This window comes from Sus scrofa, chromosome 7 (genome assembly GCF_054392235.1).
Source record: "Sus scrofa isolate SSC_HxYL_T2T_F1_AM1 chromosome 7, Sscrofa_HxYL_maternal_Yorkshire_Landrace_v2.0, whole genome shotgun sequence".
Classification (NCBI taxonomy): Eukaryota; Metazoa; Chordata; class Mammalia; order Artiodactyla; family Suidae; genus Sus; species Sus scrofa.
Genome location: NC_139389.1, coordinates 136,024,042 through 136,092,442, shown reverse-complemented (window position 1 = coordinate 136,092,442; position 68,401 = coordinate 136,024,042). Strand labels below are relative to the sequence as shown.

Here is a 68,401-nt window from a genome sequence, read left to right as displayed (position 1 = left end):
GGGAGGAAGAGAGCTTCCAGCAGCTCCTCCTCCTTCTGGGTCCCCAAGTCATCTCAGCCACCCCCAGGGGCCCTGAGTCCCTTAGGCTTCAGATCCCCTCAAGGGCGGGACCCCCCAGCGGCTCCGGGAGGGGAGCAGAGAATGAGCCCCGCGAGGTGGCTGCCCCAGGCCCGCAGTGACCCCCGCAGGAGCTCAGCTTCTAGACCAACCCCCCCCAGGGCAGCTCCCTGGGGGGCTGACGGTCCACTCAGGGCCACTTTATTGCGGGTGTAGATGCGGGAACGTGGAGCAGGCACCAGAGGCCTCCGGCTCGGGGCAGCGCCGTGGGCAGGACTCTGTAAGGCCGCTGCCAGCCAGCGCCTGCACCTGCTGGGCTCCTGGCAGCTTCCCCGGGGCTGTGAGGCTGCCCCCCCTCCCAGCCCAGATGAGGCAGGAGAAAGGGCCGCCCGCCACAGCCCTGTCCCCCGGCGCTTCACTCCCCGGACCCTGGCCTCCTGGGCAAGGCACCGCGCTGGGCCTCTCTTCCTGGCCTCTGGGACTTTCCGCCACGAGTGCGAGGGGTGGGGGCTCCGTGAGAAGCACATCTCACCCCAGCCGGTCCCCAGGGCTTGGGTGCCCCGTCCAGGCCCTGTCCCCACCCCGCCTGAGCTGCTTTTCGAAAAGCAGGCGGGACAGGGGTGAGGCTGCAGGGGGTCAGCCCTGGGGCCACGTGGGCCGTGCAGGTGCTGGTCCAGAGGGACACGGCGATGCTCAGGGGCCAGACCACTCTGTCCGGGCGGGGACGGGCTGGGGGCTTGGGGCGGCCCCTCCCAGCATATCGCCGACAGCTTCTCGGGCTGCCCAGCTCTGTCACACGCCCAGGGGAGCTTGTTCCGCCTGCCTCTGTGCGCGGCTGTCCCCCTCCTGCCGAGTACCCTCTGCCGTTGTCCCCCATCCCAGGCCCCAGGTGGGTCCTTGGGCCTCAGGCTAAGGCCAGCTCCTCCCACCCCGGACAGAGCCCAGTGGCCCCCTGGCCCCAAGGCAGCTCCGATTTCCAGGCTGGGCCTTTCTCAGGAGCCCCTAGCCAGGTCCCTGCCTGAGCAGGAAGCAAGAGACTCTGCCCCACTGAGCACAGAACAAGCTGGGGCTGGGCTGGGGGCGCCTGGGTAAGCCCTGCAGGTGAGGCCTCTGCTCCCAGGTTGGGGCTCGTCCTTCCAGGGGGACCCAAGGCTGTGGGCTGGATGGGGGGGCCTCCCCAGGTCAGGGGCGGGTGACAGCCCCCTGGGAGGGACAGCAGGGATGCGGTCCTGGCAGCTCAGGCGGCCCTCCTGCACCGTGTCAGGTCTGGAGGGGGCGCAGGAGAAAGGCCGTGTCCTGAGACCCTGCTCCGAGCTGGCACAGGGGACACTCAGCGAGGAGCCCTGGATGCCCGTTCTGCAGAGGGGGAGACGGAGGCCCAGCAGCTGAGGTGGTTCCAGGAGCAGCCGGGCTATGACGGCGACGGCCGGGGCGGTGAGGGCTGTGGGCCAGAGCCGCGACATCTCAGGGAGGCCGGGCCTCGAGCCCTTGGGCAGGGCGTGCCCTGAACTGAGGGGCCCACAGGGCTGACAGCCACATGGGGTGACTGGGGCCTTGGCCATGCCCTCCAGACCGTGACCTGGGCCCACCCGCCTCTTTCTGGGCTTTGTGGCTGAGGCCTCACCTGTCAGCCTAGGGTGGGAGGAGCCTGGGGGCGGAGGGCACTCAGGACGTGGCAGCCACCTGGAGGCTGCGGTGAGTGATGCTGGCTGTTGGGCCTGGGGGCCCCCCTCAACCCCACATGGAGACTCTGTTACCCACGTGCCGTAGAGACGGCAGCCAGAGGCCAGCCATGACCACAGCTGGGTCACCCGGCTCCTAGGTCAGGGCTCGCCCCAGGTGACCAGCCGGTGTGGGTCCTCCCCCGCCACTCTGGGAAGTCTGGCCCCTCCCTGAAGGACCCTCCCCTGGAACGTGCCGGCAGCTCTTCTGCAGAGGGATGGGTCCAGCCTGCTCCCTGCCCCCAGGACTCAGCTAGTTCCTGCTCTGCCAGGGCTTCTGGGGCCTCTGTGGGGGTGGGGGTCCGCCCAGCTCTGGGGAGCCCCAACACTGGCCAGAGCTCCAGGGCACGGTGATGTCGCAAGTGCCCCCTGCCCCAGAGTGGGGGCGAGCGAGGGGAGGGGGCGGGCCAGGCTTCCAGACAAGCCCCTCAACCAGGCGATGGGGAGAGCAGCACAGCGCGGGGCTGAACCTGGACCACAGCTCAGGGCCCCCAGCCCACTCCAGCCGCCGGTAGGTCCACAGAGCTCCCAGCTCCCAGGTCTCAGCCCTGGGCGCGCGCGGGCCCAGGTAGCTGCAGGGACCCCCAATGTCCAACACTCGTCCGTTTGGGGCGCGGCGCGCCCTCTGGTGGCGAGAGGGGGGATCGCCTGCCCTGTCTTCCGCTCACAGGCGGTCCCTGGTCTGGGCAGAGGTCTCCACACAGAGGCTAGTGCATCCGTGGGAGTGACACCAGCACGGTGGCAGATGGCTCTGCAAGTCCTCTGACCACGACGGTCATTTTTGACGATGTATATCTATGTGATTTTTGGAATTGCTGTGACAAAACTCCCTATAGGAAAAAAGTTGCTTAATGCTAACATCTTTAAATCCCCAAAGTAGGAGTAAATTTGATGGTGAACACTGTATCTTTTTATTAAAAATTTTTTTATTATTATTTTTGTGTGTGTGTGTCTTTCTGTCTTTTCTAGGGCCACACCCACCGCACATGGAAGTTCCCAGGCTAGGGGTCCAGTCGAGGCTGTAGCCGCCAGCTTACACCACAGCCACAGCAATGCCAGATCCTTAACCCACTGAGCAAGGCAACCTCATGGCTCCTAGGTGGATTCATTAACCACTGAGCCACAAAGGGAACTCCCAATATCTTTTTAACAGTAAGTAACAATCACCCATGGAAAACAAGAATTAAATGGGAAAAAGCCCCATCCCTTTCATCACGAGATGCATTTCCAATAAAAATGAACTTTTTCTGTTAAATTTTATTTTATTTTTATGTATTTTTATTTTTTATTTTTTTGTCTTTTTGTCTTTTTATCTTTTCTAGGGCTGCACCTGTGGCATATCAAGGTTCCCAGACTAGGGATCTAATCAGAGCTGTAGCTCCTGGCCTACACCACAGCCACTCAGATCCGAGCCGTGTCTGCAACCTATACCACAGCTCACGGCAATGCCGGATCCTTAACCCACTGAGCGAGGCCAGGGATCGAACCTGCAACCTCATGGTTCCTAGTCGGATTCATTAACCACTGCGCCACGACGAGAACTCCTCTGTTAAATTTTCATCAAAATATGTAATGCAATATTTACATCTAAACCTAGTAAAGATAACTAAACCTAGAAGAAGAATGTAAAGATAATTAAGAACCTTATGGGAGTTCCCGTTGTGGTGCAGTGGTTAATGAATCTGACTTGGAACCATGAGGTTGCAGGTTCGATCCCTGGCCTCACTCAGTGAGTTAAGGATCCGGCGTTGCCGTGAGCTGCTGTGTAGGTTGCAGACGTGGCTCAGATCCCGTGTTGCTGTGGCTCTGGCGTAGACCGGTGGCTACAGTTCCGATTAGACTCCTAGCCTGGGAACCTAGGTGAAATAGCAAAAAGACCAAAAAAAAAAAAAAAAAAAAAAAAAAAAAAGAACCTTATGAAGTATAGAAAGAGATATTTAAGTTCACACATTTTATTTTAGTTTGTTGTTATCATTTCTTATGGCTACACCCACAGCATATGGATGTTTCTGGGCCAGGGATCAAATCCAAGCTGCAGCTTTGACCAATGCTGGATCCTTTAACATCTGCTCCAGGCTGGGGACTGAACGCATGCCTCTGCAGCAACCTGAGTCACAGCAGGTGGATTCCTGACCCACTGCACCACAATGGGAACTGCTACATACATGTTTTAATTGCAGAGAATTATAACAGGTGATCAGTGAAGGTCTTTCAGCACAAGATGTGTTAACAGTAGGACAAAATTCACGGGGCGAAGTAGAGTGAAAATGCAGGTAAAGGAGAAAAAATTTATGCCAGTGAAAGAATTGTGCTTTTTTTTTTTTTTTTAAATCAGTGGTGGTAGGTTTTAAAGCACCATGATATTTAGATATATTTATAAGGTATATTTAAAGGATTGATCCAACACTTATTTTAAAAATGCCAATATTGGGAGTTCCCATTGTGGCTCAGAGGGTTAAGAACCTGACATAGGGAGTTCCCTTTGTGACTCAGTGGAAACAAATCTGACTAGTATCCACGAGGATTCAGGTTTGATCCCTGGCCTCACTCCGTGGGGTAGGGATCTGGCAGTGCTATGAGCTGTGGTATCGTTTGCAGATGAGGCTTGGATCCTGCATTGCTGTGGCTGTGGTGTAGGCTGGCAGCTGAGGGTCCGATTCAACTCCTAGCCTGGGAAATTCCATATGCCATGAGTGCAGCCCAAAAAAGCAAAAAAAAAAAAAAAAAAAAAAAGAGCCTGACACAGTGTCTTTGAGGATATAGATTTGATCCCCGGCCTCATTTAGTGGGTTAAGGATCTGGCATTGCTCAAGCTGCAGCATAATTCCGAAATGCAGCTTGGATCTGGCACTGCTGTGGCTGTGGCATAGGCCTCAGCTGCAGTTCTGATTCGGCCCCTAGCCCAGGGAACTTCCATATGCAGCAGGTGTGGCTGTAAAAATTTAAAAAAGTCAATTCTGGAAGTCCCCTTGTGTCTCAGCAGGTTAAGGACCCAGCATTACCAGGCCTGGGACCTTTCACATACCACAGGTGCAGCCCCCCAAAAAGTCAGTATTAAACACTTACACATGTAACATCATGGATGAATCTCAAAAATATGCTGTGCACAGTAAGTCTTGCACATGAGAGTTTCTCAAAGGAAGACACAGTATCACTCTTTCTTGTCTTCTATCAGTTACTTAAGGCTATCCTTTGTCCTTAGGGAGCTGCTTTGGCTGCACTCACTTTTTTTACTTGTAGTACCCTCATTATCAAATTTATCAAGAGTCCATACCTGGATGTTTCCTTTCATCTTTAACTCAGAAAACTGTGTGCCTCTCACCTTACACTAGTGAGGTGTACTGAGTGCCCTGTGTGAGCTGCATATACTAAATGCTTCATCGTGTTTAGTCTTGAGAAGACAAGAAATGTGTGGGTGGCAGCATGGCCCTCCTTCTGCAGGTGAGGAAGCAGAATTATTCAGCCTGTAAGTAGCAGAACAGGCTGGGTGGACTCCGCTCTGCCAAGCTGACGAGAGGTCAGAAATTGGAAACATCATCTGATGTTAGTTCTGTTTCACGGCACATGTTCAGGGGATGCTGCCTGCATGTACCTGATCTCAGCATTCTATTGGGATGTTCTGGGAGTTCTCACACCTGCTCTTTTTTGTTTGTTTACTTGGCATTTGAAAGGAATGCACCCTCTTTCTTTGTGGAATGTAATTTATGGTGGCGGGTGGCTCCATTCGTATTTTCTTCTCTCTTCCCCATTTTTTGATCTGGCAACGGCTGCTCAAGGTGTGTTGGTCATTTAGCCAAATCCTCCCTGGGTTTCTAGCAGCTTTTCTCCATATGCTTTTCTCCAAAGGTTAATAGTTGTGACGTGGTCTCAGTGGATGTGTCAGTCTGGCCCAGCTGGGGGGCTCCACTGTGGTCGCTGCCAAGCTCAGCATCTAATTTCTAAATTGAATTTCCTACAAGACTATGTGGGATTTTGCCCCTTGGGGATTTTAGAAAACAAAACAACCACCCCGGATTCTTATACCAGTAAAAAGAGATTTGAACACCGAGCAGCAATAAAACAGAGTGGTGTCTGAGCTGGATTTGTGCGTGTGTGTGTGTTTCTCCTTCTCCTAGACCTGCTGTCCCAGGCTGGCCCTGCCTGGGAGCTGCTTGGCGCATCTCATAAATAACTGGCCGGGACTTCTTGGCCTCTGCTCCCAAACCCCATGGACGCTGGGATTTTGATGCGATGACGCCAGTGCTGGCTGCTGCCGAGTTCAGGCCGAGTGTGGCCCATGGGACGGTGGGGGTGGCTGTCGGGGGAGGGGTCCCTGGAGGGCCTGCTGTGGACTGGGCCTGGCGCCCTCACCGATGGGGCAGGGTCTGCCCCTGTCCCCCTGACATCACGCAGTGGGGAGCAGTCAGCCACGGCTGTGATGGGCAGCTTTGTCCTGGTCACTCGGGGAGCTCAGAGGCACAGGCTCCAGTCACCGGGAACCCAGAACCTGTGAGCTGAGCCCGTGTGATGTCCAGGGCCGAGAGTGGGCTGGCCACCTGTGATGGTTCATTGTATGTCACCTTTGGGGCCGCAGGGCACCCGGCTACTTGGTCTCCGGTATTTGGAGTGTGTCTGGGAGGGCGTTTCTGGACGTGATTTACATCGGAACCTGTGAATCGCATAAAGGGGTGGGCCTCGCCCAGTCAGTCGAAGGTCCCTGTGGAATCGAAGGCTGAGGGAGAGGGAGCTTCTCCAGCCTGAGGGTCTCCCGGCTGGGACATCGGTCTCTGGCCTTCAGACTCAGACTCAGACGGAGTCATCGGCTCGCTGGCTCTCCAGCCTCTAGAATTGCCTGAGCTGCTCCTTCCAGTGAGGTTACCTGGATCTAGAGACGCAGACACACCCCCCTGCTGGTGGTCGGCTCTGCTTCTTGGGGCATCCTGACTCATAAGCCACTTCTATTCTGGACTCCTGGACCCTCAGCGCATCTCCATGTGCTGAGACGCTCGGACCCTGCCCTCTTCAGGGCACTGGGAGGGGGGGCGGTTCGAGGCTGGTGGCTGTTGGCGCTGGGCAGGTGATGGTGCGTGTGCACGTGCGTGTGCAGAGCACGAGGACGTCGGGGGGCGGCCCTCTTCTTGGACACCAACCCACCCTCCAGGGCTTGCCAATGGTCTAAATAGAATGTCTTTATTGCATTTAATACTTTTACTTAGTCTGATATTAATATTGTCACAAGTTCTGTGTTAAAACAACAACAACTCACAGGAGTTCCCTTATGGCTCAGCGGGTTAAGGATCCAGCATTGTCACTGCTGTGGCATGAGTTTGGTCCCTGGCCTGAGATCTTCCACATGCCATGGGCAAGGCCAAAAACAACAAAAAATCCCCCACCCCAAACTCATGTGGCATCTCTTTGTCCATCTTTATATATTCAACATCGGTTTAGCCTCTGCAAACAGCACAGCTGGGTTTGAAACAACGGGTTTAGAGGCTCCATCCTGCGGGGAGAGTTTGCACCTGTCCATCAACGGCCTCAGCCCTATGGTCGCCGTCGTCTCGCGGAGGTGGGTAGGGAGCGCCCGCTGGGGCTGCGATCCCCACAACCCCTTTGAGGTGAAGCGGTTACCCTCAGGCTCAGAGGAAAGCGGTGACTTCCCAAGGTCACAGAGCAGGCGCATGAGAAGCTTCACATTCCACTTGCATTTTATTAGTAGCCTGACTGTCTTGTCTTGTCTTGTCTTGTCTTGTCTTGTCTTGTCTTTTAGCTTTGCAAGGCCGCAATCGCGCCATATGGAGGTTACCAGGCTAGGGGTCAAACCGGAGCTGCACCCGGTGGCCGACACCACAGTCACAGCCACACCAGATCCGAGCCGCATCTGCCACCTACACCACAGCTCCCGGCAACGCCGGATCCTTAACCCACTGAGCGAGGCCAGGGATGGAACCCGCAACCTCATGGTTCCTCGTCGGATTCGTTACCCCCGAGCCGTAACGGGAACTCTGAGCCTTACATTTTAAAAATAAAAACGCCGAAGCGTGTTTTCCACCCGCATTGCTTTTTAAGCACGTCTGTTTTCTCGCTGTGCGCAGGGCACGGCTGGGCATGTTCCCCAGTCCTTTCTCTGTTCGTCCTCCTCTGGTTGACATCTTCCGGAATTTTCGTCTCTAGCTGTTATTAATGCCTGTACCTCAGACGTCTGCTCCTTGAGGACTCCTTTCTTCACAATCACTTTACACTTTGCGGCCATGCTGCTGATTGTCGTTAAGAATGAGTCTATGCCTTACGGTTTCTTTGCTCATCACTATGCCTTGATTTTAATGTCTCCTCTTCTGTTTTTTGGGGGGGGGGCATGCCTGCAGTGTGTAGAAGTCCCAGGCAAGGGGTCAAACCCCCACCACAGCAGTGACCCGAGCCCTACCAGTGACAACGAGGGATCCTTTATCCACTAGGCCACCAGGGAACTCCCTTCTCCTCTTGAACTGGCTTTTCACTTTGCGGGAGTAGGTACAGGAGCGCGTCTGCTTTTCCTTCGGGCGAGCGTCTGAGGACGGCGGTCGTCTCGGCACATCTGTCGACAGGAGCTTCTCCCGCCACGGGTGGAGCGTGCGTGGCCTGGGCGTCGCGGTTTAGGAAACCAAAGCGTTGCTTTTGGTTTTTCTCCTTCCTTGGCATGAGCCACACGGGGGCTCCTCTCCTTCCTTGTCTACTGGGCTTTAGGGCGCAAACCAGCCAGCCGTATATACCGCCTGCCGCCTACCGCTCAGCAGTGATCTGCTTATTCACACCGGCAGCCCAGGAGTGCAGAATTTCACCTGCGGGAACTGGATGTGTGGCTTGGGAGAAAAAAATGATTCTTGCTTGGTGCTCAGTGGACCATTACGACGAGGCATTCCATTGCCAAGTGAGACCTCAAGTCTTTGTTCAGACCAGGAAATTTTCTTTTTCTTTTCCTTTTATTTTTTTTTTTAGGGCTGCACTTGGGGTGTATGGAGGTTCCCAAGCTAGGGGTCTGATTGGAGCTGCAGGTGCCGGCCTACCCAACAGCCACAGCAACATCAGATCCGAGCCGTGTCTGTGATCCACACCACAGCTCAGGGCAATGCTGGATCCTTAACCCACTGAGCAAGGCTCGGGATCAAACCCGAAACCTCATGGTTCCTTGTTGGATTCGTTTCTGCTGCACCACGACGGGAACTCGCAGGACAATTTTCTTTACTTAAAAACCCTCCCCCCCTTTTTTTGGGCTTTTTTAGGGCCACACCTGCGTCATGTGAAAGTTTCCAGGCTGGGGTCAAATCAGAGCTGTAGCTGTGAGTCTGTGCCACAACCACAGCAACGCCGGATCCTTAACTCCCTGAGCGAGGCCAGGGGTTGAACCTGCGTCCTCATGGGTACTAGTCGGGCTTGTTACTGCTGAGCCACAACAGGAACTCTTACTTTTAGAAATTTTTAAGTGTTTTATTTCAAACAGTATTTTATTTTTAAAATAGAAACTGTACGTATGCAAGGTATAGAGGGTGACGGATTGATACACACACACACACACACACACACAGGGCGGTGGTTCCTGCGGTCAAGCTAACGATGCCATCGCCTCACAGTTACCGTATTTTTCGGTGATGAGAGCACCTGACATGTCCTCTCTGAGCACAAAAGCCGGATTCACCACAGGAGTGTTAAGTAGAGTCTCTGTGCTGAATGCACATTTCTTTTCTTTCTTTCTTTCTTTTTTTTTTTTTGCTTTTTTAGGGTCGCACCCTTGGCACATGGAGGTTCCCAGGCTAGGGGTTGAATCATAGCTACGGCTGCCAACCTACACCACAGCCACAGCCACATGGGATCCGAGCTGTGACTGCAACCTACACCACAGCTCACGGCAATGCTGGATCCTTAATCCACTGAACGAGGCCAGGGATCAAACCCACACCCTCATGGAGGCTAGTCAGATTCATTTCTGCTGAGCCACGGCGGGAACTCCTAAACGCACATCTCTAAACTCATCCCACGAGGAAAATTTTCTGTAAAGATGTTTCCCTGTCTCTTCTCATCCTTCCCCGTACGTCTGCTTAGGGCATCTATTATACAGTTTCTGCAGCTTCTCTTGCTTCATCTTATCCTTTCCTCGAAAGGTTTGTTCAGCTGCTAGTAAGAAGACCCAAGTGTAAGGGGTTTAAACCATATGAACGCAGAGGCCAGATTGCCTGGTGGACATTTACAAACTTATTTATCAAGAAGCTAATGGATGGTGGAGCTCCCATCATGGTGCAGTGGAAACGAATCTGACTAGGAACCATGAGGTTGCAGGTTCGATTCCTGGCTTCACTCAGTGGGTTAAGGATCCCGCATTGCCGTGAGCTGTGGTGTAGGTTGCAGACGTGGCTCCGATCTGGCGTTGCTGTGGCTGTGGTGTAGGCCGGCAGCTGTAGCTCCCATTAGACCTCTAGCTTGGGAACCTGAACATGCCGCGGGTGCGGCCTTAAAAAGACTAAAGGCAAAAAAAAAAAAAAAAAAAAAAAAAGAAGTTAAAGGATGGGGGTCCTAGGGTGGGTTCCGTGGCTTGACGAAGTCCGCCAGGTCTGAGGGTTCATGTCCCTCTTCTGCTCTGCCACCCTCAGCATGAAGACTTATTGCCTCTGAATGACAAGTTGGCTGCCAGAGCTCCAGCCATCAGGTTCACAAACACTGTGTGGAAGCAGGGATTGCCGGGGTGGGCGAGTTTCCTCACGAGGGTTTCTTCTTTTACAAGAGAGAATGTTCTTGCCCAGAAGCCCCTCAGTGGGTCCCCAACTGCAGGTCATGTGACAACACTCACTTCCAAGGCGCCCGAGAGAAGGAAACGCTGATGTTTTCGGGCGAGGGGGACAGACTAGCGACTGCAGCGGACAGCAGACGCCCCTGCTCGTTTCTGTCTCCTGTCTTGATGGACTCTAGAGACTGCATTTCCGGGATCCTCACTCGCGTCTCGGTCGTGTCTGAGCGGCCCGTGTAGCCATGGAACTTCATCTCTAACCCCAGAAATGGTCTGCTGCTCTTCCCTGCCAGAGGGGCAGGAGGTCCGCGGAGGCCAGGCCAGGCAGGGCAGCATAGGCCTTGGTATCCCCGGAAAGCAGGATGGTTTTAAGCGCCGTGGCACCAGGGTCGAAACCGACATTTCAGGTCCCTCTGGCTGCCTGCGCAGCCGAACAGGGCATCCAGGGTGGACCAGACAGGTGGCAGCCGGAGCCAGGCTGGGGGAGGGGGGGGCGGTGAGTGCAGAGCTGGGCATGTGCCCATCCCCGGGGCGGGGGAGAGGAGGGTTGTGTGCCGGCAACCAAAGCTCAAAAACAGCTCTGGGGTCACTAGCTTTCCATCTATGGGATGCCAGCCCCCCCTAAGTCGCCCTCACCAAGGATGGGTCCCTGTGGCCCTGCAGTCCTCCAGGGCAGGGGCTGCTCCTCTACCAAGGGGCGGTGGGGGCTCCCTCAGGGGGCTGGGGGCGGAGGTTCTGGGCTCCTCCCCCACACCCTACAGGCGGACACCCGGCCCAGGGGCGCGGAGAGAAGCCCGGGAGGGGCGGCCGCTCGGGTCACGCGGTCAGTGCTGGCTGCGGGAGTGCGCAGCCCTGGCTGCTGGTGGGGGCGCCCTCATGGGTGTGCACTTGGCCCCCACACCCGGCCGGGCCGCGAGCTCCTCCTCGGATCACGTCCTCGCTGGAGGTCGTGCCGGCACAGGCCACGCGAGGGCGCCCGAGCTCCACCCACGGCCCCAGAGGGGAGGGGGCGGTGGGCGCGGCTCCCGGACCCCCACCCCCCCCACCCCCCCCCCCCCCCCCCGGCTTCCAGTGGGAAAATCCGGTCCTCTCCGGTGGCGCCCAGATCGGCTGGGACTGGGAGCCGCCCACTCACACCAGGCGGGGCGGGGGTCGCCGGGCCGGTGGGTGGAGTGGGGGGTCATTGGCTTGGGCTTGCTCTTAGGCTTGGTACCCCCCAGCCAGCAGATGAGGGCGGGGAGGTGGGGGGAGGCCGGGCGCTGCTCCCGCCGCACAGGCCCCAAGGGCTTCCTGGGGGAGGCGGCCTTTATGGCAACACCCCGCGGGACTGAAGAAGGGGCTGGGGTGTGGGCCACGAGGGTGGGGCCCTGCTTGAAAGATACGGGCTCGAGGCCAGCCTTGTGGTCAGAGCTCACCCCACCCGCGGAGAGGTGTCCACGGCTCCTCCCTCCCAGGAGTTGGGGGGCAGGTCCCACCCCCTTCCTGGGCTAGGGCTGAGGTCGGCGGTGAATAAAGGATGCTGCACAAACAGAGGTCTTAACACAGGGCTTCGGGTGGGGAGAACCCATTCCTTGTTAATATTTATTAAACCCGCAGCCCCGCCATTCAAGGTCTTCATAAATATTAATTCCCAATTAAACATTTATACGAAGGAGGCGTCTCTCCTCCCCCTCAAAGAACCTGTTTGAAGCAGGGGCTGCTGGTGGCTGTGGGAGGTGGGGTCTCCAGGGAGGGCAGTGGGGTGTGTGTGTGGGGTGCCGGCAGGGGGGGCCCCTTGCCTTGTGCCTGGGCCCCAGCAGCACCCGGCCAGTACCCCCCCCAGGTCGAAGCGGAAGAGGGGTCCCTGCTGACGGGTCATTGTCCCTGCAGGTCCCCTTGATCAGGGCTGGTGTCCAGCGGCCTAGCGACGTCGGAGTGGTTTAGCCTGGAGCCCTCAGCCAGGCCCACCTCAGGGAGCTTTAGTTGCTGGAGGGGTCGGGGAGGGTCTGGCAGAGGGGTCGGGGGGGGGTGCCCCTCAGGGTCTGGCAGAGGGGTCGGGGGGGGTGCCCCTCAGGCCCCGCTGGCGATGTCCGGGGGTGGCTCACTGCAGCCTCCGGGGCGCAGTGCCAGGGTCTCCTCCTCCGTGGGCTTTGGGTGTTGATGAGGAGGCTGGTAACGGGGGCTCCGTGGTGTCCACCTGTCCACACCACACCCTCCCCCGGCCCCTGCTGAGAATCACCGGATTAGTGGGGACCCTTGCAAAAGGCCAGGGCGGCGGGAGTGTGAGTTTACTGACCACCTGCAAGGCTCTGTGCTCGGGGCCCTTGGAGTTGGGGGCGTGGAGTGGGGTCCCACAACCCTCCAGAAACCTCAGGCCGAGGGGCCTACTGCCTGCCCTCTGCAAAGCGGATGCAGGCGACCCCCGCAGGGCACCGAGGCCGCCACCCCGTGTCTGTGGACCCTGGGGGCAGGAGGTGCCCGAGAGCGTTGCCCTGACGCCTGGCGCACCGTGGGGTCCCTGTGAGCCGCCTGGTGGAGCTGGTTCCCCAGCGGGGCTCTCACGCTCGCCGTCACCTTCAGGCCGCCATCCCTTGGGTGCCGGCTTTTTATAAAGCCCCTGTCTTGTTCCCAGCACCCTGTCCCTCCCCCCCGGGTCAGGGGTCACTGGTGCCGTTTGGAGCTCCTGTGTCCCCAGGCCTGTTAGGGTGCCCTCGCTCCTTCGTTGGCAGAGCTGGCCCGTCACTTATCATGGTCACCACGGCTTGGGGGGCCGGGGGGGGGCTTTCCCATTGCTCTTTCCCAGCTCGTGTCCCCATCGCTGGCCTTTACTCCTCCAGGAAGATTCAGGCGGGGGCTGACGAGGTGCCAAGAAAAGCCTGAGGGGAACTTCGATTTACTCTAGATACTCACTTGGGGACCACGGCCGGGGTGACATCCTGACTGGGGCACCTTCTCCTCTCCGTCCTCACCCCCGTCCTCCAGTGGATCCTAAGACGCTCAGCTGCAGGTCTGCGCTTTGGCTTAATTCTTGGCTTGGCTGCCGCCGTGAGCGGTGCCTCGTTTCCTGCGTGTGGTTCCCGGGCCGAGTCTTGCCCCGATGTCTGCAGGTTTATCGTGTGATTCCGGTCAGTTGCAGGGGCTCGCGTGTTGGCTCAGCTGCACTTGCTATGAAGACGGTGACCGTGGCCCCGAGTCACGAGGGTCTAACCTCTGCCTTTCTGGTCCTCACGCCTCTGACCTCACTTTTTGGGTCTCGCACGTGTCCTGGGACCTCCAAGGTTATGTGAAGCAGAGGGGGTGACAAGGGACCTGCTCGGCTCACTTCTGATCTTGAGGTTGTGTCTTCAATTCCTCTTTTAAGTCTGATGTCTCCCGAGGGTTTTCAAGACGGGTTTCATCAAGTTAAGCAGGTGCTCTTGTCCCGGACGACTTCGGGGAGTTTCAGAAATGACCGGTGGGCACTGAGCTTTGTGCAGGCGGCTTCTGTATCTCTTGAGATCGTTCGTGAGCGTTCTTGCCCTTTGGTCCCTTCAGGGGGCTTGCAAGTCCTGCTGACGGGCTCAGGTGAGGGCGGGCGGTCCAGACTCTGCTGGACTCAGTTATCTTGAAGCAGGTCCTGCGGGGTGGCCTTGATCGCGGGGCTGTGTTGATGGGAAGGAGCCCGGTGCTTCACGGCCTCGGCCTCGAGGGAGGAGGCGCGCTGCCTGGGAGCCCGCGACGCAGGGCTCACCGCTGGGAGCCGTGTTATACTCACCCAGGAGCCCTTTCATGTGCCCCGCTGATCACCGGATGTTCTGCCAGCTCACATCCACGCGTACAGGAGCGGAAGAGATGCTTCAGTGGGCTGGATGTGCCTCGGCTCTCGTTTCCCGCAGAGTGGTCCCCGAGCTGCCCACTAGCCTTTCCTTCAGCTGCTGACGGCGATGGGGGGTTCGGAGCTGGACTTGGGAGATCTTCCCAGCACACCTCAGCGGAGGCCGGATGCACGCTCCTTCCTCAGATGGCCCCTCTGTGCTTTGTCCTTGGGCCGCCAGGCCACGCCAGCCACCGTGGCCACACCACACAGCTGCCCCTGCTCCTGGAGGGATGGGGAGCCACCTGCTGGGCGCCACAGCTGTCCTGTGTCCTGGCCCCGCGCTCGGGTCTGCCCTGAGCCCTGCAGGTGACACAGGCCATACGGGTGTAGGGCAGCCCCAAAGACACCGCCCCTGCTGCTGCCCGTGCGGGCACCTCCGACCAGCGAGCCTCCCTCCCGATTCCCATGGCCCGTCAGTCTCCATAATTTTTTTTTTTTTTTTTTTTTTTGTCTTTCTGTCTTTTTCTAGGGCCACACCCGTGGCAAGCGGAGGTTCCCAGGCTAGGGGTCGAATCAGAGGTGTAGCCACCGGCCTCCACCAGAGCCACAGCAAGGCCAGATCCCAGCTGAGTCTGCGACCTACACCACAGCTCATGGCAACACCAGATCCTTAACCCACTGAGCGAGGCCAGGGGTCAAACCGAAAGCTCATGGTTCCTGATTGGATTTGTTAATCACTGAGCCACGACGGGAACTCCAAGGCTCCATAATTCTCTAGATGGACTCCCAGCGCCCAGCAAGGCCTGGTACCCGCTGTGGCGGTTTTACTATAAAGGACGCAGACCAGAGTCAGCCACGCAAGGAGACGCGTGGTCCCCAGCTTCCAGGCCGGCTCCTGTGGGCTCCGGATGCCCCCTCCCTGTGTCCCCACCGGGACGCTCCAGAGCCGTGTCCATTTTCCTGGGTGTCTCGGTGGCAGGACTGACTGGATCTTGGCCGCGGGACTGAACTCAGTCTGCAGCCCCTCTCCCCCACCCCAAGGTGGTCAGCCTGCAGCCTACTCCTTAGCATTATAAGCTCAGGTGTGGTCCCCAGGGTCTTGGGACAGCAGAGGCCCTGCCACAGGGGTTCCCGGGCTGAGCTCTTTATGATCCGCGCAGCCCAGCCTCAGGGGGTGCCTGTGACCCCGCAGCTCCGAGGGAGGGAGTGCAGGAGGGGCTGGATTCAGCTGACTGCCCTCTGTTCCACCGCCTGGGCTCTGTTCAAAGCTAAGTGTGTGGGAGTTCCCATTGTGGCTCAGCGGTTAACAAACCCAGTTAGCATCCATGAGGATGTGGGTTCGATCCCTGGCCTCGCTCAGTGGGTTAAGGATCTGGCATTGCCAAGACCGATGGTGCAGGTCGAGGCGCGGCTTGGATCTGGCGTTGCTGTGGCTGTGGTGTAGGCCAGCGGCTGCAGCTCCAATTGGACCCCTAGCCTGGGAACCTCCATATGCCGTGGGTGCGGCCCTAAAAAGACAAAAAACCCAAAAAGGTAAATGAGCGAATCACTGTGGACAAGCTTGTTTCGGCTTCTCCGGGTGACGGGGCAGCCGGGGTTCCAGGGGCGGGTCCCCGGGCGGCGAGGACGAGGTGGGGGAGGGTGGCCGGCCCAGTTGGAAGCCCAACAGGACCACAGGGTGGGCAGCCCCGCAGGGCTCGCCCCAGGCTGTGCGTTCCACCCCCGGGTGGCCAGGCCATCCCACAGGCCTGTGGGTCACACATGACCCAGGAGCACCCCCGCCCTGTGCAAGGCGGGGAATTGGGGGGGGGGTTGGGATGCAGGTCAGCCCAGCCAGGCCGCTGGGCTGGGCCTCCGAAGCTGGTCACCCAGTGGAGGTGGCATCGGGTGGGGTGAGCGGTCCGAGGACCTTGACCAGAGCCTGCCACGGCCCTGGTCTTTTTGGGAGAGGGTATTTCTAAGGGGGAGGATGCCCTGTCTGCCCACCTGGCTGGCTCTCAGTTGGGGTGATTCCTTAGCCTGGTGTTCAGGGCATGTCATGGGCTGCATGTTTGTGCCACCAAGTTCAGAGCTGAGGCTCCAGCCCCCAGTGTGGGGGTGTTTGGAGGGGGTGGCCTTTGGGAGGTGACTAGGGTCAGGCGAGGTCATAGGTCACGACGGGGTGGGCCCCCTTTCAGAGGAGGAGACCGGCCCCTGCCCACCCTGGCCCTGCGCGTCTGCCTGGAGAGTGTGAGGCACAAGGGTCCGTGTTTAAGCCCCATCCGTGGGTCCTGTTGTGGCCCCTGAGCTGAGATAAGACCCTTCTTCTGTGCCCCGTGCCCCTCCGTCTCCCTCCCCCTCCCCGCTCCCCCACCCCACGCTCTGGACGGGCCTCCAGGACCAGCCGCCTCTGGCACGCCTCTGGCACGTGTGGGACATGAACTCCCCACCTCAGCTAAGGCTTCTGCCCTTCCTCTGGGGCCCGTCTCCCCCAGGCCACCCCTGCCCCCACCCCCCCCTTAGGCCCCCGTGCAGAGCAGGCTCTGGGCTCTGGGGCCGGAGCCCTCCTGCCAAACGCGAGGGCACACTTGCTAGCAGGACAGTAGCCTCTCTGCCCAGGGTGGGCGGGTAGCGACTGCGGCAGGGCCTGGTTCCGCTGCCCCTCCTGGGAGCCCTCTGTGCCCATGCCCGGCCCCCAGACCCCCTCCTGCAGGACGGCAGGAAGGGCCCGAGGGAGGTGCCTGTGTGCAGAGCAGCCCAGCCACCCTTGGCTGGGGCCCCTGGGTGTCCCGGTGCTGTGCTGCGGGCCCGGCTCATGGTGGGCTGCAGGGTGAGTGACGGGGAGCGGGCTCTCAGCGTCCTCGCCTCGCCACGCAGGCCCTCTGCCCCCACCCCCAGCTCTGGGGGCTGCCGCCAGTGGACCCCCTCCGTGTCGCTATCTGAGGAAAAGGGAGGGGCATTTGGAGGTCAAGGTCAGCGTCGTAATGGGGCCGCTAAGGTCGTTGCTCAGGCACACCCTGAAGAGGGCCGTCCCACGAGGAGGCGGAACCCTCCGGACCACTGGACTGGTCAGTTCCCCAGGCTCTGGGCCCAGCAGGGCTGCTGTCCATGCCCAGGGTGAGGGGGACAGGCCAGTCCTGGGTGTCCCACCTGCTCTCCTGGCGGAGCAGACCCCCAGCCCCACCCCCGCACTCAAGGGCCATGCTGAGAATCAGGCTAGGCTGGCTCGGGGAATTATTCCGTGATTTAAATGAGATAGCAAAGGCTTTTCATTGATTTGCATATAAAAGTTATGAAGCCCAATTTATCCCCATCGGAGCAGGTTAATGGGCCGTAAAAGCTGAGGCCTGGGATCCTCCGATCTTCCGAGAGCGTTGGGCCGTGAGGGCCGGGCTGGGAGTAAAGGTCAGTGGGAAAGACAGATGGACGCGGCCGGCGACGCGGAGATGCGGGCGCTGGGGATGCGCGCTTCCCCAGCCGTCGCCCTCCCTCCGCCGTGGGCGTCTTAAGTGGCGGCCCTGTGTATATGCTAGTAATTGAGTCGTAAATTGCAGACAGCGGCTCACAGACGAGCCCATGTGAACCGTTACATTCAAAGCACGGTGCAGAGTGCTGGCTGCCGGTGGTCTGTGGAAGGGGGAGGACGCCCCGGGGGAGGGGGCAGCTCGGCGCCCGCCCAGCCTGCCCCTTGGGACCTGGAACTGCTGCCTCTGCCCGTCGGTGCCTGGGAGTGGGGGCGAGGCGCCCAGGAGCATCCGATCCGGCACCTGCAACCCCCAGCCCCGCGCTGCTCCCGCGGCCCCTCCCCAGCTGATCTGGGGCAAGAACCCGGGTCCCCTGCCGGCTGTGCGGGGCTCCCGGCTGCGAGCTGCCCCTGGGCGGGCATTGGGCAGGATGTGCCCTGTCCTGCTCCCCTGCCAGTGTGCGCCGGGCAGAGGGCAGCTGAGGGCTGCCTCCAGGCTGGTCTGGCGACACGCAGAGACTGGCTGCGGGGGCTGAGTTGTATCCCGGGTTCCTGTGCGAGGCTCACCCCCTGGTGTGGCCATGTTAGGAGAGAGTCAGCGATTAGGTTAAGTGAGGTCAGGGTGCTGCTGCCTCGCTCCCCTGGCACAGGGCCTGGCTCAGGGCCAGCAAGGACCAGACCGGCCCCAGTGGGGCCTGAGAGGAACCGCGGTCCCACCCGCCTGCGGGTGGACACGGCCTGGGCCGCCTTGGCTGGTGTCAGAGCTGGCCCAGTGCATCCATCCCTGCCTGCTGGCTCGGTGTGGAGACCTCAGGCCAGGGGCGGCCTGGGGCTGGGGGTCTTGGCCTGGCAGGTGGCCCGCGGGGTCTGCAGCCACCCTGCTGCCCGTGGAACGGGCGCGACCACCCTCAGCAGTGCTTTTCCACCTGGTGGCACTTGGGTGCCCCACCCCCACCCCGCGCCTCTCGCCAGGCCGCTGGGAAGGAAAGCGGATGGGGCTGAATCTGCTGCTTTTCTTTTTCTCTGTTTAGGGCCACACCCATGGCATACAGACGTTCCCAGGAGAGGGGGCCAATCGAAGCTGCAGCTGCCGGCCTACATCGTAGCCGCCACCGCGGGATCCTTAACCCACTGAGTGAGGCCAGGGATTGAACTCACATCCTCATGGAGACAACGTCAGGTTCTTAACCTGGAGAGCCACAAGGGAACTCCTGATAGGCTGAATTTGCCAAGAACCAGGTGGAGAACTTCAGTGCCGGGTGAGAGATAGCAGGTGCACAGAGGTGACACCAAGGCTGGGCTCCGGGGAAGCTGGCGTCCGCCACCCAAGCAGGAGGCCACGTGCAGCCATAAAAGATGCCAGACGTCCAGCGGCTCCCTGGACCAGAGCCTCGGCTCACCTTCCAACCGGGGTGTGCGGCTTTTTTCTTTTTAAACCACTTTTATAGGAGTTGCTCCTAAATTCTGGATTCTAACTGATCATTAACCATGCACATGGCAACAACTTTCTCCAAATCTGGGTCTGCTTTTCGCTCTGTGGAGTGTTTCTGGCGTTCGCCGTTTTGCATTCAAGCTGGACAAGCTTATCAGTGTGTTTCTTTATTGTCTGTTTATTTCATGTGCCCATTTAAGGAATCATTCGCTTTACCAGTATGGTAAGCACACTCTGTTTTCTTCTGAAAGGTTTTTTATTTTTGTCTCCTGTGTCTTTTCTTTTTTAGGGCCATGCCTGCGGCTTGGGGAGGTTCCCAGACTGGAGGTCTGATCAGAGCTGCAGCTGCCGGCCTACACCACAGCCACAGCAACGCAGGATCCGAGCTGCGTCTGCGACCAACACCACAGCTCACAGCCACGCCGGATCCTTAACCCACTGAGCGAGGCCAGGGATCCAACCCACGTCCTCATGGATACTAGTCGGGTTCGTTAACCTCTGAGCCATGACAGGAACTCCCTGAAAGCTTTACAGTTTGGCACATTTTGATCTGATTTTAATCCCCCTAGAATTCATCGGTGGAGTCGTGTAAGGCAGGCACTGAACTGAATCCTTCTGTGTGGAGAGCCCAGGTTCCCAGAGCCATTTGCTAAGCAAACCAGCCTTTAGGCCCACACGGTACCACATGGTAGCCGAAAGCTGCATGTGTTATGGAAATTTAAACTAATCGACATTAAATAAAATTTAACATTCAATTTCTCTGACCAGTTGGTGTATTTCAAACGCTCGGTAGTCACATAAGCTGATAATTATAATGCGCATGAGGGTGGGAAAGCCGTGAAAACCCAATCCCGCAGTGAATTGCGAGAACGCATGCGGGCAGCTGCCCTCACCAGAGGTCATCCTTATTAAGCGCCCACGGAAGATGGACAAACATTGGCCACTTTTCAAATAAACCGACACATGGGTCCTGCAGGCCGCATCCTCTGCTCCATCGACACCTTAGAAATCAATAGCAGAAGGGTGTTCACGAAACCCACAGGGTCGGGGTTTTTTTTGTCTTTTGAGAGCGGCACCCGTGGCTTATGGAGGTTCCCAGGCGAGGGGTCCAGTCAGAGCTGCAGCTGCTGGCCTCCACTACAGCCTCAGCCACGCCAGATCTGAGCCGAGTCTGTGACCTACACCCCAGCTCACAGCAATGCTGGATCCTTAACCCACTGAGCGAGGCCGGGGATTGAACCCGAATCCTCATGGGTGCCAGTCAGATTTGTTTCCGCTGAGCCACAATGAGAACTCCACACCGCGTAATTTCAAAATGAAAAACACCTCTGAATAATCCAGCTTCAAAGAGGAGATCACAGAGGGAGCGAGAACTTATGTAGATCTGAATAGTCACCACACGTCGAAACTTGTGGGTGCAGCCAGGGAGAGGCCCTCTGTTTTGTGCATCTTTGTGTAAATCCAGTGTTTGGTTTGTTGTTTCTCTTCACTGATCCTTTGCTCTCTGTTCCATTGATTTCTGCTCCTGCCTTTGTGGTTCCCTTTCTTCTACTTTGTTCAGTTTATTGTTCTTCTAGTTCTTGAGTTGGATTTTTAACTCATGAGTTTGAATTATTTATTCTGTTACAATACTCATAATTTTAGGCTACAAATTTTCCCTTCAGTATTGCTTTGGCTGCTCCTCATTATGTCATGCTGCTTCATTGCACTTTTCACTTCTTTCCTATTCTTATTAGTTTTTGTGATGTTTAGTTCTCGAGTTATACTAAAATCTCCTGCTCTGTTTATTCTCTATTGTACTACTGTAAATTTTTTATTTTTATATATTTTAATCTATGTTCATCATTCTATAGTAATTCTTTTAATTGTCATTGGTACTTTTTCCCTTAAAATCTATTTTGTTTGATATTCATGAAGCTTTATAAACTTTAAGGAAATAAAGCAGTATTTGCTAAATTTATTTATTCTTCCTTTTTGCAGTGAAAACTTTCTGTGGTCTTGTACTTTATGAGTCTTTCTCATGACAGTCTCTAGCTGGATTCAATTTGCTCACATCTCCACTTCAACTTGCAAATTCAATTCATTTAATCTATTGTCATTTTTTTTTTTTTTTTGGCCACCTTGTGCCATATGGAGTTCCCAGGGTCAGGAATCAGATCTGAGCCACAGTTGTGACCTTAGCCACAGCTGTGACAATGCCAGATCCTTAACCCACTGTGCTTCACTTCGGATCAAACCTACATCCCAGTGCTCCATCCTATTGCACCACAATAGTGGGAACTCCTATTGTCATATTTGGATTTATTTCTGTAATTTGATTTTGTCATTTTATTTATTTGTGATTTTTCTTTGTTCTTTCCTTCTTTTCCTACTTTCTATTGGGTTAAATTTTCTTTAGTTTTTTTTTTCTTTATTTTTTTAAGTTTTCTTTACTATTTTTTCTTCACTGACATGGTATAGACTTTTTAGATTCTATTTAGGTTCTGTTTCTATTCTTTTAATGCTTACTCTAAAGAGTTTAAAAATATGTACACACGGCTTACCAAAGTCTAAATTCAATCCAAATCTCTACACCTCTAGAATATTTAAAGGACTTTAGGGTGTTTCAATGTCTGTTATACTATTCTGTTTTATGTGTTATTGTGAACTACTTTAGTTTCATCTTATTTTTATATCACAAAATTGGTCATTGTTATTATTTACTAATTATTAATCTTGTTTGGATTCATTGTGTCTTCCCCCCCCACCATTGTTTCTTTCTTTTTTTTTTTTTTTTTTTTTGGCTTTTTGCTATTTCTTGGGCCGCTTCTGCGGCATATGGAGGTTCCCAGGCTAGGGCTCCAATCGGAGCTATAGCCACTGGCCTACACCAGAGCCACAGCAACACAGGATCCGAGCTGTGTCTGTGACCTACACCACAGCTCACAGCAATGCCGGATCCTTAACTCACTGAGCAAGGCCAGGGATCGAACCCACAACCTCATGGTTCTTAGTCAGATTAGTTAACCACTGAGCCATGATGGGAACTCCCCACCATTGTTTCTTGAAGCTCATTCCTCTAGTTTAAGTTTTTTCCCTCTCTCTGAAGAATATCCTTTAGTAGTTCTTTCAGTGAGGGTGTGTGCATGTTAAACTTTTGGTTTTTGTTGGTTGAAATGTTTATCTATATGTTTCCAACTCTGACTGATAATTTAGCTGGGTATAAAATTCTAAGTTGACAATTACCTTCTTTCAGAGTTGGCAAGACATTTCCTGTCTTGTACTCCTATTACTGTTGTTGAGAAAATCGTGTGCTCAGTTTAACTGTAGTTTTGTTGTAGGTTATCTGCTGCTAAACTGAATTGTGTCCTCTCTCCCTCAATTCATATGCTGAAGCTTCAACCCCCAGTACCTCAGAAGGTAAGCCTTTGGACATATGATCTTTAAAAAGGTGATTAAGTTAAAATGAACCCATTTGGGTGGGGCCCTGACCCAACGTGGCCATGTCCTGATAAGACATGGAAGAGATATCAGGGATGTGGGTGGACACATGTGGAGACACAGCAAGAAGGCAGCCACCTTCTTGATCTGGGACTTCCAGCCTCCAGAACTGTGAGAAAATACACCAGTACATCTGCTTTTCTCTCTCTCTCTCTGCTGTTAATATATTTTCTTTGTCATGATGTTCTGCAGTTATACTATGATATAATTATGTGTGCAATGGATTTTTTAGATTCTGTCTAGAACTTTTGAGTCATGGATCTGAGAATCCATCTCTTTCATCAATTCTGGAAGCTAATGCTCAGCCACTCTCTGTGCAGAAAGGAGTTCATAGAGGGGGCTGTGACAGTTCTCCATAGAAAGTACTGCTGGAAAGGACAACTCTTGTCTGACCTCTGGGAACAGGGAACTTTCCGGGGAGTTCCCACTACTTCTAGGACTGGTAAGAAGGCGAAAATATTTGTGCAAACAATGTGGTTTATGCTGAACCATGGATGGATAGAGGCTACCTACACGAGTAGTTCTGAATAAAACCCTGGCACTGGGGCCCTAATGAGCTTTCCAGGTCTCATATGGGCCGTCACAATTAGCTATGGGAAGATTAGGTGTGGCCTGTGTGACTCCACTGGGAGTGGACTCTTGGAAGCCTGTGCCTGGTTCCCCCAGACGTCACTGCGTGTGCCTGGATCCTGTGCTGGACTAAATCATGGCCACCATTGCCCTTCTTTCTGAAGCTGCACAGCCCTGCATTGTGTGAGTTCATTGTGGTTTATGCAGCTGCTCTGCAGCACTTCACATAAACTCATCACATCAGCAACAACTCCACTTCCAAATCAGGTCACATTCTGCAGTACTGAGGTAGGTATCTCATGTCCCAAATAGTAACATTTTTTTTTTTTTGACAGAGGACTCAATTTAACCCCTAAATCAGGACTTTATATTTTATTTGCATAGATGTCTGCAAACTGGTCCCATGATGGAGTATTTCTTCTGCTCCAATGGTGAGTTTCTTCTTGTCATTTCTTATTTTGCGTATTTGATCTTATCCCCCCCCCTCTTTTTTTTGGCTTTTAGGGCCACACCCACGGCATATGGAGGTTCCCAGGCTAGGGGTCCAGTCAGAGCTGTAGCCACCGGCCCACACCAGAGCCACAGCAACGTGGAATCTGAGCTGTGTCTGCGACCTACACCACAGTTCATGGCAACGCCGGATGCTTAACCCACTGAGTGAGGCCAGGGATCAAACCTTCAATCTCACGGTTCCTAGTTGGATTCATTTCTGCTGCACCACAACGGGAACTTCCAAAGAACTATTAAATAGGTTTTCAAAAAAATGTCTAAGGGGAAGGGCATTTTTGTTTTTTTCATTTTGTCAATAATTTCTAGTTTGATGGTATTGTGAGCAGAGATTTTTGACAACAATATTTCTATTTCATGGAACTGACGTTTTGTGACTTTGTGCACGACCAGTTTTTGTGACTGTTCTGTGTGTGCCTGAGAAGGTGTGTTTAGGGTTCTCCACAGGCTCACTGTGTGTGCGTGTGTGAGTGTGTGTGTGAGTGTGTGTGTGAGTGTGTGTGTGAATATAAGATCCGTCCACATGCTCTGCCCTGTTGGGTGGTGATGTCACCCGTGTCCCCCTTTTCTCCTTGTGTTTCCTTGTAATCCTCAAGCTTTTCCTTCTCAGGTGGCTGTTGTGCTATTTGCTGCGTAACTGTTTTGTTTTTGTTGTGAATTGTGTCTTTTGCATGAAAAGCCCTCCTCTGCCGTGTCCAGTGCTTTCTGTCCTGATGTCCACTTTGCCCACCTCCTTCCTCCAGCTGCCGTGTGTCTATCGCACCTTTTCAGTGGTGTCCCTGCTACGGGGCGTGCAGCAGGGTGTTGCTGTGAGCCAAACTGACTTTCCTTCTAAGAGCTGTGTCAAGCCCATTAACATTTATTAATCTGACTTGCATGTTTGGTGTCAGTGATTATATTTTATAATTGAGTGCATATTGTAATGTTTGCTATGTGTTGTGTTTTTTACTCCTTTTTTGTTGTTTTTGTAAGAGTTTGCATTTTTATTCTCATGATGACCCCCGTTTCTGTGCTTGTACTTTTTTTTTTGGCTGTGCCTGTGGCATGTGGAAGTCTCTGGGCCAGGGATCGACCCCAAGGCACAGGCTGTGACAACACTATGTTCTTAATCACCAGGGAACTCCTGCTTATACTTTTATTTTATTTTATTCTATTTTATTTTCTTAAAAAATAGTATCATTTCTTTATTTCTTGGAACTGTTTAGAAATACTAGTAACCTCATACTTTTTGAAAACTTAACCCAAATAAAGAATGCTAAGAAACACACGAGATTGTGATAAAACAAATAAAAATGAATAAAATAAGTGGCGATGGAGATTCATTTAGTTGAGCAGAAGAAATAACTGGAGATACTCCATGAATCAGTTACGGGAAGACTTAGGTTGCTAAAAGTAAATTCAGACATACTGGCTTAAATAAGAAAGAAGTTGATTTTTCTTTTTATATAAGAGTCTGTCTGGAGACGGGTGTCCAGACTAGAGACTCACATTCCCAGTGTAAGAATTTAGAATTATATACAGCAAATACTAACAGACATCAAAGAAGACATCGATGGGAATACAATAATAGTAGCAGACTTTAACACCCCACTTACTCCTGCTTATACTTTCGAAGGGCCCTTAGCTTCCCGTTTGTTTGCCCTCTGCTGGCCTGTCAGCTTTCGATGGTCACTCGCTGCCCGCTCCCGTCCACACAGCACCGATGATCTCGCCGTTCTCCTCTCCTGCTTCTCGACGTCGCGTTACTCCCGTGGGGACACCTCGCTCGTGTAACAGGAGTGAGTGAGTTTTCTGCCCTCCTCCCGCCCCCAGAGTTCATCCTTTGGCTGAAGTTTTCCGAGTCATCCTCTGGGTTGAATGCGGTTCATCATCCAGAAGCTTCCTTAAGAAGGGCTCCTGGTTTGGAAGTTCCCAGGTGCTTGTATATTTGCAACTGTTTTCTGTGGCCCTGATGTTGGAGGGCCTCTGGACTGGACATGGACGCATTATTTGGTCTTAGGGTATTTGCTTCACCCCAGATGTGAGCAGGAGATCCCCACAGCCGCCGGCCTCCACCGCAGCCACAGCACCGCAGGATCCCAGCTGCGCCCATGCCTTACACCGCAGCTCATGCAACGCCAGATCCTTAACCCACTGAGACCCACTGAGCGAGGCCAGGGATCGAACCCACATCCTCATGGATCCTGGTTGGGTTCATTAACCACCGAGCCACGAAGGGAACTCTTTTTTTTTTTTTTAATCATTTTTTTTCCGTCAATTTTCATGTTCTTATTTCTGTAGTAACTTAGAACAGAGGTGATTTTTATCTGTTTGTTGGCTGGGTTTGGGGTGGGTAACAAGATTCCTGGTTCAGTGCCCCTCTTGCATCAGCGCAGGTTTCACAAGATGGGCACTTGGAGTTCCCGTCGTGGCACAGCGGTTAGCGAATGCGACTGGGAACCATGAGGCTGCAGGTTTGATCCATGGCCTCGCTCAGTGGATTAAGGATCCGGCGTTGCCGTGAGCTGTGGCGTAGGTCGCAGATGTGGCTCAGATCCCATGTTGCTGTGGCTGTGGTGTAGGCCAGCGGCTACGGCTCTGATTGGACCCCTAGCCTGGGAACCTCCATATGCTGTGGGTGTGGCCCTAAAAAAAAAAAAGATGTGCACTTAAAAATTTTTTTATTGAAGTATACTTGATTCACAATGAGGAAATTGTGAAATTGTGCTAATTTCCTCTGCACAGAAAAATGGCTCTCACACACGTATGTCATACACATACATTCTTTTTCATACTGTTTTCCGTCAGGGTCTATCACAGGAGATTGAATAGAGGTCCCTGTGCTGTGTAGCGGGGCCTTGCTGTGTATTCTTTCCAAATGTCATAGTTTGCATCTGCTAAATCCAAACTCCCCGTCCATGCCTCTCCCACCCCCACCCCCGGCAACCACAGGTCTGTTCTCTATATTTGTGAGTCTGCTTCCGATTTGTAGAAAGGTTCGCTTGTGCCATATTTGAGATTCCACATATCAGTGATATCCTATGGTATTTGTATTTCTCTGTGTGATACAATCTTTCACTTAGTATGAGAACCTCTCGTTGCTACCATGCTGCTGCAAATGGCATTACTTCATTCTTCTTTATGGCTGAATAATATTATGTATACACATACCACATCTTCCTAATCCATCCATCTGTGCGTGGACGTTTAAGTTGTTTCCATGTCTTGGCTACTGTGAATAGTGCTGCAATGAACATAAGGGTGCGTGTGTCTTTTTTTTTTTTTTTTTGTCTTTTGTTGTTGTTGTTGTTGTTGTTGCTATTTCTTGGGCCGCTCCCGCGGCATATGGAGGTTCCCAGGCTAGGGGTTGAATCGGAGCTGTAGCCACCGGCCTACGCCAGAGCCACAGCAACGCGGGATCCGAGCTGCGTCTGCAACCTACACCACAGCTCACGGCAACGCCGGATCGTTAACCCGCTGAGCAAGGGCAGGGAACGAACCCGCAACCTCATGGTTCCTAGTCGGATTCGTTAACCACTGCGCCACGACGGGAACTCCGAGTGTGTCTTTTTGAAGGAAAGTTTTCCGTGGATATACGCCGGAGTGGGATTGCTAGGTCACATGGTTGTTCTATATTTGGTTTTCTGAGGAGCCTGCGTATTGTTCTCCAGAGTGGTTGCACCAGCTTACACTCCCACCAACAGTGTGGGAGGGTCCCTTTGCCCCGCACCCCCTCCAGCATTTGTTGTTTGTAGACTTACTCATGATGCCCACTCTGACCAGTGTGAGGTGGTACCTCACTGGAGTTTTGAGTCTCATTTCTGTAATAATTAGCGATGTTGAGGATTTTTTTCATGTGCCTGTAAGCCATCTGTGCGTCTTCTTTCGAGAAATGTCCCATTTTCCATTTGGGTTCTTTGCGTTTTTGTTGCGTCACGTGAGCTGTGTGTGTATTTTGGAGATGGAGCCGTGGTGAGTCCATCACTTGCAGATACTTTCTCCCGCCCCGCAGGTGTCTTTTCCTTTTGCTTGTGGTTTCCTTCGCTGTGCAAAAGCTTGTCAGTTCGATGAGGTCCCCAGACGGACGTGCTTTCAGGTCCCGCCTCTGCAGTCAGTCTGCTCTGTCTGAGGCGCGTTCAGTGCATGACACGTGGGGCTGCCCGGGTCCCCTCGGTTCTGCCCCGACTGCACCCCCAGCCCTGGCTCTCATCTCCCCCTCCTCCCAGAGTCACGCCTGGGCTGCAAAGCGTGGGAAACACCTGCTGAGATCTCTTGTGCTTTTGTCTTTTCCTTTCACAACTGAGGGTGTTTTGAAATTGGGCGTCCCTGTCTTCTGGTTGTGCCAAGGGCACGGATTCCATGTGTTTTTTTTTGTTTGTTTGTTTTTGTTTTGCTTTTTAGGGCCACACCGGTGGCATGTGGAGGTTCCCAGGCTAGGGGTCTAATGAGAGCTACAGCTGACAGCCTACACCACAGCTACAGCAACACCAGATCCGAGCCGTATCTGCAACCTACCCCACAGCTCACGGCCACACCGGATCCTTAACCCACTGAGCGAGGCCAGGGATGGAACCCACAACCACATGGTTCCTAGTCAGATGTGTTTCCACGGTGCCACGACGGGAACTCCTCCGTGTGGTGTTAATTGCTCTCGTTCTGCATCGATTGCGGATGCTCTGTGGGGCAATGCAGACCAAGGCAGCTTCCACTGTCCTGAGCTGCCCCGAGTCCTCTTCGGGTAGCTTTAGTGTCCAGTTCTTTGGGTGAGTGGTTTAAAGATTGCTTTCGCGTGTTTAAGAATCAGTTGGTCTTATTTTCTATAAGGATTCATCCTGCTGGAAAATTTCCTTCTGCTGACTGTGAGCCCTTCTCTTATTGACTTTTTTAGAAAGTCTTTACGTATTAGGAAAATTGTGATATGTCTTGCAAAAACTTTCCCCAAATTCCTAGATTTTCTTTGCTGATGGAGTAGTGCCTGCTGTGCCTGCAGGGCGAGCTGTTAAGCCTTTTGTTCTCAAATTGCCTCGGAGATTTAACAGGACCTGGCGTGTGGAAGGCAGGACTCTCGCACACACAGGGAGCCTGGAGCAGAGGTTTGGGGCCGAGGGGGAGGGAGGCGGCAGAGAGGGCCCCAGGAACCAGAGAAAGAAGACAGGAAAGTGGGCGGTGGGCTTCCTGCTCTTCGGCAGCTCTGGGGAGGAGGGGAGGATGGTGCTGAGTGAGGATGCGAGTGGATTATCTACGCAGCTTTGCAGAGTGTGGGACCATTTGCATAAATATTGTTTGCAAAAAGCAATTAGTGGTTCATTTACATGCAGCGAAGTAGCAATTTGCACTTTTTTTTCAGGAACAATTTCTTCGCCTATCTGCACAAATTCGATGTGTTGCAATTGGCCTTGGATAGGGCAGAGCGGTTTTTTATTTTTGGTCTTTCTGGTTTCCTGAGCTATAAATTTTTCCTTCCAAAAAAGAGAGTACTCAGAGTTCCTGCTGTGGCACAGTGGGTTAAGGATCTGGCACAGCTGTGGGGTAGGTTGCAGCTGCAGCTTCGATTCAATCCCTGGCCCTGAACTTCCATGTGCTGTGGGTGCGGCCAACAGAAGAGAGAGTGCTCGGCTAAGGTCAGAGGTCCTCGGAATGTGCCCCCCCCCACCCGTGGTCCTTTCTTCCCCAGCCCCGAGCCAGATGCTCTCCTGTTAGAGGCTATTTCCACATTCTGTCCATGGCTGCAGGCTTCTAACAAAAGCGAGTGGGGACAGCTGGTCTCAGGGTAGGAACATCCGCCCCTGCGTGTGGGGCACCCCAGGACGCAAGCGGGTCCTGCTCAGGGCGCAGGAAGGGCCTCCATTTCCTGACGTCTCCCTCCGCTCCGTGTGAGCTGTTTTCTTGACCTCCTGAGAAACATCAGTGCATGTACGTAAGTGAAACTTCCTCACCTGGGCCGTGATCAGTGACGCTTGCACCCCCCTTGCCACCCCCACCTTGGGTCAGGCTCCGTGGCCAAAGCTCTGCCCGGACCGGGGTCAATGACTGGGATCTCGGTTCAAGGAGACAGGGCATGTCCTGCTGTCCGGTGACCCTGGGAGGAGGGACGTGCCCCCTTGTCCAGCCCCAGCCAGGCGGCCCTGCCCGTCCCACTCTCACGGAAGATAGAAGTTCAGTCTCAGCCAGCGCGTTAGCCTTCCTTCCCTTTGTAAGAGAAAACCCATCACACTGGCCACTCTGAAAAGTGGCAAGGAAGGCTTTATTCGAGACTATTGCAATAGGAGAGAGAGACTGGGCTCAATTCTGCACCCACAGGGACAGCTGGGCGTGTATAGCCGTCGGGTGAGGTCAAGGAGAGGACGGAAAGTTGCCGAGAGGGAGCTGGGGAGGTAGTGAGGGCGGGGGATTCTTGATGAAATGGACTCAGCAGGCCAAGGATGAGGCTTCTTTGTGAAGAGGATCCAGAGCCGACGGACGTTTGGTCACGAGGGGGCTTGTCACCCCAAGAGTTGTGGCAAACGGTCCAGCAGGTGTGCCACGGGGAGGCACCACTGCCAAGGTGAGTTTTCCACCAGGCATCACCCAGTTTCTGAGGGAGGTGAAGCTCCCCGAGGACAAAGGAGGCAGCAGAGAGGACCCAGAGCAAGTGGGTCGAGGTCCCGAGAGATGGGACCGGTGGCGTTTCAGAGACGCCGAGAAGCCTGGGGTTGGAGAGATCGTTAGCAACAAGCCAGTGGCGTGTGTGCAGATAGGCTGAGTGAAGAGTGGCGACGCCGTGGGAGAGGCAGAGGGCTGGGAGATGGGGCCAGGGGTCCTGAGAAGGGGTACCAGGTGCGGAACTGGGGAGCACAGGTCAGGCTGGGATGTGGAGGGCAGGTCCGGAAGTCCCTGTGTCCCTCTGCTGGGGTTCCAGGAGACAGAAAGGGGGAGGCAGGGCCGGGCACTTTTCCAGCGGTAAATCGACCTCACCAAAGGAGAGCACCAGCTGCCGAGCAGGATAGGTACAAAGAAAAACCCCGGAACTCGCTTCTGACACACGAAAGTGCGACCCGGATCCCTGATGACACAGAGAGCACCCTAGAGGCTTCCGAGTTTGGAGGAGGGTAGGAGTGTCGTTGACAAAGAACAGGGGCCAGATCGAGCCCTGTCTTTTCCACGTTGGAAGTAAGAGGGCAGCAAAATCCTCCCGGCTCTGGGGCGACATCCCTGGATAATTGGTTACTTCTGTGTGAGTAAAAAGACATTTTCTCCCACCGTCCACCGACTCTGACAGAGTCGCTAGAAGATACGTCTTAGCAAGAAGGAAGGGAGCCCAGGGGCTGCTGGAGACGGTTCTCCTTGTTGTTGCTGTTGGCTGCCACACGGGCCGTCTGCCCTAATCCTGACAGCAGAGCTGTGGGTCAGGGCTGCCGTTCCTGCTCCACAGGGGAGGATGGGGGGCAGGCACATTCGCACATCACGAAGGTGAAACCGGTATTGACGATAAACATGCTAACAGCCTGAAACTCAAATTCCACGTGCAACCAACAGGGGAGGCGTGGGGGGAGAGGGGAGGTGTGGTTGGGGGGGAGGTGTGGGGGGTGGGAGGCGTGGGGGGGCGTGGGGGGAGGGGGGCTTGGGGGAGAGGTGGGGGGGGGGAGGTGATGATGCCGTGGGTTTTGTCCTCTTCCGAGGGCATTTGCGCCTGGACCGAGTCTCAACACTGCCAGACAAGTGTAGGCTTAAATCTGCAGACAATCGAGAGAAGATTGGCGACAGCGTGGCAGTATTTCAAGCCAGTGGAGGAAAAAAATGGAATAAGAGAGAGTTTTTCTCTAGAACAAGTGGAAAATCAAGCACAGAAAACAGAACATGGAAAGTGAGATTTAATCTGATCACAAATCACAGTAACTGTCAGCAGGTTAGACCAACGTGAGATAAGATGGAGGCTCCGGACAGAAGAGAGACACGCGAGGAAACGTGGTAAACATTCACAAGCGCTATAGACTAAAAGGTAATGAAAAATAGACAGAGCCAAAAGGAGCCAGAAGGCCCACCGTCACGGTGGGAGACCCTGCCCGTCCAGACGCGGGCCTCCTCCCCTCCGGCCGCGGGCCTCCGTGCGCCCTCCGCGGGCAGGGCTCCCTGCGGTCGTATCCCGCCGCCCCTACGGAGGTGGGGGTGGTGTCTGACGGGGGTGTTCCCGAGTCCCTTCTGGAGTCTTCTGCTTGTGGTCCCCGGCTCTCAAGAGCTCCGAGGTCAGCCTCAGACCTTCCACATTTCCTTTCCTCCCTTCCTTCCTCCCTTCTAAGCCCTCACCTGTGGCATATGGAGGTTCCCAGGCTAGGGGTCCCATCGAAGCTGCAGCTGCCGGCTTACAGCACAGCCACAGCAAGGTGGGATCCGAGCCGCATCTGCGACCTACACCACAGCTCAGGGCAACGCCAGATCCTTAACCCACTGAGCGAGGCCAGGGATCAAACCCACAACCTCATGGGTACGTAACCCGCTGAGCCGCAGTGGGAACTCCCCTTAGAAAGTTTCTTCACTCCCTCCCACCTGGCTCCATCCGTGAGTCCCAGACCCTTCCAGACCCGCCCGTCAGGTCAGGGGCTTCCTCTGAAGTTGGCACCTGCAGCACCTACGTCTTATTCACTTGGAAATCTGTCCCCCATCCTCCAGGTCTGGGGGCCCTGGATGGGGGACCAGTGCTTGGCTCCAGGCCAGTTAAGGAGCAGGTACCCGGAACAGTCCAGAGAGGGCAGGGAGGGATCCCACGCTGGTGGCTGGTGAGGTGGTCCTGAGAACCGCCAGGGGGCAGCGCTGTCCCCCCTGCCCCCGCTTGGTGTGGGAGCTATTAACCCAACGTGCACGTGAAGAAAAGGTGCAGTGACGCGAGGTTTCCAGCCAATCGGCTGCAGGCCTGGGAGGGGGGCTGGGAGGGGGCTGGGGGCGGGGCCTGCCCTCTGCCCCCCGCGCCCCCTGCAGACCAGATGCAGCACAGCGGCTCTGCCCTGAGGATGCTGGTGGGGGCGCCTCCCCTTGTCAGGGCGAGAAGTCAGCCGCTGTGATGAACGCCTGATGCCAGGACCCCACCTGACGTTAAGAGGTGCCTGGGGACACTCCCAGGCACCGGCCACCGGCCTGCAGCCCCAGCCCTGCGGGCGCACAGCTCACACGTGGTCACACACGGAGGCACACGTTCTGTGCACGAAGCTGCGGGACACCATACACGAGACTGTGCCATTTGCTCACAATTCATCTCTGTGACAATTACGCCTTCAAGCCAAAGCCGCAGACCCGGCGCCTTCTGTCTGTGGGTAGTTTCCCATCACGAGGAGGCCCTGGTTTATAAACATTCTGGCTGTTTCCCTCTCTGGCCGGTGCAAACCGTTCTCATAAACATTCATGTACATATGTCCTTGCCCAGGAAGCGCTTCTGCTGAACCGCCGCGGCCGGGAAGCGGCCAGGACGCAGCAGGGCCGGGTGGCAGCGTGGCTCAGATGTGGTGGGTTCCCCCCCAACCCACCCCCCCCCCCCGGCTGCCCCGCCTCCTGCTTGGGGACCCCCCCCCGCCCCGCCCCCTGCCGCATATCTCTTTGGTCTTTGGTGTTTGACTTTTGTTCTGATTTGCATCCTCTCGCTGTGAAAGAGCGCGAGCATCTCTGACCCACGGTTCCGTTTGCACGTCTGGGAACCCTCCATTTATCCTCTGTGTTTTCAATGGGCCAGAGCTTGTTTGTTCAGGTGCGAATTAAACCGCCTGTTTGCGGGGACACAAGTGCCTTCTGCTGCCTTTGGAGGGACAGCTTTGGGGGTAAAATGCAGTCACCCTGGCGTTTGTCTTTTGACCTAATACTACTATCTTTTTAGTACATTAATTAAAGATTTTTATATTTAATATGTAATATGCTGACATAATACTTAAGAAATACTAACATATTTTATTTTGCAGTAGAGGATGTAAAATTTGGACTTGGTTGAATCTTTTTGTCTTTCCCTTTATTTATTTATTTATTTTTTAGGGGCACATATGGAGGGTCCCGGCTGGGGGTCGAATCAGAGCCATAGCCGCAGGGCTACACCACAGCCATGGCAACGCGGGATCCGAGCCGCGTCTGTGACCTACACCATAGCTCACGGTAATGCCGGATCCTTAACCCACTGTGTGAGGCCGGGAATCGAACTCGTGTCCTCATGGGTGCTGGTCGGGTTTGTAACCGCCGAGCTGCTGGGACTCTCTGTTTTATTGTGGGTGGGCTTCTTCTCTTGCTTGGAAGTATCAACTTCATCTGAAATTATTCAAATGGAGTCTTTTTTTTTTTTCCTCCTGGGTTTTTCTGTTTTGCCTTCTAGTCCTTTAAACCAGGTTGGGTTCATTTCATGTGGGCGTGAAGTAAGGGCGACGTGCGTTTTCCTCCCTCCGTCCCGCCACCCGCGGCAGCACCACCGTGACGTGAGCCCTCCACCCCCGCTCCGTGGCCAGGCCGCATCTTCCTCTACCAGCTTCCCGTGTCCTTGGCTGGCTTCTGGTTCCTCTCGTCCATCCACTGGTCACATCCTATGCACCACCTCAGGCCTGTCGGTTAGCGGGGCTTCGGGGTAAACCTGAACATTTTGCAGAAAGTTCCAGCAATCCCTGCACACCGATTCTTTATAACTAAACTTCAGAGTGGAAAAGTGGGACCTGGGTGGAGTGACCAGCCTGCAGATTACCCCGAGGAGGGCTGGCCTTGGACGGCAGAGGGCCAGCTCGTCCAGAGACTCGGCGTCTCCCCATGAGCCTCCACCTCGGGTCCTGTCCTTTGTTGGGGTCAGGTCCCCTCCTGCTGCGTCTTCTTCGGTTCAGGGATGTCGCAGCCGGGGCGAGTGGGCTCTGTTCACAGCTGGCCTGCTGGTCGCCTGGACAGTGAGCCACATGGAGGCCCCGCAGGACCGAGGTGCCTGCCCCCTCACCTGGTGGCCGCCAGCAGCCTCCCCTCGGCCAGTTCGAGGGCTGCCTCTTCTGAGGTTTTGATGCCTCCAGGGGAGGAGACCACGTCCAGCGACTAACCAACAGGGGGTCCCCAGGTCCGGCCCCTGGCTCCAATTTGGGGCACTTGTGGGGCCATCGCTGTGCAACTGGCTTGTTCTCAGAGCCTCCGTGTCCCCGAACGCTTCTCCCCGCCCAGTCATCCTGGGTTTGGTCACGCACAGCGCTGTTCCCAAGAGAACCCTCTCCTGCCTCCTAAATCCTTCTGTCCCAAACCTCCAAGCCCAGTGTATTTCCCAGAACCTTGGCCCGGGCGTGGTCCCAGGAAACAGAGGCTAAGATGGGATTCAAGGCGGGACCGACCATTGAGGCTGGTGCAGGTGGAGAGGTGATGAGCTCTGGGACAGGGGCACTTCCACCCCCGACTCCGGGTGTGACATCAGCGGAAGGACGTGCAGTGGGTGGTGCCCCGTCTCGGGAGCCCGATGGGCAGAGGGAATGACGTGGTTGGAGCCCGTGGGGTCCGGTGGCTGGTGCTGGTGCTGGTGCTGGGCGGTGCCTGAGGCTGAGTGGGGGCTGCGCTGCACTTAAAGGCCAGGTGCAAACTCCTGTGATGGGACCCTGGAAGCAGCTGGGACCAGGTCTGGGACTTGCTTCTGAGGGGACGAGCTTCTCGGCCTCTGCCAGTCTGTCCCTTCTGTGTCTGGTTCCCCAGTGGAGTGTTTTGGGAGCCAGGACTCGCTCACCAACTGCGCTGAGTGTGGCCCTATTCCTGCTCCTTGTGAGGGACTCGCACCCCGCCCAGGGCGGCCGCCTCCCTCAACCCCACAGCACTGGCCATGGAGGCCCCAGGCCCTCGGTCCACAGGCTCTGCTGAGGTCGTGCGGAGGCTGCGCCCGGCCCCTCGGCCTCATCCCTTGCCGGCTGCTGTCCCAGAGCCCTGCCCGAGGGCTCCCTGTGTTGGTCTGCGCTCGGAGCTGGCTTCCCGACTGGGGGGCCAGCTGGGACACCAGGCAGAAGCCCAGCTGCCCAGGGTCACGGAGCTGGCCACTCCCCGCTAAGGGCAGGTGCCTCCGCTGTGGATCAGTGTCCCCAGGTGGAAACAAAGCCCACAGGCCTGGCGGCTTGAGCATCAGGCGTTTTCATCTCGTGGTTCTGGAGGCTGGGGTGCGTGGTCAAGGACCGAGGGGCTGGCCCCTGCCGGGCTGTGCCAGGGAACACACTCCCTGTACCCCCTGATTTCCAGGGTGCCGGCGTCTGGGCCTTCCTGGCTCCTAGAAGCATCGCTCTGACCTCTGCCCCATCTTCATGTGGTCCCCTTGTGCCTGTCTCTCCCCCAATGCCCCCTGCTCAGGGGCCCCCCAGTGACCTCACTTTAACTCGATGACCTGTGTAAAGATCCCATCTCCAAGGAAGGTCACATTCTGAGTTCCCGTGGGTTACGATCCCAACAAATCTTTTTGGGGCTCAACTCCCAACACCCCACTTGGTGATGCAGCGGTCTCTGCCTTGCAGGAGAATCACCACCCTCTCGGGAGGGGTCTGCTTCACCCCATCCCCCACCCCCGCCCATGGGACCCATGACCTGTCCGGTCGCAGCACTGGCTGCTGCCGAGGGGGAGCCAGCCCTCCGGATGCTCTCGAGACCATCGTAAAGGGGATGGGGTCCGTCCTGGGGGCTGCCCCCCGCCCCCATGAGACGTCATGATCCCTGTCCGGTTTCCAAGCCTGAGCTCGATTTCAGCCTCAGCAGCGCCAGCTGAGGGGCAGCCCAAGGCAGAAGCAGGACTGGCCACCCCATGCATATGTTTGTGGAGCTGCCCTGTCTTTGCAGGGGGGTCTCAGCCAGTTACTCAGGCAACTTCAGTGGGGGGGGGATGCTATCCCCACTTTTCCACGACTGTTTGGCACAGGCTCAGAGCTGAGATTTATAGGGGTGTGGTGGGGTGTACAGAGTCATCCCAGCCTCCCTGCTCGCGCAGAGCCGCAGGTAACAGGCAGAGTTCCAGTCTCACAACAGGCTCTCACAGGGGCAAAAGGATGGACGTGCATAAATGCAGTTGGAAGAATCCAATTTTTGATTCCTTAGGGGGAGAGAGGCAAGTCAGCCTCGGCAGTGACTGCCACCCCCAAGAGCAAGCTCAGCCCCTGGGAGGAAAGGCAGAGAGGAGACCCCCCCCCCCCGAAGACCTAGAAGATTCCGGGGGCGTGGTCCCCACCATCCTCACGGAATTCAGCCCCTGGATAAACCGGTGGGGTCTGGGGGACGACAGGGCACTTCCGCAGACGCAGTCACGTAGGAACCTGTGCCGCAGCCCCATCCAGGAGTGGCGGCTCTGCGGGAGAATGACTCACCCCCGCTCAGGGCATCGGCCGCGTTCTGGCGGAGAGGTTGTCTCCCGTTCCCACCAGCGACCGTTCTGTTCTCGCGGGAGGAGCCGCCGTGTTCACCTCCGGTCCCCCCAGGGCTGTGCAAACCCTCCTCTCGGGTTCCCCCGCCGCCGAGGGGGCCGAACCATCTTGGATGGACCTCACCCTCTCGCACGGCCCGGCCCGCCGTGTCAGCGATCACGTTAGCCTGACCTGATGGAACAAGCGGCGGCACATGTGCTGGGGTCTTGGAGAGGACGCCTGAGCCCGCCGGCCTCGGGGCCAGCACACCGGCACATCCCTCTCAGGGGCTGAGGGGTCCGCTCCACGCAGGGGCCTCCTGAAGCCAAGAGCAGACGCTGCCACCTGCACCTGCCACCACTGAGAGGGAGGAAGGGCAGCACTCTGGGGCCTCCTTGGTCTGAAGGTCGCACCTTCCACACGTGGGGGTCCAGCTCTGACTCGCTTCCTGGGGGACATGGGAGGCCGCCAGCTTTGACGGGTCCCAGAGCACGAAAGACGCTGTAGAAATTCTCAGCTGGCGTGCAAGCCGCCCTTGTGCCTGGGGCAGGCAGATGGACAGGTCTCACGCCTACGGTATTGGAGGTGGGATATGGTGGGGGTTTATCAGCCTCAGTAGGGTCATCACGCTGTAGACCCCAAGGTCGTGAAGCCTGCCTTCAACAGGAGACTCGGAGACCATTTGCACAGCAGCTCCGGACTTGACCTTGGTCCTGCTGTGGACAGAGGGCCTTGCCGTGGGGCATCCGCGGACCACACGGCCAGGACCGACCAGCAGGAGCTGGATCCTCTCTGACCCGCTGAGTCATAAAGGGGTGCCTGTAGATCAGGAGGGGTCCACGGTGAAGGTCCCAAGCGAGCTGCACAGGCGGGACCAGGCGGGACTCTGTTGGGCCCCTCCTGGGAACTCACAGAGGAAGGGACAGACTGGAGCTCCACGCTGGGTCTGGCCCCGAAGGAGGGCTGAGGGGCAACTGCCCAACGAGCAGAGCCTTCAAGGAGCTCTGGACCTGCGTGTGGCACCCGGCCTGTGCTGCTCAAGGTGTGCCCTGCGGTTGGGGCTGTGGCGAGGGGCTCACCCCATTCACAGACCACAGCCATGGCTCCCTCGAGACACCGCCCTCTGCCAAGGGAGGCCGCTGCACCCAAGATGGTTCGTCCCCGCCAGGGCCACAGCCCTTGACTGGGACGTGTGATAAAACAGACTTGGTTTGCATGCTTCATGCCTGGGATACATCCACCAGGGGACACGTCCACCAGGGGACAGGCCGAGGCCTCCGTTACAGCCGCATCACCAGCTAGCTTCCCGCCTCGTCCTGCTGCCTGGCGTCTATGTTGTTGCCGTGTGTGAATTTCAGAGTCCATTTTCCAGGGAACTTGACCTAAGGCTCTAGTTTAGAGAAAGACTGTTGAGTATGTTCGTCTGGTGTCCCATCATTGTTCTAATACTCTTGTAAATACTAGTACTTTAATTTTTTATTTTTTCACAGCCACCTCCATGGCACATGGAAGTTCCCAGGCTAGGGGTTGAATTGAAGCTACACCACAGTCACAGTAACACCGGCTCTAAGCCACATCTGCTAACTACACCACAGGTTATGGTGATGTCCGATCCTTAGCCCACTGAGGGAGGCCAGGGATCGAACCCGCATCTGCATGGAATACTAGTCAGATGCTTAACTTGCTGAGCCACAACAAGAACTCCAATTCTAGTATTTTTTAACAGAGTATCTTGAGAGTTCTGATGTATACGCATATCCTCCAATAAATGTAATTTCGCCTCTTTGTTTTCATAGATGCAGTGCTTATTTTATTTTCTTGACTTATTTCTTTAGGTGGAATTGCCAAATAATTCATCAATAATAGTTGTCAGAGCGTCTTTACATCTTGTTTCTGATTTGAATAGGTGCAGATTTTTAATGTTGTTTTAGGCAGTTTTTTTTTTTTAAAAAAATCATGTTTAGATAGTTTCTACATAGACTTAAAAAGGAATGGAGGAGTTCCCGCCGTGGCACAATCCGGCATTGTCTCTGTAGTGGCTTGGGTCGCTGCTGAGGTGAGGGTTTGATCCCTGGCTCAGGAACTTCCACATGCCTTGGGTGCAGGAAAAAAAAAGGAATGGATATCGAATTATGTGAATGGCTTTTAGGTATCCCCTGACAAACATTTTTGGTTTTTTTCCTTCTTTATTTATTGATGTAACACGTTAAGGATAGATTCCCTAAAGCTAAGCCAGTCTCACGTTTTTAATAAATTTTAATTGTTCGTATTTTCTTATTGCGTTGAGTTGTATTCAGCACGATAATACTTTCTTTGAACTTACGTTTTTACTTGTAAATGAAATTTCTTCTTACTTTCTTTCCATTACTATTCTAATAGGGTTTGAGCATTCATGTAATGCTGACTTTCAAAACACGAGTTTTGGAACGTTCCATATTTTCTATAGGTCAAAATTATTTTATTTTCATGTTTTTTATCTTTTTCTCCCCCCTGGGGCCTCTCCCACGGCATATGGAGGTTCCCAGGCTAGGGGTTTAATCCGAGTTGCAGCTGCCAGCCTACTCCGGAGCCAGAGCAACACGGGATCTGAGCCGTGTCTGCAAACTACACCACAGCTCATGGCAACGCCAGATCCCTAACCCACTGAGCGAGGTCAGGGATCGAACCCACAACCTCATGGTCCCTAATTGGATTCGTTAACCACTGAGCCACGACGGGAACTCCCCCCAAACTTATTTTAATAATAAGAGAATTCTGTGACCTTTGAAGGCTAAATAGAACTCATCTCTCGAAATACTGGAGCCCTGTGACTTTTAAAATAGTTGATATTTAATAATTTTTCCAGTTTGTTCCGTAGTTACCATTGGGTCACTTGCCTCTCAATGGTGGTGGTCTCTTTTGTTTTGGTCAAACTCTTAAAGTGTAAAGACCCCCCAGATATGTTCAAACTAGTCAATCCACTGGATCACGAATGGATGGGGTTTCAACTCTTGTCCATGTTGGGGGGAGGCTGAATTTCCTGAGCAGGCTTCCTTTGGTGGGATTGGGGAGCACAGCAGCAGCAGAAAGGAACCCTGTGTGTATTCTCCTAGAGAAGGGGTGTCGTCCCAGACCTGCGACTGGTCTTCAGCCTATGCTTTTAAGTGACTGCAAGGAGACAAATTACGAACGGCCATCAGCATAGGAAAAGCGGCTCAACCTCATGGTGAAAAGGGAAATCCAAGTTTACACATCATGAGATTTTTTCTTCATGTAGGACTGACAGAATTTTGAAAGAACTACTTTTCTCAGTTTCGGAGAGGGTGTCTGAAATGCGGACGTGAAGGTAGGCTTGTACATTCTAAGAGGGCAGCCTGGCAATGTCTGCCAGCCCTTACAACATGCCTACCTTATGAACCAGCAAGTCCTCTTCTAAGAATTGCTTTCGTAAGGAGAACCTGTACCAGGGCACAAGCCTACATGTACAAGGAAGCTCACTCGACAGTATGTGAAATAGCAGATACTGAAGCCCTTTAATCAGCCACCCAAGGTGGGATAGTTATGCAAGTTGTGCCATCATCATTGTCGCGGAGTACACGCAGTTTTTGAGAAGAATGGAGTACGACTCTGTTTGGACAGCGAATAATGCCATGACCTACTGCCAAATAAGAGAATGTTATGTATAGTACGAGGCATTGGTGTAAATTGTGGGTATATGTGCCCATGTGCTTAGCAAGATGTCTAGAAAAGTCGACACCAGACTGCAAAGGGTGGTCACCCTGGCGGTGTGGTGGGGTGGGGTGGGGTGGGGGAACAGGAAAGAGAAGTGGCCTTTTTATTTTATGTGGCTCTGTATCGCTGGACTTTTGAAAGTGGGCCTGTATTACTTTGGCAATAAAACAAAAAGATTTTCTAGGGCTTGCAACAAAAACGGGGATGCAATTTTAAGCCACTTGGCACTTTCATTTAGCAGGAAGCTTCGTCTCTCTGGGAATTGGACTAAGCATGACTTAATCTTAAAGGGAACTAGAAAAAGCATTAATTCTATTAATTAATGCGTCAGCAGGTTCCATCTCAGCGAAGCCTGCCTTAATGAGGTGCCCAGGCATCCATTATTTATCTTACAAATACCAACTCAGCGCTCTCCTTGTGTCAGGCAGTGTAACAGACGTGCCTTCTGTGGATGCTGCGGGAGGGAGAAGCACAGACAGCTCCCTCTCCCCGGCACCCATCTCTCCCAGGACGACCTCCGTGTCATTTCACTGGCTGCAACTTCACACACTCCAGGACCCCCGAAAAAGTCATTCCCGCCTGGCCTATAAACCTCGCTCCACCCCCACCCCCCCACTATGGCACCTTGGGCCCGTCCCTCTGAGCACCTCTCTCCTAGCCTCCTCTCCTTAACGCTACCGTGGGAACTGGGGCCGCGGGAGCCATCCTTTGTGAGGCCCACACAGGTAGCGCTTGGTACCGTTAATGGCACGGAGGCGGGTCTCCATAATGCAACATGGCAATCTGCCTGTTTCCTCGCCTGGCTTCCGTTCCGCTTCTGCCTGGCGCCCATCGTCCCCAGCGCGGCGGATGCCCGCCGCCCCCGTCCCCCTTCCGGCGCCCCCGGCCCGCCGGGAGCTGTCCGTGGTGCTGAGGGCAGGCGCGGCCAGCGCTCGGCCGACGCGCACGCGTCCCGGGCGGGGCGCGTAGGACCCGCCGGCACCGCCACTGCGCAGCCTCCCGCGCGGCCCCGGCCGGGCCTGTGCGCGGCGCCGGGCGATTCCCGCGGGCCCGACTCCTGGGCCGCCTCCCTCGCCCGGCAACGCCAGCCGGCCCCGCGGCTCCCTCCGGCCGCTTCCTCGGGCCGGCGCGCGCGGCCATGGCGCTCGACAATTTCCTCTTCGCTCAGTGCGTCTGCTACTTCTTGGCCTTCCTGTTCAGCTTCGTGGTGGTGGTGCCGCTGTCCGAGCACGGCCACGACTTCCGCGGCCGCTGCCTGCTCTTCACCGAGGGCATGTGGCTGAGCGCCAACCTGACGGTGCAGGAGCGCGAGCGCTTCACGGTGCAGGAGTGGGGCCCGCCAGCCGCCTGCCGCTTCAGCCTGCTCGCCAGCCTCCTGTCGCTGCTGCTCGCCGCCGCGCACGCCTGGCGCACGCTCTTCTTCCTCTGCAAGGGACACGAGGGGTAAGTGGGGGCCTCGCGGCTGCCAGGCATCAACAGACGCAGCCCTCCCCCCCGGGCACGGCCCTCCTTCTGTGCCCACCGCGCCCTAGACTCTCCTCCCACAGGGAGGGGCGTGAGTCTCTGTCTCCCCGGGGGCTCAAGGCCCCCAAATCTCCACCATCGGCCCTCAGCACGTCCACGGCACCGGGCCTTTGTCTAGCGCAGGACCCAGGGACCATGACGTTCTCCGTACAAGGCCAGTGTTCCCCTCCCTAAGCGCGGGTCACCACCCCCGCTCCGGCATCAAATGCGGCACCGTCCCCTGAGCAGACTTGGGTCTCCCTCTCGGGTTCAGGCGGCCCCACCCGTCAGCACCGCGGACAGCTCTCAGCAGCGGCCGGGGCTGGGGCGCTGGGGCAGGGGCCAACCCGGGGAACTGCGGGTCCTCTCCTCACCCCCATTTCTCCGGGAGGGGAGTCCCTCGGGGCGCACACCTTGGCTGGGGGATGCGGGCAAAGGACCGCAGGCGTGTGAGGCCCCGCCTTGTCCTTGCAAGCCCCCCTGGTTCTGGCCTCCATTTCCCTCGTCACCTTTTCCTGCCCTGGCTCTGTTTTGTGTGAGTGGGGTGCGGTTCACCACGGAGGGTTCTCAGCCAGAACGGCGGGCCTCCACCCCTGTGGGACCCTCGGTGGCCCGCCCACGCCCGGGCCACAGATCACTGCGCTGGAGCAGCCGGGGCTCCTGCAGAGGTCCAGGGAGGCCACTCCTGCCTGTTGCCTGGCCTCACATCTGCATGGGAAGCCCAGGCCTCCTCCCAGACTCTGCCCCGCCCTCACCCCATCTGTCACCCGCGGGCAGCTTTCGGTGGCTTTTCACCTCTTTGGGGAGGTGGGGGTTAGCGAGGGGTCTGAGGCCGAGTGGGCAGGAGGAGGCAGGAGAGGGGCTGGGGAGAGGGAAGGGGCAGCGCGTGGAAGAGAAGGAGCCGAGGCTGAGCCTGGAGGGAGGGGACAGCTGGGAGTGGGGGCTTCCTGGCTGGTGAACAGCGCACTCCAGACTGGGGGCCGAAAACAACCCCTTCCCTTACAGTTCTGGAGGCGTCAGCAGGGTTGGCTCCCTCTGGAGGCAGAATCCTCTCCAGGCCTCTCCTAGCTTCGGGCGGGGGGCAGGGGAGGCTGCCTGTGACCCCCATGTCCCTTGACTAGGGCCTTTATCTCTCCCGTCTCTGTCTCTGTCTTCACGTGGCCTCGTCTCCATCTCTTCTGTTCTCAAGAGGACACTAGTCATCGGATTTGGGGCCCACCCTAAATCCAGGATGACCTCATCCTGGGGTCTTCAGCTTAATGACACCTGCAAAAACCCTGCTTCCAAATAAGCTCTCACTCACAGGTCCTGGGGTTAACAATTGGGTGCACATGGGAGTTCCTGCGGTGGCCAGCGGTTAAGTGGGTCAAGCAGCTTGGGTCGCTGTGGAGACTCAGGCTGGCGCAGTGGGTGAAAGGATCTGGCGTTGTCACAGCTGTCCATTTCACAGCTGTCCATTTCACACTGATTGGGCAGCACGCCTGGGGGCTGCTTCCGTCCTGGGTCATCTCAGAGAAGGTGACCTCCAGCTCTGAAACCATCACTATTCCTGCCATAAAGACAGAAAACCGAGGCTTGGGAGCGTTCCTGCCTCCCTGCTCTTTCATTGTGCCCCCACCCCCCGAGGGCAGAGGGAGCGCCCATGGAGGTGGCCAGGTTGGAGGGACACTCGTGCCTTCTGTCTACCACCAGTGGCCTCTGTCCTGCTTTGATCATGGCAGCCATGGCTCGGCCAGCCTTCCTCTCCAGGGACATCTCTTGCAGAATGTCCCTCTCAGCCATCGGGAGTTACTGGCCAAGGCCGTGTGAGTGCGCCGCCCTCTGCCCCCACCTTGCCCACCGCGCAATCAGGTTGGCAGTCAGTCAGCTGCGATGACATCTGTCGAAAGCGTCATCCTTTCGTCTTAGCTCTGGCCGTAGGACCAGGTCAGAGCGCTCACGGATGTCCAGGCCATGGCCGTCCATCTGAGGGGACCCTGGGCTGGCTGAGCCCAGATGGGCACGTCCCACTCAGACTGAGCATGGGTGCCTGGGAGCCGGCAGGTGAGTGACTGTTGGATGAGTGACAGGAAGCTCTTGCATCCTGACGTCTGCCCTTCATCTGGCCCTGAGGCCTTGCAGGGTCACAATCTGGCCAAGGGTTCAGCCGTCCGGGCTGGCTGTGTGGCCAGTTCTGTGCCCACAGGAGGACTGGGTCTGCCTTGTCCAGCCAGGGGCAGCCAAATCCTGTGCAGCTGTCGGTCAAGCTGCCCAGGCCAGGCGAGCAAGTGCAGGGTGGGGAGGGGCCTTGAGGCCACCAGGAGGACAGGGAGGGCGGGGAGAGGGAGCTCGCGGGATGGACAGGACTCTCAGGGCCGTTGATGGCCCCTGGATGTCTCTCCCATGGAGGACGTCACTTCCCTTGTTAGACTCTGGTGTCAGGGCGCCCTGCCTGTGTGATGTGCATCCTAATTCCTTTAAGAGTCCAGGTTCAGAGACCACCTAGGACTCCACTGAGACCCAGGCTGGAACCCTCCCCTTTGGTCCGTGTGAGGGGCTCATGGCCGGGTCTCAAGCTTGTGGTCAGACACTGTGTCTGTGGCGTCCACTCGCTTCTCAAGCAGGGTGGGTCTCTGGGCACAGCGGGGCCCTATGGCTTCTTCCCAGGGGGGTGAAGGGTGGGGGGGGCAGCTTTGTACACAGGGGCCTGCCTCCTGGTCACTGACCCGAGAGACCAGTGGCTGGAGCAGCGACACCTGTGGCTTCCTGGGGCATTGCACTTTCAGGCCAGGGCGGGGGGCGGGGGGTTGCTGGGGCAGCTTTGCCCGTCCAGGTGGCAGCGGTTTGTGATTGACAGCTGGGGAGCACTGGGTTAAAACAACCCATCTGCCTGCCCACACGTGTCCCTCAGCCTGCAGATTGCTCGCAGGGCTTCCCAGGATAGCTGTCACCATGGAGACGGCACATCCAGGCAGGGCACCCTGAGAGATGCTGGGAGAGAGACAGAGTTAACCCTGCGCGTGCCAGGCTCCTGTTCCTTCCCGTCCACTGCCGGCTTGTCCTTGGGGAGGGGTGGGTGGGGGCCGGGGGTTCGCTGAGATCTGGGAGGCTGGGGCCAAGCCAAGTTCTGCACACGCTCAGTTCTTCAAAATCTGTAATGCTGGGCAGGTGCTGAAGAAAGGGAGCCGAAACCAATGAGAAAAGTGGGAGGGGGCTGTTGGCTGGTGGTGACCCCAGCATGGTGCCGGGGTGTGGGCTCTGGTTAACCTCCGTGTTCCTCAGAGCACCAGCTTCCGGGAAGGGAGGCTCCAGCGGTCTGGGCTGTCCCTCACCCCCCAGCCCCGTTTGGCCCCATGCTGCCCCATCGGGGCACACCCGGCCCTGAGCCTGTCTCTAAATCTGGTCCCTGGAGTTCCTGTTGTGGCTCAGCAGAACTTGCCTAGTATCCATGAGGATGCGGCTTCCATCCCTGGCCTCGCTCACTGGGTTAAGGATCCGGTGTCCCTGTGAGCTGTGATGTAGGTCCCGCAGATGTGGCTCAGATCCCGCGTTGCCGTGGCCGTGGTGGAGGCCAGCATCTATGGCTCCGACTTGACCCCTGGCCTGGGAAGGCGCAGGTGCGGCTCTAAAAAGAAAAAAGAAATCTGGTTCCTGAGGGCGACTCCGTGCTTCTCTGACCCTCTTCCCGCACCCCGTCTCCTGGCAACACAGGCCCAGCCCAGGCTCCAGGCGCACCCGGCCCGGGGCTCAGAGGGCAGTGAGCAATGTCCTGTCTGGACATGGGCCGAGGTCCGTCCCCGGGCGAGGCGAGTCCATGAGCGGCCGGCAGCTACTCCGCTCTTCACCCACGCTCGCTCCCTCTGTTCCCACCGTAACCTGATGGGGCTGTCACCCCCCAGTTTACAGGGGGGGCCCCAGAGTGACTTGCAGAATGAAGGTCACATGGCTGGCACAGGGCAGGCCGGGCTTGACACCAGCTCTGCCTGGCGACGGCTGCAGATAGGGGGTGGCCTGTGACGGGCTCCTCTTTCTAACCACAGCCCCCAACCCCCAGTTCCAGCTCCCAGGGCAGATGAATTTTGCAGCTCAGAACTTTGTCCATCAGAATCCCAGCCAGTGACAGCTGGCTGTCCAAGTGAGGACAGCCTGAGCATTGAGGCGTGGCCAGTGTGGGCCCTGAAGGCACCCTGGCAGAGGGACTGGCGGGGTTTCAGGAAGAGGCCGCTGGAGGGACGTGGCCAGCCCTGGGGCAGCGCCCCGGAGGGCCTGGGGGTGAACACCCACCCCTCTCCTCCCACCATCCTGTCCCCGGGGGGACCCCACAGGCCGACTCAACCAGGAGTCAGGGAGAGGGTGGCCCCCGCAGGCGGGCCCGGGGCGGAGGGTGGAGGGGACGTGGCTGAAGAGCTCCGGGCGCCAGCTACCCTTGAAGCCGCTTCGGGCAGGGCCGGCTGCCAGCCCTGCACCAGGAAACACTGCAGGGCGTGGGCAGCTCAAGGCTCAAGCCCCTCGACTGAGCTGGGCAGGGACATGGCTGTCCCGTGAGAGCGGCGAGGTTGTACAGCCTGGGCTGGTCTTCGGGGGGCGGTGCAATGGCGTGGGGCTTCCCGGCACACGGCTCCCACCTTTGCCCCCTCGGCCTGGATGCCTGGGTACGGAGGCCCCTAGTGTGTGTGCGGGCGTGCGTGTAACCTGGGGCCAGACCCTGTCTCCCTGCCCTTGTGGGTGTGACTGCTGGGGTTTCAGGAGTGGCCTCACCCTCCTGGGAGGTGCTTGTAGGGCAGCTCCGAGCCCTCCCCGCCCTAGCGGGTGGTGGGTCCTGCCCTCTGCTCAGCGGTGTGGCCGTGGTACTCGGCCTGGCGATGACGGCCCTGGAGACGCAGATGCTACCAGCTGTTGCCAGTGGCTCAGCCCCTCGTCCTGCGAGTGGGGCCCTGGGGATGTTGGTTTATCCTCCGCCTGTTGGCTGAAGCGCCACCTGGGTCAGGAGGGCGACATCCTTATTTCCTTGTCCTGGGGGCCCAGGGCGGGGTGGGAGCTGCTCAGAAAGCGCTTTCCCAGCGAGTGGACAGAGGAAAGAAAGGGGTGCAGACGGGCGCCCTCTCCACATGGCCTCGGCCTGCGGGGACCATGTCTGATGACAGTACCTCTGATGTTTTCTCGGCTGGGACCCCAGCGGACCCCTGTTGAGTGCAGGCTCACTCCGAAGCCATGACGGTCCTCAGGCTGGGTGTGCCGACAGCACTGAGGCTCACGCCTGCCCAGGTTGGGCACGAGCCTGGGCTGCCCTGGCTCCTGGGGGCTTTCCCCTCTGGGGTCCCCCATGGGTCAGTCCTGTGCCCCCTGCAGCCTCAGCGCATACCCGGGCTCGGCTACCCAGTCTCTCGGACAGGACTCAGGATCTCGCGGGGTGATTCAGAGGTGGGGCCGGTGGGTGCCTGTGGGTGGGCCGGAGTCTGGTGGGGGTGTTTGTGTGTTCCCACCACGTGTCCCTCCCACCGGTGCCAATGGAGGGCAAACATTGGTGCCCCCTGAAAGCGTCCCAGTGGGGCCATGCCTGTATGGACCTGGAGGGGCCCTGGCTCCATGGGGCAGTGCAGCTTGGTGCCGCCTCCCGGGTCCCCGAGGCCCCTATCCTGGTCACCCCTTGGCCTTTCAGCTTTCAGTGGAGAAATCAGAGCAGAATCAGCCCCTAAGGCAGATCCAAGCCAGCTGCCTTGGTGACCGTGTGGGTAAATGGCCTTGGTGGGTGACCGTGAGGGCGGCCCACCTTGAAAGGCTGTCTAGGAAAAAAAAAAAAAAAGGAGTTCCCATCGTGGCACAGTGGAAACGAATCCGACTAGGAACCATGAGGTTGCAGGTTCAATCCCTGGCCTTGCTCAGTGGGTTAAGCATCCGGTGTTGCTGTGAGCTGTGGTGTAGGTCACAGACATGGCTCAGATCCTGCATGGCTGTGGCTGTGGTGTAGACCGGCAGCTGTAGCTCCGATTAGACCCCTAGCCTGGGAGCCTCCACATGCCTCAGGTGGGGCCCTAAAAAACAAAACAAAACAAAAACAAACAAGAAAGAGAGAAAGGCTGTCTGGCCTTTTCCGCACGTGTGCTGGTCCCGATGCTTTGGACCCAAGTGGCCTTGGGTCCGAATGGCGACCCTGTCTGTGCCGTCCCCACCCCTGGACTCCAGGAGGATGGACGGGCAGCCCTGGTCCGCCCGCGGCACTGAGGGCTGCAGAACGAGGAGCGGCCCCGGGCGGCCCCACGCCCTCACCGGGGACCCAGACCCCAGCTGGGGACATGAGGGTGGGGGCAGGCCTCCCACTGCCCACTGGCCCTCAGGGGCGCTGTGGGGGCCGGGCTGGCGCAGTGACCAGCTCCCATCCTCGCCGCAGCTCCTTCCTCCACGCCTTCCTGAGCCTGCTGGTCAGCGCCTTCGTGCTCTTCCTGGTCTTCATTGCCAGCACCATCGTGAGCGTGGGCTTCACCATGTGGTGCGACGCCATCACGGAGAAGGGCACCGTGCCCCACAGGTGGGCCCCCCCCGCCCTGCCTGTGCACCCTGCCCCCCCTCCTGGGACCGCCCCCTGATGACGTCAGTAGCCCCTCCCCCGTTCAGAGACCCTGCCTGCAGCTTCGCCCAAGAGCAGGGCCCCCGCACATCCTGGGGGGATCCGGGGTGGGAGGCTCCAGCCCAGGAGGTCAGAGATTCCAGCTGCCCCGATATTGCCGGCTCAGGTGGGATGACAGGACCCTGCAGGGTGCCCTGGTCCCGGGAGGCCCCGGAGAGCCCGCCCCGCCTGCCATCGGAGGAGAGGCCTGGGCCTGGGGGTGCTACCCGCGGGCTTTGGTCAGAGGCCTATAGGGCCAGGACTGCTGCTCTGGGCCCCACCTCTGCTTTGGGGATGGCCCAGGCTGGAGCACGGCGACTGCCTGACCGCTGGCGGAGGGCTGTCCACTTCCCAGCCGTAAAGCCACGTCCAGTGTCCCTGCCAGGCCCCCCAGGAGAGGCAGGGGCCGTGGAGGTGTCCGCACCTGCCTTTTTGCAGCTTCTCTGTGGCGGGGGGAGATCTTGCTCATGCTGAGCTGCGCTCCCCCTGCTGGGCCCTGGGACCACCTGTTTCCTCATCCCCCAAGAGGCCTCGGAGTGTGGGCAGGCTCTGGGCTTCCTGCCCAGGCTCCAAAAAGCTGCCCAGGGTTTCGTTATCCTCACGAATACCCTTGCCAGCCCTCCAGCCCCATCCTTCAGCCCCTCCCAGGACGGGCCTGGGCCTCCCTCTGCCCAGGCATCCTGCTCCCATTACTGTGTCCTGACATCTCGTGATGCTACGGGCCCAAGACCAGGCTCCTTCACTCCAGGCTTCTGAGGCCCAGACAGCCCGCCCCCAGATGGGAGTCTGTGGGGTCACTAGGGCTTTGCAGTTTGTCCTGCTGGTCCTGCTGGTTATGTTGGCCTGCGCTGCCAGCCCCAGGCAGTGCACGGTCGGCAGGGAAGCCTCCGTGATGCCCCTGGTGCTGGAGCTGGGCTCTGTGCTACTCAGTCTGGGGACAAGGGGCAGGAAGCAGCAGCTCACACCCCTGACCCGAAGCCCCTGACGCTGCAGTGCTGGGGGGCAGTGGGGGCGGGGGCTCGGGTCTCCAGGGCCAGGTGGGAGCTGGGTCCGCAGGTTCGCTGCTCCACGGATGGGGCATTGAGGCCCCTGTCTGCCCCACCGGGGGCCAGCCCCCTCCCCATTTGGGAGTGATGCTCCCCTGCTCGCAGGCAGGCTCGGTGGCCTGGTGGTCACATTTCACCGGTGCGTCTTGCTGTTTTAGCTGCGAAGAGCTCCAGGACATCGACTTGGAGCTGAACGTGGACAACTCTGCCTTTTATGATCAGTTTGCCATTGCCCAGGTAGGCAGGGCAGCAGGTGGGCAGGGCAGCAGGTGGGCGGGGCAGCATGTGGGCGGGGCTGCGGGTAGGCGGGGCTGCCAGATGGAAAGGGAGGCAGGCGTTGCTGGGGCGGGGAGCCCTAAGCTGCTGAACTTTCACTGGACGCCTGGTCACCCCCACACCCCTATGGGGCACCAGGTAGAGGAGATACCGCTGAGTGAGTGCTTTACTGGGGGAGCAGGCAGGAAGCTTGGGGATTTTTGCAGGGGGGTGGGGAGGGGAGGAGCACCCTGGGAGGAGGGAGCAGCTCCCTAACTGCAGAGCAGAGGAGGCTGGGGCAGGAGGGAGGGGCTCTGGGCCGGGTGGTGCAGTGCCCGGGCTGGGAGGCTGGATTCTGGTCCAGGCACCGCGTGGGCTCTCAGATAGATGCTCGAGGGCTCACAGTGACCCCCAGTCGGGGAAGCCCGTGCCGTGTCTGAGGAAGGGTGTCCCGGGTGGTGGTGGGGTCTGCCTGTGCGTTTGGAGGAGCCTCCACAGCCACGGTCAGGGGAGAGCCTCCTGCAGCCCTGACCTTGTGTCAGCTTGGCTCCCTGCCCTCCGGGAGGCCCCTGTGCACCTCTGGGGACCCATCTACTGGAACACAGGCCTGTCCCCCCACATCTGTCCTGATGATGCCCTGGTGGCTTGGAGGAAGGCGCCCCGGCAGGGTGGGTCCTCCCAGCACCCAGCAGGACCCGCCAGCACCCAGGCCCGCCGCTGGACCTGCATTGGGCCATGGCTGGTGCCCAACGCCCTCGAGTGGGTCAGTTTAATTGAGACTCAAACTTAGTTCTGATTGAACTGTTTCCCCTTCAGCTGTTTGGAAACAGCAGGTAGAGGTCAGTTTGCTGCAGCAGCTGGAGGAGGCTCATGTTGGACAAAACGAATTGCTGTGGAGCCGAGGGGCCCCAGCTCCTCCCGGGCCCTGCCTGGGGGCGAGGGTGGGCAGAGTTCCCACAGCGTTTGCACAGCCTGGGGTCCTGAAAGGCGGCCAGACACTGGGGGTCACCCTCCTGAGCTGTCCCGTGGCACCCGTTCCTCTGCCAGTGGGTCCCATACTTTCCCTGGGGGCGGGCGGGGGGTGCCCCCAGTGGGGACGTGGCCCCCTGACCCTGCCCTCTGCCCTCTGCCCTCCGCAGTTCGGCCTCTGGGCCTCGTGGCTGGCCTGGCTGGCCATCACCATCCTGGCCTTCCTCAAAGTCTATCACGACTATCGCCAGGAGGACCTCCTGGACAGCCTGACCCACGAGAAGGAGCTGCTGCTGGCCAGGCCGACCTCCCGCGGCTCCTTCCAGGATGAGAAGAGCGCCGTCATCTAGGGGCGCGTGGCCTGTCCCGGGGCAGCGGCAGCGGGGGCTCCGCCCAGCCCCCACGCCTTGCATGTCTCCCCTCGCCCTGTGCGTATCGAGTGACCCGCTTACCCAGGCGCCCGTATTCCCGCTGTGAGCGTAGCTGACGGGGGTGGGGGCCACCCTCAGACCCCGCTGGGAGGACCTCCTCCAGGCTCCGGGCAGGTGTGACACACCTGTCCTGGGCGACTGGCCAGGGGAGCCTGGTGGGAGGCCCCGAGCCCACTGGCCTTCTGGGGTCACGCTCTGGCCCTGGGTCTCCGGCTGGCTTGTCCAGGTGGGATTTCCTGCAAGATTCTGTGGCAGCAGCCTGTGTCTCAGGCCAGATGCCACCATCAGACTATGGCCACTCTCACTCTTGTCACTCGCTCTGAGGACAAGGATCCTGAAACTACATGCGAGTGAGCAGACAGCCAAGTGTGGGAAGGAGCTGCCTTCCTGCCCTGGTGGCCCCAGGGCTGAGGCCCCTCCCCGCGTCCAGCTCTCGCCCCAGGGAAGGGGGGGGCAGCCTGGCCGCACGGAGAGGGCAGAGGCGGAGGGGCGGTGCGCAGTCAGGTGGGGGCTGCGTGGTGCCCTGGGGGCGGCCGCAGGGGCCGCGTGGGGAGCAGTGCAGGGGTCCCTTCTCCTCTCTGCCCAGGACTTGCCTGTGGAGGCCCTCATGCCTGGCTTGGTGAGGCCCCTGGGCCCCAGGGTGGGCAGGCCTGTGTCTGGGGGGCGGGGACAAGGGCTCTGGGTGGGGGCTCATCGCGCAGGGGAGCGGGGCCAGGGGCCACTGTGAGAGTGTGTGTGTGTGTGTGTGTGTGTGTGTGTGTGTGGGCACAGGCGGGAGTGGACGTGCGTGTGACCTGAGCGCACAGGGGGCCAGACGGTGTGTGTGCCTGAGCCTGTGAGTGTGCCTGAGAGTGTGCGGGAGTGGAGCCCAGAGCCGGCCGCTCCCCTCACCGCCGTCCACGGGTGCCCCCAGTGCCCCGACCCCCGGCGGAGGAGCTGCCTTCCCACGACCCCACCCCACAGCGGAGGGTGGAGGAGCTGGGGGGAGGGGACCCGGAGCTTCGGGCCTCCCCGGGCTGCTGGGCTGGGTCGCTCCTGTCGAGGGTCCCCGCCTCCTCACACGCAGGCTGCCCTCTGCGCGCCGTCCTCCGGGCCCTGTCCGGCCCCCGAGGCCCCCTCCCATTCCCCGGGGGCTCAGTAGAGTTTCCCGGTCTGGCCCTCGTGCTAGTTTGCTCCCCATCCTCTCGGGAAAGAAGAGCCCCTGCCCCATGTCGCAGTGACGGGCGGTCTCCCCAGAGGGCCGCCTGGGGCCTCCAGGGGCCTTGGATCTGGGTCTGGGAGAGGGGCCCGGGGTGGTAGGCAGCTTGGGCCCAGGAAGCGAGGCTGCCAGTCACTTGTCCTGATGCTGCTTGGCTGGCACCTTTGGGGGTGGGGGTCTAGGCCGAGGTGGCTGAGGCTCCTGGCACCTCAGGCGCCCTTTCCCCAGGGCCTGGCCGAGGGTTCCAGGCAGAGCGGCAGAGTCCTTGGGGAGGTGTTTTGATGGGACCTCAGGCCCCCGAGGGGATCTGCGCGTCCTAATCCACTGCCCTGGAGGCACTGAGCTGCTGACCTGTGCCCAGCAGACGGCAGGTGGAGGGCTCTTCCCTGTCACCCATCAGGCAGCAGCCGGCTGGGCCCCGGAGGGAACAGCAAGGCCAGGGCATGGGCTTCTGGAGCCTGAGGGTCGGCTGTGGGCCTGGGTCTGCCCTGGGCACACGTGGGTGACCTGGAGCTTGTCAGGCAAGCAGAGAGCTGCGTCCACATCCGTACAGGGCCACCTGCAGAGCGGGGACGTCACTGACACACAGGTGGTCTCAGGCTGGTGGCACATGGTGCCCCGTCCGTCCCCATCCGTCCAGGAAAGGACAGCTGGCCCTGGAGGGCGCGCTGGGACAGGAGGCGCCCCCCCCCCGCCCCGGCTCCCAGGCCACCGTGCTTCTCCCGCTACTCTCTGACAACAGAGTCCCTTTTCATTCTACTTCCTGCTAAACGGAACGCAAAGATTCTTCAAGGGTAAATGTATCTGTTCCTCAAAGTCCAAATAAAAACAAAACACCCGAGCCTCTACTGTGGCCGAGGAGGCACCTTTCTGCCGGTCTTCTCTCCATCAGTTGTCTGTTCTCGTTGTTCTGCACCTGCTTTCACGATAAGACTGAAACCCTGCGTTCGCGTTTGCTGCTGGAGTTTCAGGAGCTGGCGAGGAGCCGGGCGTCGGCTGCGCCCTCCCAGCCCTGACTTTCCTGGCCGTTCCTTCTCTGCGTCCCGTCGTGACTCCACGGGCGTGAGGATGGATTTTGAATGTGTGCATCCGTAGGGTTGCGGTGTGCGACTTGAGCAATGCTTTTCCAAAAGCAGCGGGGGTCCTGGCCTCACGGCCCCTCCAGAGCTGAGCATGTCTTTGCGGTGGATGCGCAGCCCTGAGCAGAACGCGGTGGCCGTGCGGAGGGGGCTGCGCGTCCCACTGCAGGGCGCGGGAGGGGGCCCCCCTTCCAGGCGGCTCCCCGGTCAGGCCCAGGCGAGAGGGCACTGAGAGGAGGCCGGGGCCTGCCCACAGGCCTGGGCACATGACCTAAGCTGCCCATCGTCTTCAGGGGGTGGGGTGAGAGGGGGCAATGTTGGGGCAGGTGGGCCCGTGTGTGTGGGGGGGTGGTAACTGAGATGCTGAAGAGTCCCCAAGGGTCAGGATCCGGGGCCCTCACCGTGGTCTCCCCCGAGGCCACTGCTCCTGGAAGCAGCCCCTCGCCACGGGGCTCTCGGCTCTGGGCGCCCTGAGTTCTGAAGCCGAAAGGGAGCGTGGAGACGGTTGCTCTGGCCCCCCAGGCAGAGGGGCCGGCTCGCCTGGTGCCCCCACCTCTGCCTCAGCCTCTGAAGTCGCTCTCACAGCAGAAGGGTCCCAGTTTCCCCTCTTTGGGTAAAAATTCGCAGACGGAAAGAGGTGGCAGCATGTTTTAATAGCCCATCAGTGTCTCCCCACTGATGTCGAGGGGACGGCCACTTAAAGAACTGCCCACGGGAGGGACGGCGCTGGCTGACGCGTGGCCCCTCATCTGAAGGTTGTCGGGTCACGGCTGCCTCCCAGCGGTCCCTCCTGGTGTCTGACCCTGAGCCTCCCTGCGTCACTCAGGCCCCCATCCTTGCAGCGTCTAGAGGGGACCCTGGAGTCTCACCCTGTGGCCCCCTTGGCCTGGCAACATGGGTGACAGTATGGCATCTACATGGTCACGGGACGCACAGGCCTGGCAGCTGGTACGTGGCTCCGGCTGGGATCTGGCACAGATGCTGTGTCCTGAGGGTGGCAGAGTCCGGGCAGAGCGACTCTGCCTCTTGGCCCCTCCTTGTGCCCTCTCTGCACCACAAGCCCAGGCCGATAGCTGGGGGGCAGCTGGGCAGGACACCCCCCCTGGGCGTGAAGGGTCCCCAGGCCTTGGGTCCAGTGCAGTTGTCAGACAGGTGACATACGACTGAGGGTCAATGCCCCAGCCCCGGCAAGCAGGCCCGCCTCTCCCAGGAGGGTTTTGGGTCTGGGCCCGCAGGCCCTAAGCTGTCAATGCCAGGTTTTATTTGTGCTTCTGGGTCTCATGGATACTGACAGGGTATTCCCCTCCCCCGGGGCTACACACGGCCACCCCTAGGCCAAGCCCAAGGTCACCAAGAGTTCCCGCTGGAACAGGGGAGGGGTCCAAAGGGGAGCATGTGGGTCCCCCAGTTTTCAAAGTGGAATTCTTTCCCCAATAACACCTCGCAGAGGGCCCTGACGTGTGAAGCAGGGCAGGCTGCCGGACCGGTGAGGCTCTGGTCTCATCTCAGGCCGTGCCCCCCCTTTCCCAGCAGCCCCGCCGGCAGCAGCCCTTCTCCATCCCCGGGCGTCAGGGCTCAGGGCTGCCCGGGGGTGCGTGTCCGGCTGTCAGAGCTGTAGGAGGCAGCGCCAGCAGGAGACGGCCGCGAGCCGCAGGCGCAGGAGGAGGACGAGGAGCCGGGCCCGCAGGTCCTCCAGGGCCAGCACGACGGGCTTGGCCCGGCCGCAGTACAGGCCCAGCACCAGCACCAGCAGGAGGCACGCCGTCAGCCGCAGGAGCAGGGAGCTGCCGCGGGGCCTGGGCCGGCCGGGAGCTGGGGGCCCAGGGGGGCTCGCGTGAGCCTAGCCCCAGGGAGGGTCCCATGGACACCCTCCCCCCATGAGACTGGCGGCGGGGGGCAAGGCTCACCCCAAGGCTGGCACCTCAGTGCTGCCCGTCGGGCGGGGCCCTAGGTGACTCCCGAGGTCCCCATGGGTGTGGGTCTCCCTGTTCCCGTCTGGGCCTGTGGCCTCCCTGCAGCAGGAGCCTCCTGTTGTCCCTGCCCCTGTCCCCTCCCTCGGGAGGTGTAAGGGGGAGATGGTGCCGCAGAGGGGGTGCTGCCCCCCACCATTCGCTCAAGGACCCCTGCTGAGGGCGGGCCCTGCCAGGGTGGGGGGCACTGTCGGAGCAGAGGGGGATGGTCTAAGGGCGGCCTGGCGCTGGGGCTGCCGTGGGCAAGGGGGTGGGCGGGGGTGAGGGCCCCTGGGGACGTGGGGGCGAGGGCTTAGAACTCACCCTTGGCGGTGGCGGTGGGCTCCCTGCGGGCGATGTCTGGCGGGAGAGTGAGGGTGGGCATGGGCGGGGCAGGCTCCCCGCTGGGAAGCCGGGGGCCTCAGCCAGCCCAGGGCCCCCAGGGCCCCTCCCTGCCCCCCACCCACCCTGGGGAGCCTGCGACAGGCCTGCTTTCTGGATGGAGGTCCAGGCTCCTGAGGGGCTCAACCCGGCAGGCTGTCCACAGCCCCTGGCCACACAGGGTTCTGCCCTAGCCTCTCACTGTTTCAGATTCGAGCTTCTGGAATCTAGGCCCAAGGTGCTGGGCGCTGCTCTCAGAGCCTCCTGGGGGCTGTGGGGTGGGGGGCAGCCGGGGAAGGGGAGACTGCAGGGCCCTGGGGTGGGGGCTGGTGCTTTGGGAGGGGAAGGCAGGACCCCACCTCCCCTCCATTCCACAGAGCTCACTGGGGGACCCCAGAGCAGCCCTGGACGGTCTGGTGCCCGCTTTCCTGTCTGAGAGTTTCTGCTCCTGGGGCTGATGGGGCGTGGAGGTGTGCCGGCTGGGGGGGGGGCGGTCGCTGGACCCGGGGGAGGGGCAGGCGAGGGACAGGGGTGAGGACCCCGTGGGGGGCCAGGACCTCACAGTTACGAGGGGGCTTCAGGGAGACACTGACACGTGTCAGGGGAGTGAGTTTTACCCACAGCTCAGCTGGGCTCAGGAAGCACCTTCCTTGGGGGCTGTGGGAGCAGAACCTACGCTGTCCCACAGTCCCCCTGGGTCCACCTTCATGGGGTCCCCTCTCTTGGTGTGGGGGGCCTGGACTTGCTTCTCCCCAACAGAGCATGGCGAAGGGGAGGGGTCTGCAGCTGGGACAGAAATCCCCGCAGTGGGCGGAGTCAAAGGGCGAGGCTCTGGGTGGGCCTGGCCTAATCAGAGGGGCCTTAATAAACGAGGATCTGGAGGCCAGAGAGAGACTCGGTTCCTGGCCTTGAACCTGCAGCTGCAGGTTCGACAAATATCCCGTGAGCTCGGACTGGAGCCGAGCCTCAGGGGAGGCCCAGCCCCGGCTGAGCCCATGCCAGCCGCCTTGGGAGACCCTGAGCAGAGGGCTCCGTCTGCTGGGCCGGGACCGCTGACCCACAGGACCACTGAGAAGACCAGCGTGGGTTCATTGAAGCCCGCGGTAACTTGTTTCGGGCAGAGGTAGCTGATACAGGGGCCGTGTCCCCGGAGAGGGCCAGTCAGGGGTGGGGAGGGGGATCTGGGGGCGCGGCGGGGGGAATCGGGGAGGTGGGCGTGAGCACCGAGGGTGTGGGAGGGGCTGGGAGAAGTGAGGTGCTTCAGGAGTGTTGGAAAGAGGAGCGGGTGGGCCTTGGGGACGCCTGATCCCCTGGCCTTTCCTCGAGAAGACGGCAGTGACCTGGCTGCTCTGGCTCTGTTTTCCCTGCAGTTGCTGCTTTCTTGATCACCTGCTGTGGCCGGCCTGACACTAGGGCCTGAGTCTATTGCGATTCAGCTGTGAGGACGGGGCAGGTGGCTGGGTCCCTGCCGATGGCCCTCCGCCAGGCCCTGGGACACAGTGTCCCCCCACCCTGCCTGGCCCTGGGCCCGCTCGCGCCCCTCTTACAGTGGACGGCCACCTCCAGGGGCTCTCGGAACCGCACGTGCCGCGTGGTCCCCCGTGGCTCAGCCGCACGGCTGTGGCGCTCCTGTGGGCTTCGTCTCAGGATTGAGGGGGGGCACCTCCTGTCGCCCTCCTGGGGGGTGGGAAGCAGAGGGAGGCGGGCAGAAGTGAGCTCCTCCCCCGGCCCTCTGGAAGCTGGGGACGGGCAGCCTGGCCAGGGCCCCTGCCACCTTCTGCGGGTTTAGGCAGAGGGACCCCATTTGGGGGCTGGGACCAGACAGGGGCGTGGACACCACTTGCCGACCTACCCTGGCCGCAGCCCCAGCCCCAGCCCCAGCCTGGCCAGCCGACCGCCCCCCGGGGGCTGCGCCCGCATGGGGAGGACGGGGACAAAGCTGCTGGGACAGGTCACTATCGGATGGTGACGGAAGTGGTCAGTCCCCACCCAGGTGCTGCCCTCCCTCCATCCCAAAGGGGTCTGGCTTTATTGTCCCACGTGGGGGAGGGACGACGCTGCTTGTCGCTAACACCCCCAGGGCGGCTTTCTGTCTGAGCTGCACACACAACCCTCCGGACCCGGCCGCTCTGCCTCGTGGTTGTCCTCTGCCCGGGGGAGGCCCTGCCGGGGCTCAGCACTCTGGGACTGCCCAGCAGTACCCCCGGAGCCCGCTGTGTGCCCGGCTGGTGCCGCACACTGGCCCCATCTCTCAGCAGTGGACGAGGGGAGAGATCTGATCAGAAGGCCACTGGCCCGGGGAGGGGCAGAGCCTGGGCACGGCCACACAGGGAAGTGCCCCTCCTGGCCACTCTGGACGGCGGCGCTGGCAGACGGATGAGCCCCAGTGTTCTTGTCTATGAAATGGTGACAATAGGTGTTCTGAGCAGACACCTGGTGACCTGGGGCCCCCTGTGAGCTGGCTCTTGGGGCGGGAGCGCACTGGCTGCACAGAGCCGCTGATGGCCTTCAGCGGTGAGGTTGTCCTGGGGCCTGGCTCCGTCCCCTCGGCTGGGACCTCCTCGTCTGCAGCCTGCCATGGCTACAGGGAGCTCACAGGCTAGATCAGGACTCGAGGGCTGAAGTCGGGGCCACACCTGCTCCTCGGGAAGCCCTCGCCCCCGCACACACCATCTCCTGCTGCCAGGCCTCCCTCGCCCTGGACCTGGCTGCCGCCTGACACCTCGCTCTCCCCCTCACTGTACCTGCCCCTGCAGCACCTTCCTCCCTGTGCCTAGGGCCCTGCCAGACGTGCTGCGGCCCTGCTCCCCAGCCCTCTGTAGCTCACACTTCCCCCGCCTCTGTCTGCCTTTCCCAGCCCCTGGAACGTCCTGGTCTGGCCCATCCTCCCTACCCCTTGCATGCTGTGCCCCTACCCTCGCCCAGGCAGGTGTCGGGCACCCGTGGTCAGTCTGTGCCCCACCCTGGCGGCCTCCGACCCTCTCGGCCAGACCCCCAACCCCCAAACCAGACATTTCCCTCCCAGGGCGCCGGCACCGAGGAGGGGTGGGGAAAGCCGGGACCCCCTTCTGCTCCCTCTGCTGAGCGCCCCCCAGGGCCCGGCCGCACCCTCCCCGCCCCAGGCGTCTGCGAGCCTGGAACCTCCTCCTCATTCCTTCTGGTCTGATGTCGAGTCTTTGGCCGCGAGTCGGGGCTCAAGGCGTGCGCTGCTGTCTTCATTTACTGGAACATCGTCCTAAGATAAGCAAAGGCATTCTTTACTGCTGGAGCAACGCTTGCAGGAATAAAATCAGAGGAGGGACTGGTCCCAGGAAGCCGGGCAGACTCGGCTTTCCTTTGACGTGCTCCCCGCACCGAGGGGCCCTGCCCGCCGCAAACTGCGAGTGTCAGCAGCTTCCCTGCTGCCGGTCCCCTAATTATCAGCTTTAATGTGCGCCTAATATTCCGTAGGAGATTCCGTAATTTACAACCACCCTCCACTGTGGCGTGTGTTCAGGAGGTTTGCATTTTATTAGTGTCACTTGCAATTTTTTAGGTCACTTGCCATTTTTTGAGGCCCTAGATAAGGCTGCAGTGAACATCACCGCTCTCCCCTCTCCTGGGGGTGCAGATGCTCCAGGGTGAGGAGGCCCGGGGCTTGGTGGGGGCTCCAGATTTGTGGGGGCTGCAGCTGGTGGGGCCCGCCCCGCGGCCCCGCCTCTCTCTCCCTGCCCTGCCCTCCCGTTTGAGACTGCCCACCTGCTAGGTAGGGGGTGCCCCTCGGGGAGCCTTTGGCCGCAGCCCACTGATCGCAGCCCTCCCAGGGCCCCGGCCCACCCTCCTTGTGCCTGAGGCCAGGGACGTCTGGGCTTCTCTGGCCGCTGAGCAAGGTAGATGGTGGATGCCAGGGCTGTTCCAGGTCCTCTCTGCCCCCCTTCCTCCATAACGGGGGGTGTGGTTGGCATGGGAGCCAGCTGCCCCTCTGAGCCCCAGCCCCAGGCTCTGCCAGGGGTCCCTGTTCTGAGGTCCTTGGGGGATATTCCTGTCCCCTTTCTAGGGGGGCAAATGTGCCTTTGGGGTTCCCCAGAGGGGAGCTGCCTGGTGTGGGGGTGGCGTTGAGGGCCCATGTCTGGGGGAGGGCGCTCTCTGCCTGGGAGATAACCAGCTGGCCATTCAATGGTTTCAAAACGGAGCAATTTCCTCCTATCTCGGCATCTGGCTTTTTACTGCAAATGGGGTCATGTGTGGAGCGGGCAGCCGGGGGAGGGGGGCGGGCAAGGACTGGCGCAGGGGGTGGCCTGCGGGTCCGGTAGGCTGGGGACAAGGTTGTCCCAGCAGGGGACAAGGACAAGGTTGTCCCAGCGCCAGGGGTGAGCACTTGTGTGTCTGTGAGTACGTACGTGTGAGCACCCACAGAGGCCACTGCCCATGCGTGAGTGTGTGCATGGGCGTGGGCACGTGTGCGTGTCATCACTGGCAGCACCTGAGCAGCCCTGCTTGGGGGTTCTTGGGCGGGCAGCCCTGTGGGTTCGCTCAGCTCCATCCTGTGCCTCCTGTGACCTTGTGTGACCTTGGCCAGTCTCTTAACCTCCCTGAGCCTGAAAATGGGAGTCACAGCAGCCCCTTCCTCCGTGGGCCTGGTGGGGGGGTGAGGTGGCTGGGGGCGCTCGGAAGTGACCTGGGCAGGGCCTGTGCCCCCTGCCCCCCGCCCCCCACCGCCCTCAGGCTCTGTTATCCTCAGGGAGGGGCCTCCTCCCCGTCTCCCTGGCCCTTCCCCCATCCCTTTCCTGCTCCCAGGCTCCTCCCTGCCTGCCCCCCCTCCCCCCGCCCCCCGCTCAGCCTTGCTCAGGCCCCAGCCTCCGGCAGCCGTGGTCAAGTGGAGCCACCGCCTCGGACCCCACTTTCCCCTCTGGCGACTGTGCACATCGCCCCCGCCTGCCCCCCAGGCCTCCTCCCGCACCCAGCAGGGCCCCTGCCTCCCCCGGCTGGCTGGTCCAGGACAGGCCCTGCGTGGGAGCGGGGAGGCCTGGGGCCTCTGGTAGGGACAGCATGTAACAGGAGCGTCCTTGCTCTGGGGCCAGCTCGTGACAGATGGGCGATAAGGGGCGGAAAATAGCTCTGGGCCTGGGCCTGCTCAGTGTCACCTCCACCCTGTCCCCCCTCCTGCCTGTGGGGGGCACAGCCCCTGAGGGCTGGGCTGCTCAGAGCAGCGCCGAGGGAGGGGGCACTGTGCTCCCCCTGGGACTGGAGGAGCCGGGCCGCCAGGTCTCAGACCCCGGCTTGGGACCCCATCTGCCCCTGACTGGAGGGGACCCTGGAGCCCAAGGCAGCCCAGCATCGTCTCTGGGTGTCACCTGCCTGGCTGGCCCTGCTGGTCAGAGGTGGACCGAGAGGGCCAGGCCCTGTGCCAGGCCTGCGGGCCCCAGGCCGAGCTGGGAACCTCGAGCCTCTGCCCGCTTTGCTGTCCTGGAGGAGGCGCCTGGCCAGGGCTACATACCCCACGACCCCCAGTCTGGGATTAGGCTGAGCGCCCTCCCTCCCTCCCCACCTTGGTACGAAGCCTTTGGGGACAGTGTGGACACATCTGCCCAGCTGTGCAGAGGCAGACTGGGCCGTCTCGCTGCTTCAATGCCTCGGATGAGGCCAAGCCCCGGGCCGGGCCGCCTGTCCCACGTCCACCCTTGCCCCACAGACAGACGCCACCCGCTGGGCTTCCACCTCCTGTGGGCCAGGCCATCCATGCCACGGGGTGCTCCCCTGGCCCGCGCCTGCCCCCATCCCCTGCCCGCCTCCCGCCCACATCACCTCTCTGTTCTCACCGAGGGCCCCCGAGACCAGCACAGGGCCAGCTGCATGGGGGGCCCTGCCTCGGCTCTGACCCCACACCCGCTCCATCGCCCCTCGAGCCCTCCCTGAGCCTGTCTTCCCACGGGGACCCAGGGGACAGGCTCCCAGGGCTCAGGGACGGGTCTGCTCGCCCCCAGGACGCCCTGAGCCTGAGCCAGCAGTGCGGGCCCAGTCCTCCCGCCGTCCTGACAGCCCCTCTCGGCAGCCACTGCCGAGTGTGCGTGGACCTCACTGGGGCCTCACCCGGACCGGAGAATGAGCTCAGGGGTTCCTCCCGCCCCGGTTGCCCCGTAAACACACGCACACACCACACACACCACACACACCCACTGACACACCTCAGCCCTTACAACCAAACTCATATACACACACTCACCCCCCCCCACACATCATAAACGCACATACACACGGCACACACACTCACACATCATCCCGCACGCGCACACCCCAGCCTCCCCACACCAAATCCGTTACCCCCACTCACGCGCAGGCAGGCTCACTGCCAGCCCGCCTGGGCTCCTGCAGGTGCTGCACCTCCGGGGGAGCTCGCCCAGCTGCCGGCTGCAATCCCCTGGTGATCAGAGCCTCCGGCACGGAGGGAACCGGAGCCGTGGCCGCTCACAAGCCAGCCCAGAAGTTTCCATTACGGCCAAGGGACAGTGGCCTCGGCGGCCCTCCAGACGGTCCTGCCCCAGGAGGCGGTCACAGGGCCTGGGGCCCTGGAGGTGTTTGACCCCCCCCACCCCCGCAACTTGGCTGAATTAAGGGGCCCGAGGCCACAGGCCGTGCCTTTTCTCTGCTGGACGAAGAGACAAGAAGGGGGTGGACCCCCCACTCCCCACGGCCGGCCTCCCCCGAGGGGGGGTGAGGAGGGAGGCTGGTCCCAGCCCGGCGCTCACAGCCGAGCAGACTGGCAGCTCCCAGATAACACCATTTCAGAGTTAAGCCAGAGGAGGACCCCGGGGAGGCCCTGCCAGGCTGGCCTCTCGCCCTCTGGGCTTGCCCGGCGCCTGCTGCCCCTGCTCAGAGCAATTTGACCTGGTGGCTGTGAGGCCCCTTCCATGCCGAGATGCAAGGCCCACACGTCTCTAGGCCGTGCTTCGGATGTGGGCTGCAGCAGGACCAGGGACGGCCATGTGCCTGCTGGGTGCCGGGGGGCAGCTGACCTCTGCCTCTAGAGGCCCAGGTTGGTGGGGGCAGGTGGGCCCCGCCCAAACCCTGGCTGCACACCCGGAGTTCTAGCCCCAGGTAGGGTGGAGTCCTTTGCCCCACCGTCTGGGGCTATCAGGATGGCAAGCTAACCTCTGGGGTGCCAGCACATCCAGGCTCCTGATAAGGGGTACGTCCTGAACCGATGGGTGCCCCCACGTGCACAGCAGGCCAGGGCGGGGTTCCTTCTGACTGAGGCCGCTCAGAAAAGAGCAGCATCTCCGGAGTTCCCATTGTGGCTCAGTGGTTAACGAACCTGATTAGCATCTGTGCGGATACGGTTCAATCCCTGGTACTGCTCAGTGGGTTAAGGATCTGGCGTTGCTGTGGCTGTGGTGTTGGCCGGCAACTATAGCTCCAGTTTGACCCCTCGCCTGGGAGCTTCTTTATGCCATGGGTGCAGCCCTAAAAAAAGAGAGAGAGAGAATTAGGAGTTAACAAGTGAAGTTTTGGAGCTCCTGTCATGGCTTAGCAGAAACGAATCTGAAGAGTATCCATGAGGACGCAGGTTCGATCCCTGGCCTCCCTCAGGGGGTTGGGTATCCGGCATTGCTGTGAGCTGTGGTGAAGGCCAGCAGCTGTAGCTCCAATTCGCTCCTGGCCTGGGAACCTCCATAGGCTGCAGGTGGGGCCCTAAAAAGACAAAAGAAAAAAATAAAATAAAGTAAAAAGAAAAGGGGAGAGCCTTACCTTGGGATTCCCAAAAGCTGAAGCCTGGGCTCAAGGGACGCCAGGAACAGAGCCCTTCCCTCTTCGCTCTTGGCCTGACCCTCAGCAGGGGCCCCCAGGGCCTCTGGGGACGGCGGGGATGGCTTGCAGGTGTCAGTGCCCGAACCCACTGCCCTGGCTGTGGTCCCTGCCTGGCACCCGGACCCCTGGCTCCCGCACATGCCAGGCCATTGCTGGGTGGGGCGAAGGGAAACCCGCATGCTGGCTTCTCAGCTGAGGTGCCGCCTTGCCCGCAGATGGCTGGGCCTCAGGCAGGAGCGTGGATGAAGGGCCCGGGGCCCTCAGGTCAGGCCTGGCTGCCGGGGGGACGCTCAGAGCCCCAGGGGCCTGGGACACGGCTGAGTGCACCTGCCATGTGCCTTGTGCAGACGGAACCCCAGTGGCTGCCGGTCTTCCCATGTCACCGAGCGCCTGGTCTACCTGAGACAGGACCCAAAGTAGCACTGACAGCCCAGAGCCCGGGTGAATGGGAAGCACAGCCCCCAGGCCCTGTGCAGGGCCACTGGCCTCGGACTACCGCCTGCGTGCGGCAGGGTCTCCGCTGCGCTGCGGTCGGGACTCTGGCAGCATTGTCCCACGTGGGGAGTCAGTGTTCACCTGGTCCCCTGCGCTGGCGCTCACCTGGTGCTCCCTCCCTGGGTCTGTGAGGGACAGTGTAAGCCAGGCTCTGTGGCGCCCCCCAGTGGGCACAGTCCATCAGGCCTGCTCCTGGCCCTAACCCTCCTGCCCCCTGGAGAGATGGGCAGGCGCAGAGGTGAAGGGCCAGCAGCAGGTGTGTCTGCCTGCGGGGGCCAGTCTGTGGCTCCTCTGCGTCCCTGCCTGGGGCCCCTCTGCTGGGTTGCAGGCCCTGGCCAGCTGGCAAAGGCTGAGCTGTAAGTATATCTCCCCTTCGGCAGAAGGGGCACTGACCATGAGGACAGGCCGCTGGCCCCAGAGCGGGAGAGGAGACGGATGTTGCCCAGGCCCTGAGAACACAGGCCAGGCCCGTGAACCAGACGAGGGGTCCGTGCCCCCTCCCCGCCCTCCAGGCCCAGGCGTCCCCCAGGCCAGTTCCCGGATGCGCAGCTCTTGGGCCCCCAGGACTGGCATCAAGGGCAGAGTGTGGGGTCGGTGGGTGGTGGAGGGGGTGCCACGTGCGGCTGGGCCTGGTGGGGGCTGTAGGAAGGTGGGGTGACCACAGAGTCCAGCCCCCAGTCGACCCTGCCCCAGAGTGGACCCCAAAACCAAGAGGGGCCCTCCCTGACCCGGCTTCTGCATCCCCAAACCTCCTGTCTTGGGGTCCCAGGAGGAAAAGGCAAAGCCAAGACCCCACGTGCTGATGAAGGGCACAGGCAGGGCACTGGGGCAGCGGGCGTATGGGGCCGGCACCTCCCAGGGTCTGTCCTGGGCTGGGGACTGGGGGCACTCAGCCCCCATTGTGTCCTGTTGCCTGGCAGGTGCTGAGCGGCCCCAGTGAGGAAAGTGCGGCTCAGACGGGGAGGCAGCCTGCCCAGTGTCACACAGCCAGCAGGCGAGGGCCCGGCCCAGTCTCGGTGCCCCTTTCCTCGGGCAGCTCCTGATCAGCTGGCACATAGGGCAGCCCTGATGGAACCTGTGGCTGTGGGCCTGGGGGTGTGGGTGGACCCTGGCGGGTTTGTATGGTTTCAGCCCCTCGAGGGGGCTTCCAAGGGTATGGAGAGACCCCTGACCGCCTGTGTCTCTGTTGGGTGTGAAGGCGGTGACGCCGTGGACCCTCGGAGTGGTTTGTTTGGGGTAATTTATTAGCTCTAGGGCCCAGCCACACTGACCGGGGCAGCCGCCGTGGTTCCAGTCCACGTCCAAAGGCAGGAGACCGCCGTCCGAGTCGAGGCCCCCGGGCGGGGAGAGCGGACTCGCCTTTGCGCTCTTCGGGCCTCCAGGCTGGACGAGGCCCACGGCGCCTGAGGTCACCTGCCTTGCTCAGCTCACCAGTCCGTTCAGATGCCAGGCTCACCCAGAGACGCCCAGAGGCATGTTCCACCGAATCCCCGGGCCCCCGTGGACCAGCCGCCCGGACGCAGGAAAGGGGGCTGCTTTCCCTGCGGAGTTCGGGGCGGGTGGTGGTGATGTGGCGGTTCCAGGAACACAGCAGCCACGGGAGGGTCACCGTACCCCCCCTCCACCCCCACGCTGTCTTCACCCGCACGGCCCCAGCCCCGGCCCCTCCTGGGATGGAGGTCAATGTGCAGAGGGCCCCGGGGGTCAGGCAGGACCAGGACGGAGGGCCCTCGCACACCTGTGACCTTGGGGATGGTTGGAGCTGCTGGGACCGGGGCTCGCATGGGAACACCCCACGCACGGGGTCAGATTGCGTCCTGCCCGCCCCCGGGCCAAGCCAGGGCCTCGGGCCCTCTGGCTGCAGCGGGGCCGCCTCTGCAGGGGGCCAGATGCTTCGTGCCTTCTGGAAGACACTGGGCGGCTGGGCTGAGGGTCCCCGAAGGTGAGGAGCAGCAGGGAGGGAGGCGGGGAGGCTCTAGCGGGGCCCCGTAGGCCACGTGGACCTCGGCATCCAGGGGACGAGGCAGAGGGAAGACTGACCTGCGGGGTTAGGCTGGCCCCCGGCTGCCTCCCCTGGGGGGAAGGACTGGGCGGGTGGGAGCTGTTGGGACAGAGAGATGAGTTAAAGGGCTTTTGCCACAAGTCAGGGGAGGCGGCAGGGGAGGGGGTCATGGGGGTTGAAGGCCGCTGGCCTGGGGAGGACGGTGTGGCGTCCCCTGTGGCGCCGTCACCAAGGGCTGCAAGCTCAGTGACTGACACACCCAAATGCACTCCTGGCGGCGGCACTGGAGGCTGGAGTGCGGAACGGGCGGCTCAGGCGGGCAGGGCTGCCCTCGGGAGGCTCCTGGGACAATATTCCCGTGGCTTTTCCGGCCCCTGGAGCCCCACACTCCCGTGGCCCTGGCTGGTCTGGTGGCCTGGAGTCGCATCGCTCCAGCGCCCCCCTCCCCTCGTTCACCAGTAAGGGCCCCGTGAGGGCGCTGCCCTCCCTCCCCCATCCCCACCCCAGGAGCCTCTGCCCATTTTAAAGTCGGGCAACGTAAATTCCATCTGCACCCAAATCCCGCTTGGCCGTGTGAACTAACACAGCCACAGAGTCAGGGCGCTGGTATGTGGACATCTTTGGGGGGCATGATTCTGACCCTAGAGACAGGGGTACAGGTTTTGGGGTGCCCTGGGGATTAACTGAGATGCATGGGGGCTCCTGAGGGGTGGGGGGTTCGAAGTACACGCCTGGTTCAAGGTGGTTCCAGGGGGGAGACGTGAATTTGGGGCCACTCTCTCTGTGGGTTGAAAACGGCTCCCCGAGACATATCCACATCAAATTTCTGGAACCCGCCAGCGTATCTGGGGAGATGACGAGAAGGCTCTTGGTGGGGACCTGACCCTGGGCTGTCTGGGTGGGCCCGAGGCACAGCGAGGAGACGATTCAGCCAGGCAGTGGTGTCGTGGCCACAGATGCAGAGATGGGGGTGCAGCCACGCGCCACGCAACCCTGGCAGCCCCTGGAAGCTGAGAGATGAGGGCCCCCTCGAGCCCCCGAGGCAGCGCGATCTTGCCAGCGCCTTGATGACACCCCTCACAGCCGCCTCAGGATGTTTCTACGTCACTCGTGGCACTTCGTTGTGGCAGCTCCAGCAAACGGACCAGCCACCTTAGAGATGGCATAGCCACAGGCTGGGGAGTGACCTGGGGACAGAGGGGGAGGGGCCCAGCCTGAGCCCTGGACCTGCAGTGTGAGGAGGTCAGGCTGCACGGCGGGGAGAGGCCAGGTGGGGGGAGCGGGGGCCCTGCAGGGTCCTGGGGGCCTCGGGCCAGGATGGGGGTGCGGAGGCGGGGGCCTCTCAGGGCGCCTGCCAGGCCGGGAGGGGTGAGGAGGGGAAGTCACTCCTGGGCTTGGCTCACGGGGTGGGTCACAGGTGGGCTGGTGGGAGTGAAGCCTGAGTCGGGGGTCCGGGGGAAGGAGGGCAGGAAGGGGAGAAGCGGCGTGCAGGCCTCGGGTTGCAGGGGCCGGTGCATGGACGGTGAGATCCAGAGGGGGAGCCTGGGCCGGGTTCCCTGGGGCTGGCTGCCCTTTCGTGGGGACGGGAGGGGGAGAATTTCTACCAGGAAGGAATGGCCGACAGTGAGGGAGTGAGGCCTCCATCGTTGGAAGGAAGCAAAGGATGACTCCTGCCTTCGGGGCCACTCGAGGCCTCCACGCGACTCCAGGATAACGCGTGGGGTGGGAGCGCAGAGGGAGAGCTGGAAGCTTGGGGCTGGGGTCTGGCCCCTGTGTGCGTGGGGAGAGACGCTGCTCTTCTGGTCTGGATGCAGGTTGAGGGTCCAGCCGGGTGTCAGACCTGGACATGCAGCGTCTGTGCCCTTGACCGTGGAGCCCACAGCTTGTCGCCCCAGACTGGAGCTCCCAGCCTCCGGCAGTCAGGGCCAGGTCTGCTCACTCCACCTACCGCCCGGGGCCCGGTTCAGAAGACGGGGTGCCCGGGCGGTGGCC

The 68,401-nt window shown here is 59.4% G+C and overlaps 2 protein-coding genes across 4 annotated transcripts; one reads left to right on the top strand and one right to left on the bottom strand.

Moving 5' to 3' along the window:
- Positions 1-41,744: 41,744 nt before the first annotated feature.
- TMEM179 (transmembrane protein 179) lies at positions 41,745-52,055 on the top strand. The gene is made up of 4 exons (XM_021081558.2): positions 41,745-42,176; positions 48,604-48,741; positions 50,024-50,102; positions 51,260-52,055. The coding sequence occupies exons 1-4, from the start codon at positions 41,872-41,874 to the stop codon at positions 51,437-51,439; spliced, it is 702 nt and encodes a 233-aa protein (XP_020937217.1). The 5' UTR covers positions 41,745-41,871; the 3' UTR covers positions 51,440-52,055.
- Positions 52,056-54,431: 2,376 nt separating this feature from the next.
- Positions 54,432-62,879, bottom strand: CUnH14orf180 (chromosome Un C14orf180 homolog). 3 transcript variants are annotated; one of them, XM_021081559.2, is made up of 5 exons: positions 62,438-62,879; positions 59,236-59,362; positions 57,675-57,804; positions 56,071-56,106; positions 54,432-55,609 (listed from the first exon to the last, which is right to left on the bottom strand). In XM_021081559.2, the coding sequence occupies exons 2-5, from the start codon at positions 59,344-59,346 to the stop codon at positions 55,404-55,406; spliced, it is 483 nt and encodes a 160-aa protein (XP_020937218.1). In that variant the 5' UTR covers positions 59,347-59,362; positions 62,438-62,879; the 3' UTR covers positions 54,432-55,403. The 3 variants fall into 3 exon arrangements, with proteins under 3 accessions (XP_020937218.1, XP_020937220.1, XP_020937219.1); XM_021081561.2 differs by having other exon boundaries at positions 59,269-59,362; positions 62,438-62,772; XM_021081560.2 differs by having other exon boundaries at positions 62,428-62,766.
- Positions 62,880-68,401: the final 5,522 nt, after the last annotated feature.

Coding starts and splice junctions, on each gene's coding strand:
- CUnH14orf180 (XM_021081559.2), bottom strand. CDS start 59,346: ATGAAGACAGCAGCGCACGCCTTGAGCCCCGACTCGCGGCCAAAGACT. Junction 57,805..59,235: donor AGACGCCTGGGGCGGGGAGG/GTGCGGCCGGGC, acceptor CCCACCCCCCAG/GAGGGCGACAGGAGGTGCCC. Junction 56,107..57,674: donor CCTGGAGGTGGCCGTCCACT/GTAAGAGGGGCG, acceptor CTCTCCCGCCAG/ACATCGCCCGCAGGGAGCCC.
- TMEM179 (XM_021081558.2), top strand. CDS start 41,872: ATGGCGCTCGACAATTTCCTCTTCGCTCAGTGCGTCTGCTACTTCTTG. Junction 42,177..48,603: donor CTCTGCAAGGGACACGAGGG/GTAAGTGGGGGC, acceptor TCCTCGCCGCAG/CTCCTTCCTCCACGCCTTCC. Junction 48,742..50,023: donor AAGGGCACCGTGCCCCACAG/GTGGGCCCCCCC, acceptor TTGCTGTTTTAG/CTGCGAAGAGCTCCAGGACA.